The 72,089-nt window shown below is 41.4% G+C and overlaps 2 protein-coding genes and 1 long non-coding RNA gene across 3 annotated transcripts; 1 reads left to right on the forward strand and 2 right to left on the reverse strand.

The window, feature by feature from the left end:
* Positions 1-1,461: 1,461 nt before the first annotated feature.
* Positions 1,462-30,774, reverse strand: tead3b (TEA domain family member 3 b; the record flags this gene model as incomplete). Its single annotated transcript, XM_080728304.1, has 14 exons — positions 1,462-1,583; positions 1,678-1,830; positions 1,929-2,072; positions 3,201-3,374; positions 5,182-5,318; positions 5,545-5,609; positions 6,258-6,311; positions 6,543-6,586; positions 7,028-7,156; positions 8,507-8,518; positions 12,120-12,182; positions 12,720-12,784; positions 25,022-25,273; positions 30,657-30,774. 14 exons carry the CDS (start codon positions 30,772-30,774, stop codon positions 1,470-1,472), a joined length of 1,524 nt encoding a protein of 507 aa, XP_080584430.1. The 3' UTR covers positions 1,462-1,469.
* LOC308286439 lies at positions 19,536-22,158 on the forward strand. Its single transcript, XR_013962101.1, has 3 exons — positions 19,536-20,118; positions 20,242-20,296; positions 21,269-22,158. It is a non-coding gene; the product is annotated as an uncharacterized lncRNA (long non-coding RNA).
* A 13,588-nt stretch (positions 30,775-44,362) lies between the features above and the next one.
* Positions 44,363-55,537, reverse strand: LOC308286431 (tubby-related protein 3-like; the record flags this gene model as incomplete). Its single annotated transcript, XM_080727451.1, has 13 exons — positions 44,363-44,496; positions 44,773-44,944; positions 45,256-45,354; positions 45,457-45,565; positions 46,754-46,866; positions 47,476-47,640; positions 48,347-48,429; positions 49,818-49,970; positions 50,675-50,776; positions 51,271-51,408; positions 51,756-51,854; positions 51,976-52,108; positions 55,523-55,537. The coding sequence occupies 13 exons, from the start codon at positions 55,535-55,537 to the stop codon at positions 44,363-44,365; spliced, it is 1,515 nt and encodes a 504-aa protein (XP_080583577.1).
* Between the last annotated feature and the right edge of the window lie 16,552 nt (positions 55,538-72,089).

A 72,089-nucleotide genomic window follows, 5' to 3' on the forward strand; every position in this document is an offset into this window, starting at 1 on the left:
AACACTGATCAGCTTTCAACATCTTAACCGAGCAGATATGGTCTCTGTGCTGTGTTAACATTTATCACAAATATAAACATAAGTCCCCAAAATACTCCTATGTAACACATATTCCTGTAGCATCCACCAACTCACAGTACAGAAAACACATTATTTCAATAAGGCTACATAACTCAAGGCAGAAAGTAAGAACTGTTCTGGCCTCACCTCTTCTTGATCTTTTTAAGTGCACCAATGCACACGTCTTCTAACAGAGAAAATACAACAGGGTGTACTGTAAGAATAGGACAGCCCTGGCTGGCTATACGTTAGGCTTGGCAACAGGCATCCCAAGTGTCATAAATCAGTTATAGATAAATTATTGTAAGACCTGATAATCAATATGTAAAAACACATGATGGAGCAGAGACTGCACGGTGTGGTAACACAATCAATCTTCTTTCTGTATGCTTGCAATGTAAAACGTTATGCCTTTCTTGTACAACATTAGGCTACATGAAAAACAAGCAATTATCTCATCCCGCTGTGTGCCCAGATAAAGAATACAAAATACACCTCAAACATCTAAATCTGAGAGAAAAATGCATAGTCATATTCCGGTTCCAATTCATTGACAAAACAAATATATGTCCAACTTCTTTCTGTTCATCTAAAAACAAGAGGTAGTAATAAGACAATCCAAAGTGGCAGGCAATGCTAAATCTTTGGAGATAAAAAGGCACTTGCTATCCTGACGTACCAAACTGTAACAACTCCACTTGTCTCTGGGTCTCCTCTTCCATGGTCCTTGTGTCTGTACCCTCCCATTCTATTATGCACTTAACCACTAAAGCCCTATTTCAAAAATAGCAAAAACAGACGATCTACAAGCTCTCAATGCATCACACTGTAACGAGTTGCATAGTGAGCTTGTAGATTAGCCACCTTTTCTATCTTTGAAAACATTCACATATAACATGCCCAAAATAGGGATGCTAGGTTGAAAGTGGTTAAGCCTGATTTTCTGCTTCTGCGACAAGTCAACCATTCTTTCAGTTAACTAATAACATGTTAACAACATATTTTTGTAGACCAATTCATTTTGTCGCCAAAGCATGAATCATAATTTAATATCTTATCGCTCATAGCAATATGAGAGAATGGTAATATGTCTTCACAACCCTGGACACCTTCTCATTCCCTCACTGAACACATCTCAAAATGCATCTATTGTCCTTTGCAAAACTGGCCCGCTTCATCTAAAGTACATATGCATGGCTGTTTGCAAAATCATGAATTCTTCAATTTTCTTTCCATGTCGGTTCATCCTTTTGTTCTGATGTAGAAGATTTAAAATGTATCCATGTTTAAAGTGTGTCCATGTTAGTGTGGTCTAACATTGTTTCAATGTTCTTTCCTGGATAGTTGAGCAGTCTGAAGAGAGATTGTGTCACGCTTTGTCAGGCTTTTCCCAAATGTCCCTGAAGGGCTTAGTCTTTAACAAGTCTGTAGACATGATACTGGGCTCCATGTTCACTGGTGGAAACCTCAAACACAAAAGCTATACATAGCAAGGTCTCCTGGGTGTCCCGGTTTGTCACCACCTGGAGGATAAACAATAACAATTTTGTCATATGTTGCGACATTGCATTCAAACAAGTTCCAAGGCCTATTGTTGTCATAGCCTAAACCAGTTACCTGGAGAATAGTGAAGTTTTCAAGAACACTATTCATCATGTACTTTTCAGGCAAGTGCTTGAGCTTGTGGATGAAGTTGATCATGTACTCGCACATAGGAGAGCGGTGGATCCTGTACACACACTTTCCCCCTTCCATCCGAGCATATTCGGTCTGAAACGTGTAAAAGAGTGTCAAAAGGCCTGTCGGTAAGGTGCTTCGGGTTTTAACAACTCACACTGAGAAGAGAATTAAAAAACGATCGATCTTACCTCTACTTTCTCGACTACCTGCTTGCCAAATGAGCAGACTTTGGTTGAAACAGTGATAGTCATGTTCTCAGCACTGCTGTATTGGCTGCTGACACCATAAAAAGAGCCAGGCCCATCCTGCATCCCGCTGCTATTCAGGTCAGCCTGTCAAGGATAAACACTTGATCACATTTCAGACAGGACATCTCATGTAATTACATAATAGGTTTATTGATGGTTATAAAACGGCAATAGGATTGGTTTTGGAGGACTAGATATGGTTTTATGGCTTGTCAGTGCATATACTGTTGTATGTGCCCCGACTTATGTCAGGACTCATATAATCCACCAATGGAACATAAAAGATGATCTAAGCAGGTTATCTTTTATGTTCTATGTGAACAAACAATCAAGACAGCTCCACCTATCGATCCTCTGGGGAAATCCAAATTCAGTGCTGGGGTTGAAGCAGGCAAAATCTCTGCCAACAAAACCTATGCACAGTGACCACAGCCAATCTTGGTCCTGTTCCAATGTGAAGGTCTTTGCATTGGTTCTGCAATGCTGTTGCTTGTTATGACATTTCTGAATAGTTTCCATCCAGTATGAGCCCCTACAAGGAATTTAGACCAGATGTATCGGTAGGTGGAGATCTCTGATCGTCAACAATTTACAGTTTAGGCATTTAGCTCTTAATCCACAGCGATTTACAATAAGCAAGGACATCAAAACTATACACACTATAGCTTCGATGTACGATAGGATTAGCCTGGGTGCCAGCCTGTTGGCTCCGTTCCGCGATTTGTTTTGTCTCTCCACATCGCAGTCTGGAAAGCCTCCTATCTCCAAGGGGAGGTGGGACATAGAAGCGGTATTCACACATCCGTGGCTTCCAATTGGTCTTTGGTGATGTCTGTCAAACACACCAGTGTGCTGAGTGTGTTTATGATGATGTAGCTACGATAACCCTACTCTGATTCGTTGGAAAAACATCCAATCAGCAACGACGACGCCTACGTCACAACTTGCTTCCTGAAATACGAGTCAACTTAATCATTTCCAGACTGTGATGCGGAGAGACAAAACAAATCGCGGAACGGAGCGAACAGGCTGGCACCCGGGCTACGATACGATGCCAAGTCGAAAATAGCTGGCATTGGTCTATATAAAAATGCTATCTAAATTACATTTTGCCTTTGCATAAGCCTCTATGGTCATCGAGGGTAGGCAACTGTTACGGTACGACGGAAGCTAGGGAGTGAGTCAACGTATCTGCATTTTAGGAATACTCACCCAGAATTTGACCAAGAAGAAGGCATTCTGAGGACCTTTCTCATATAACTCTTTGAGCCCACCCTTCTTCTCAGGGAACTTGTCATAGATCTGCCGAATGTCCACAGCCTCCAGGAGTGGGTCGCTGTAGGAGGGGTTTGTTTGCCCAATGTGGACAAACAGATGTTTGCTGTACTGCAATGAGGGGAAAAAAGAGGAATGGGAAGAGGAGGAGAAGAAAGCATAAATATGCCTGTCACTCATGTTCTCATCCTGGCTGTTCCCCATGCCTAAAGCTGCGTCCAAACCTGAAGCTATTTCTTCGCTTTGGTCGCGTAGGTCTGCGTTGTTAAAAAATCATGTCCCGTTGGAATCAAGGCGAAACACTCTGAAAAAAGGGAGTCCCAACACCAAACACCAAAAACATTTCCGTGTCTCCGGACAACATCAACGCTGATTGGCTGTCAGGACGCGATGGGTGGAGTCGGGTGAAGTGAAGTACGCTTCAGTTGGATTTTTCCAAGTGGGGCGAAGATGCCGAGGCAACAGTTCAAGCCGGCCCTTTCGGATGGTTTGCCCCGCGCCGTCTCGTCTTTGCATTCACTTTGTATGTAATCACGCCGCTCTAACCATCCAGGTTTGGATGCAGCCTTAGAAATGTTAAATAGAAAAGTGTGTATGCCCCCATTTCCAGCGACTTTCGACTGCAGCTTTAGCACCACACTACACGACACTACACCGCACCACATAAAAATATCTTAATTTTCCATAACACAAAAGTACCCCTATTGGTAGTGGAGTGGGGTGGTGTTGGGCTATGTCAGTGGAAAAGGGGTTAAAGTAACCAGGTCTGTCTGATGGCAAAATGCACCACTATTAGATAATAGCTAGTCTTGCGTGGCCAGACTGTTGAATCCGCGATTTGGGAAATGCTCCCGTCAACAGTCTGGGGCACGGAAATAGAAACGATGAGTGCGAGATAAAGCGGATGTGATGCAACTGCTCCCTTGGTGCAGTAGCAATAACATGTCCTACTGGAAGCGTTATGTCTCCTTTCAATATTTCTGGGGGCATTATTTAGTCTTTCTCTGGTGTTATTGGTGTTACCTCCATGATGTTTTCAAACGTTTTCTTAAACTATACACCCATAACAAGAATAGGCCGCTCGAATGACTTTGTCTGAGCTATTGTGTTTCTGTTATGTTTCCAATGGGACTACAGTTCCGTGCAGCACTGGCTACTTCCGATACTCGTCGTTCGGGAGCTGCTGTTCTAGACTCTATATAGCATTCGGAGATTGTGGAATAGTTGTCTGGCTACGCAAGACTAGATAATAGCAGATAAAGGGCTCTGCACTCATTCACCTCGTCTTATCTGCACAACAATTATCACTCACTGGCAGACAAGATTATCCCAAGCGTCCAGACGTATTATATTGCCATGTTATTCTTTAACTCACACCTTATACAACCAGTAAGACGCCTAAGGGCGAAAGGCGACCTCGCCCTAAAGCAGTGGTTCTCAACCTTTTCGGGCCGCGACCCCCAAAATAATCATATTTTAACTGGGAACCCCCCCCCACCCACCACCACCATCACCACCCTGACGAGCACTAAGAGTTGAGGAATTACATTTTGTATTATACGGTTCTATTGTGAAAATAGCAGATCTACATGCTCACAACGCCTCGCGCTGCGAGGCGTTGTCAGCATGTAGATCTGCTATTGCCATGCTGCCATGCTGAGTATCTGACATCACTGTGATGATGTCACCTGTGATGTCACAGTGATGTGTCAGGGGAACCACAGTGTCAGGTGTTACCCGTCCAGAGTGGTTCCCCTGACATCACAGTGACAGAGCATGAAGTCAGAGCGACAAACCCATAAACCGTAAAAAGGTGTACACGTCCAGACGGACGCGGACAAGCTGTGACGGTTCTCATGGTAAACTGCGACCTACGTTCACAATGATATGATGATATTTGTGGTTGTTTAAAACTTACGTTATCTGGGTCTCTTTGGACCTCCATAAAGGCAGAGTACTCCAACATTCGCAGCTTAGAGGAAGCAATTGTCCGATCCTGCCACACAGGCACTGCTGTAGCGGCCGGGGGTGGAGGAGGCGCCAAGGGCTCATAATCTGGTTAAAGCGCACACACACACAAACACGCACACACGTACACGTACACACACACACACACACACACACACACACACACACACACACACACACACACACACACACACACACACACACACACACACACACACACACACACGCACAGTCAGAATAACTCGTTGTCATACATTACTTTCCTTTCTCCCCCCAGTAGTTTTCAGTAATGTCCAGAGATGTTGATACTCACTTGATAAGGGTGGGGGTAATGGACCTGGTAGGTTTGGGTATGGGGACTGTGCAAACGGTTTGATACTGCAAAAGAATGAGTTTAGTCAGTGGGGCAGCCGCAGCGATGAAACCTATACAATCTTTACTGAGGTACATTAGCACAGAAACAGAAGAGGCTGCAAATGACGATTCAACAGCGCAAAACCTGATCAGAGCGTGCCACGCTCTGATCAGAGCCTACCTAATTTTGCCATCTGCCTACCTAATCTTTGATTCATATTTGTTAGTCTCTAAGTGGGAGCATGTGTTGCTGCACCAGCTAGGCATAAGTCCGCCTCTGCTTCATTGATTTTTATAACTTAAAACGGCAACATGATGCAAAGTAGCTTCAGCATGGGTCCAATTATTGTACTTACTGTATGCCTGCAAGCCCTGCAATATGCCTGCCAAATGCTGTTTGTGCCGTTACTTATGCACTCGGGACGTGTAATGTCACTTTGCATTCAATACCCTTTCCAATTGTCAGGGAGGGATTATGAGATTCATAATTCAATCAATCAATAAATGTCAGGGAGGATATATCTAATGCAGTATTGCCCTCAATCAAAACTGAAGCAGGTTTGTGACCTGGTGGTAGTCCACGTTAGTGCAGGAAACATATGGTACAGTCAGTGTGAAGCAGAGTTAGTGCTGCCTTGTGCCAACAGCTTTGAGGGCTAGAGGAGAACTTACGCATAGCTGGTGCGGCCAAGCCCAGTCCTTCCCGGGTTGAGCTCTAGAACCAGCCTGATGTGCAAAAATGTGATCTGTTAAACATGCGAGCGCTATCCGTCACTTTCGCCCACCCCACACACACACACACACACACACACCCCTCGTTCACAAATTGTCAGTCAACCCACTCAGTCACTCACTCAAATCCAGGAACAATCTCACTCATAACTGTCATCAAACACACATTGGATCACCACCCACAGACCATAAATGTCTTTATAATAGGGAAGGTGGACTACTCACTCCTGAGAAGGTCCAGGCTGTCCTGGGATTGGGCCAGGCCAGAACTGGAAAACAAGAGTGTCAAGTATGTCAGTATTCTGAAACTTGCTGAACTTGCTTTGTTATTGGCCATATCCGCAATGCACTGCAATTTCTGTGTCCTTAAATAAAGCCTATGGAAATATTGCAAATCGTTGTTGTTGAGGTTTCCACCCGACAAGTTTCAAATTTGTACGTTCTTTCGCAAAGTAATGCCCTGCTTCATCACACAAGGCAAAAAAGTAGTGAAAACAGCAGATCTACAAGCACACAACGCCTCACGGTGCGAGGGTTTGTGTGCTTGTAGATCGGCTGTTTTCACTAGTTTAAATCATTTTTAAAATGCTAAATGCAAAACGAACGGTTTTGGACATACAAGGTTTTCACCCGACAACGACGAAATGCTGGTGCATTTGTGCACAGACAGGACCATTGTGTCAGACGTATTGTAAAGAAAAAAGATTCACCCTGGCTTGTGGAGGGTAGGGGCCCGGAGGCAGCGGTGGGAGTTGGCTCTTGATCAGGCTCGGTGAGACAATCTGTGCAGAAGACAGTGCAGCCATGTTCTGCAGGGCCTTGTCTTTAGAGGCCTGATCCTGTAGGAAGGGACAGAGCGGTGAGGGAGACACTCCACCACAAGATGTCACTATAGCCTAGCATACCACCATAACACTGAGCTAACACAGATGCCTGGGTGCAATTTTGGACTGATAATGTCAGCACATTCATGGTCTTTCACAAAATGATGGGTCTTTTTTTCAACCCATTTCAATCAAAGCAGTGATCAGCTTAAAGTTAACATGCTAATCCAAGCAATCATATTCAGTTATGTGTTCATAATAAATGTCAATATTTCATTAAAATACATTTGCAACAGATGTCATAAGAATGATCACATTTTGTCTTCTAACACAAGTTATGACAAACCTAAAAGATCCCTGGTATATTACGATAATTATCAATAATCTGGATAATTATCAAGCAATTATGTGGTGATATTGTTGTGGTGATCATGCTCTCTACATTGAATTCCAAAGCAGACAAACAACTTGAAATAGCACAGTTAAATAGTGTAAAGCACAGACAAATTAAGCAGCAGCGCTACCACACAATTATTTGTGTGTGGGTCTTGAGACAATTTAAAGGTCAAGGATATCAGTACAATTATACAAGAGAATAGGAGAACACGGTGCATTGATTTGGATCGTAGAAAGAACAGTATGTTCTATTGTACAGTCATCTTGTTACATCAAGTACACAATCCAAAGACTAGCATGTCAAAATCACAAAAAGCAAACCCAGAAACAAGTAAGAATAATGGTGAACGTCTGATGTGGTGCACCACACATACTTCATGATGCACAAACATACCAGGGTAATTTGCTTTCACCGAATACGCTAAACTTGAAAGAAAATGGGCTCCCTCAGTGATGATGCAATTGCAGCGCAAATAAAATAAGAGGATGGAAGTCACGAGTCAAATTCGAACAGAAGAGAACCCATTCTTTTAGCGGATAACTGAAAGGGAATACTTTTGGAGGGCAAGCAGGTGCCAATTAAGCTTTTTGTTGTACCTTTATCTTGTCTCTCAGGCCACAAACACAGGTCCTCATCAAACATTATTAAGGTATTTAAAGTATAGGTAAATCAGATGATGCCTGCGCAGTAAACAAAAAGCTGCCTCAGAAAGCAAGATCCCGAATCAGAGATTAACACCCTGCGAAAGCAAGCTATATATCAGCAGAATGTATACTATGTATCAGGTAAAATGCACTATATAGCATCCTAGTTCATTGTGTGGGTAATTCCTCAGCATTGCTTTATCATGGGATAGGACAGTGGTGTGGAATGCCATGCCAGCAAAGGGCAATAGCAGGGGACAATGCACTAGCACTGTCAAGCAAATGGGAGCGTGAAAGCATAAGTCACAAGTCAAATTCACTTACCAAATTCATGGCCTAAATCAGAAAAGAGAGAAACCATTAGTACCATTAGAGTCATTCTATATGGTATGTTCAGATAAACTAAAAATTTGAGTCTGAAAAAAAAAGGAAATATTTAATTTCTATTACAGTTGTATTATTATTTATAATTAATAATCAAAAGTGCATTTTCTTTTCTACTTTTCATAGAAAGGTATGGTAAGCATTTGCACTACAAAATTGGCAAAGAAACTCAATATGATAGTATTATTACTTTGGCCATAACTAAATATTTGACATTAGCAAAATGTCAAATTCAATTGTACTAGATATTCATTCTTGAATCAAAATTCAATTTTGGTTCATAATTTGAAATGCTCTTTTAGAACATTCATCTTTCAGTAATACCTCTTAACATGATATGATGATATATGCCTTTATTATTAGCATATAGTTACATGCTATTGGGGAACATATCACAGGATAATATTGCACTCTCCTTCCTCACCCGTTTCTATTAAAACGTATCTGAGACAAGTGTTTTTTTTTTCACGCTCTTATCATACATTTACTAATAGATATGATATCCCAAAAATATTATGGTAGCCTAAAAACTGAAAATACATGATAGAAAATAAGCCCTCGTTGACTAAGGTAGCCAAATCTACTGTATATGAACCAAAGTACTTGAATTAAACACTATATAGAATAAGACACAAACAGAGAATATCCAGCATGGGGAGTTTTTGGCAATGTTTAAAAACCAGTTGGGAAAAGAGAGACTGTCTTGTGTTACAAATATCGTCACTGTCGGGCAGAAACCTTGTATCGTCAGGTTTCAAATTTGTAATTTTCTTTCATGAAGTAAAGCCTGCTTCACCATACAAGACTTCCGCACAAAACTAGTGAAAATAGTAGATCTACAAGCACACAACGCCTCACGGTGTGAGGCGTTGTGTGCTTGTAGATCGGCTATTTTCACTATTTTAAACCGTTTTTATTTTAAATTATGAATAAAAATGGTTTTGGACAAACAAGTTGCCACCCGACAACATCAATATATGAATCATCTTGCAAGACGTTAACAGAAACTCGAGACACTTGTGACCTCTCTGTTTCCTCAGCAACCTTCTACTTGTCCCTCATGGACGAATAACTTAGCAAGTTTGGCATATTTACTCATTATGAAACTTTTAGTAAAAGGAAAGTAAAAGGTAGGTGATTGTGAAAACATACACAGTAAAATCCTCAGCATGCATTTAGCAGTTTGTAACGCTGAGGCTACAGTCACACCTAACTTTGTGTCTGCCATGCAGACGTCTTTTTGCAATGGTTTTCAATGGGAACGGACCGTTCTTTTTTTTTTGAGCGGTGAGAGGGTGCTGCTGAGTCTAGCCTGAGCATCAACTGCAATAGGCCTACACACACATTCTCTCTCTCTCTCTCTCACACACACACGCACGCATGCACACCCCTGGGTGAGCAACACACATACACACACACACACACACACACACACACACACACACACACACACACACACACACACACACACAGTAGTGCTGTTGCGTAGCCTCCACGACCACCGCTCAGTTCACACGGGTGTGATTTTTATTTTTATTTTTGGCGTGCCGCAGCTTTCAGCGTGTTGTGGACACCTTGCATGTATGCATTCTATGTGCCAGATGGCTCCAATAGAGAAAAAGTCTATCAGAAGGAGATAAATGCTCCTTCTGAATAAATGCTCGTTGCTGCCATTCCCCCTCTGTCCAATCGGAATGTGTTGAAGGCAGACCGGCCTGGCAACGTCAAGACAGACAGGGCTGCAAGTTACTCCATTTATAGGCTGCACTGGCTGCACTAAACAGGCGGCCGAGCACAGCCTGCATTTATCAGCCTGTAACCATTGTGCAGGTGCGACCATAGCCTGATAGTGTACAAATGTAACCAAATGGACCTGTAAATGAACACTCAGCATTTTCTGGGCATGATGCAGCAGGGGAGAAGTCATGGGCCAAGGTTGGCCCAGAAACATCTCCAGTGGACGGATGGGTTTTAGGAGTGGAAGAGAGGTTTTGGGGAGAAAAGGGGGGTTGGTGGAGGGACGCCACATCATGAGGATGGGTGAAGAGGTAAGCAGATGGTTATATTCTAGACAAGGCCTAGTCACTAGGCCCTAGTGTGACAGCATAATGGCAGAAAGAATGTGTCGCCATCGGATAGGAATAGTCTTGGCAGGCTGTGCCGCAACATTGTGCCATCCCTCGAGAAACCTGAGTGTTAAAATATTAAAATCTCTAGGGATTACATTTCAGGAGGAGAGATAACAGACAGAAAGAGAAACAGACAAACGAGGAAGTACCTCGGTTGCCGCTTCCAGTAAAAAAGTAAGCGATGTGATTAGAGTTCCCGATAATAGCACGCCACCAAGGTTTTCAGTGATAATGGGTGTGTCTGTCACTGTGTGCGTGAATGTGTGGGTGGCATTGGTTTGTGTGGTGTACAACTACGTGAATAATAAAGAGTACGGTCATAATGAGGATGAAGAGGCCAGTTGGAAGGGAAACTGCACCATAGGTTAGGTGAGGCAAGAAGCAGGTCAAATAAGGACAACATGGCGGGTTTAACTCGTTGCTCGATACACAGTCATTGCACCAGGATTATGTTCACATTAAAACGGTTTGAAAGAATACAGTTGAGAGAAACTAAAGATATAAAAGTAGATGGAAGATTGAGGGGCAGAGGAAGTCCATAAGCAGAGGCATGGCTAGCACTGAGGATGGATAGAGAGCCAGAGCAAGGGCAGCATGCTGCAGTACAAGGCAGTTCACCAGGCTTGTCACCCGGCTCATGTAACATTACAGCACTAGAGCAGTGGTTCTCAAACTTAGAAATTTGAAGGTCTCCCCTTAACTTTGACATTGTACAAATGGAACCAAATGGACCCTAACGGGTCCATTTGGTTCCATTTGTACACTGTCAAAGTTACAGACTTGATAGGGTCAATTTAGACCCCCATAAAGGAACCTGGAGAGTCCCTGAAATCCACTTTGAGAAACACTGCACTAGAGTATCGATATAAGTTCATAGAACGTGGACACAAAATCTAAGACGACATTTTTAGCACGTTATTCCTTGTATCAATGCATGCATGATACAGGAGCAGGATCAAGGTTATTGTTTCCTGAGCATATCAGAGAACTGAGATCTGAATCATTACTTTTTCCTAATTTATTAGTCGTTGAACAAAGCTGCATCTCTTTTGCCAAGCTCACATCCTGCATTCCTGACCATTATGTAAATAGGCCACATATATATGGTGGCAAAATGCTAAGCTCCAACTGGATCAAATGTCCCTCCATCACATTGCGGGTATTGTGCAAAAAATAGCGCCAAGCCAAGCCTGTATCAGCCCCGCCCAGCCCGCAGTGAAGCGCATACCTTTAGCTTTGACTGGATCTCGCGAGATTTTCTCCGGGCGAGAACTTGCAAATGGCTAGAAACCTGCAAATGAAAAAGAGCCAAGAGGGGGAAGAGAAAAGGAGAGAAAAAAGACAAGGGAAGAGAGAGAAGCCGTAACCAAAGAGAGAAGAGATGCCCAGTCAGTGGTGCCCAGAGGCCTGTTGGTAGCACCTACCTTGATACCAGCCTGGTATTCTCGTATTTTCTTCCGCGCTAACACCTGTATGTGACTAGACACCTAAAGGGGTGTGAGACAGTATTTGAGCATAAAAACGTTGCATGCACTCAGAAACATGCAAAAAAACACGCTCACACACATGGGTATGCATGCACACATGCGGTACATCTGTGGGCAAGTGCACCGCACATGTGTACACATGCACACACGCACGCACGCACGCACGCACGCACGCACGCACGCACGCACGCACGCACACGCACACACACACACACACACACACATACACACACACACACACACACACACACACACACACACTAATAATAATAATAAACCGATACATTGCATGCAAATGATCTAACCTTAAGGGCTTGTTGAACATAAGATGGCACTGTGGACATGTATGTTAATGTATGTTTTAAAGCAAATTAACAATAACAAGCTATTTATGCATTCTGAAATAGTGTTGAGTAAAACACTTTTCATCATGACCCTGAGTATACCATGCATGTGTTTTATTTAATGAGCCAAGCATGTACAGTAGGTCTAGGGGTGTTGTTATATGCACTAAACGTAGGGGTGTTATATATTTACCTGTTTCCTTGTGCGGGTTTTGCCTGTCCTCAGCTTGATGTACCTTGCTATTAATTCATTACGGCCTGTAACAAAAAAGAACAGAAATTGTACATAAATTGCAAGAAGATTCATATTGCAGTTTGTTCATTACTCTCCATTGTCTCCATGGGCTTCAATATAGAATATTAACTGACAATATCACCAACTGGACAGAAGATGGCGCACTAACCATATCTATACACACGTCAGCCTACTGCACCCCGCACCCGTGTGACCTTTCCCAGAGGTTCTTAGGGACAAACACAGTTGAGTTTGTTGATTGTTACAGGTCAAAGGTCACAGTTATACCTTACACCTTCTTTTGCAAAGTTATATTTAACTTAGGTGTATCATCATATAACACAACCTGCTGATTGAGATTTCTTTCCCCCCACCTCATAATTTTCATTAGCCCATTTGACACCTCTTTACTTTCTGCTCACAGGGCCATGTAGCCTAATTACTGAGAGGAGTGAGAGTGCTTAGAAAACAGGACCGATGTTTTTCATGACATAACATCTACACTCGACATTCTGCACAAACAGGTTGAGCAGAGAGCGGCCTTCTATTTTGGGCTTTAATGGCTTTCTATAGGCCATGGATCTTTAAGATCACCGGGCCGTTTGCACTGAAATGCCGCTTGGATCTGGCAGAACTGGATCACCTTCAGCAGCGAGAAAGAAAAAGTAACAGTGTGCTAATTTGAAGCAAAGAACATCAAGCGGACTTCTTTTCGTTGCCAGGTCATGCTTGCTGGGGTTTTGCGGGTTGCAAATTGGATCGAAATGGGACGGCTGAAAGGTATTATTATATGTATTATTATGAATAATGGCCCAAAGCCGCTGACAGCCAACTGCTGTTTAGAAACACACCCTGACACATAATGACAGGAACAACTGTCAAATCATGCTTCTTTTTCACACATCCCTCAACCCTTGGCCTCCTTTAAGGCCCTGGAAGCACAGTTACCATAAAGGTCGTGCAGGCCTTTCTCCGGCAAGCTCGCAGCACCCACTGTGCTCTCCAACCAGCCAGCCGTTCAGCCAGTAGAGCCAACAGAGTACTGGTGTGCACAGCAGAGTCTGTCTGCTGATACTGCGGCGGCCCCTCCCCCTCTCCCCCGAGTCCAGGGTGAACACGCCCGCTCCAGCGCCTCCGCATTCCTCACATTCCTCTCTGCCTGTCACATCTGTGCTAGCCAGTCTGATTGGCCCGGGCCTGCGAGCGCAGCCGGTGCCTGGGCGGACGAACACATGCACATATGCGCCACTTGCAACTCCGGTTGAAGCCAGGGGCGTCACAAGGGGGGGTTGGGACTGAGTTACTAGGGCCCAATTTGGGGGGGCCTTAATTGTTTTATACTTTAGCTATTGAAAAATAGCAGATAAACAAGCTCACAGCGCGGCACTGCGAGCTTGTAGATCTGCTTTTTTTGAAAAGTCGTGAAAATGAGTGCAAATCTTTGAATATACCGGTATGTATTTTTTAAGCGAACATTGTAACTCAAATTTTGCTTCTGGGGGGGTCCCTGGAACAAAATATGAAAAAGTTTGAGCACCACTGACATAGAAACAGAAATTTTTCAAAAAACCTTAGAAGGATTTGAAATATTCAAAGAAATTTTCAAGATTTTTCAAAAATAGCAGATCTACAAGCTTGCAGTGCGGCACTCGGTCCCGCGCTGTGAGCTTGTATATCTGCTATTTTTCAATAGTTAAAGCACAAAATAACGCATAATAATGCGTTCCCAGTCTAAATGGGTTCCCAGTCTATATGAAGAACATTCATGGGGGGCCCGCAGTGAATCCTTGTACCCAGGGCCCAGAATTTGGTGTGACACCACTGGTTGAAGCGAAGAGGGGTTGATAGAGGGGGCTATTGGGGCTTGGGGGCAAGAGGAGGAGGAGGAGGAGGAGGAGGAGGGGGGGGGGGGGGGGGGGGTCATGGTTCAGGGGGTAAATGGGGGAGGTGTGGGGGAGGGGGGAGTGGGCAGCTGATGCTGTAACTCTTTGGAGAGGACACAAAGCCATAACTGTCTTCGCCAACAACTGCCACCTGGCAGCAGGGCAGCCCCTTCTTCCCAAAACAACACCACTGTGTGACCCTGGAGCCCAACGGACGGCCGCACCTGCTGCTGACCGTCCGCGGTCCGGGCCGGCAGAGGAGGAACAATGCGATCCCAAAGCCTTGGCAGCAACTGCCACTCTCAATCTCTTCAAACCGAGGGGACAGACGAGAGGGGAAAACGTGATATCCACCAAGCTAACAGGCCTCTGGTATCGAAAGCCCTTTGCTGTCCCGTTGCAAGAGCCTTGGAGAGGACTGCTTGCCCCTGACCGACTGGAAACACTTCTCCAGTTTCTCTGAAAGCAGACGGGTGGTTTTTAAGTTAATGTCTGAGTCTGAGTTTTTTCCTTGTCTTGTGCAGAAGCCCGGCCAAACAAGAACTCTGATATATAAAGAAGTCTGATATTAATCCTAGGCGATTTAGTGTCATTATATGGATGTTATATAATCAAAAACAATATACACCTAGACCTTTATGATTGATTGATTGAACACTTTAGTACAGTCAAAAACATTTAAAGGATAACAAAAAGAGCCAGGGGGCTTGTTTCCATTGTTGTTCATATAGAGTGCTATGATGTCCAATTGTTACCCATGCTGCTTCATGCATACATAAGGACAATACTAGTATAAAATCCACCACACAGATGTGCAGATGTTTGTAATTCAGTGTAATAAAAGCTCAATAAAGCTAAAATATCACACAGACAACATAGTGTACAGCATGACCAGGAGTTTCTGTTTCACGAGACAGGCTGAGCTGCCCAGGCCTGTTCAGACTCGACTTGAGTGAGGGTCAGTCCTCAGTAAAGGCCTTTAGGCCCCAACTCAGACTGTAAAAAGGTTGGTACACACAGCAGGGGAACACGACAGGTGCATCTGCTATACTATGCAGCCACACACTCACGCACGCACGCACGCACGCACGCACGCACGCACGCACGCACGCACGCACGCACGCACGCACGCACGCACGCACACACACACACACACACACACACACACACACACACACAAACGTAAGTAATGGGCAAGGGCACAGAGCAAACACAAAAATGCTGCAATCATTTAACAACGATTGCACGTTTTGCATGACTCCCTTTGTTTCCTCTCTCTCCATTTCCCCTCATTCACTATCTTTCCATCTCTCCATCTAACCCCCTTTTGTGTTCACTCTCTCTATCTCTCTCTCACTCACTCAGTCCCTTGTTGATTGCTCAACACCCACTCAGTGCTGCTCTGTTCCCTGCAGGCTGACTTTGCCGCTCTTAACTGCTTCCATGCCAAGACACGCCTATCTCTTTTCTTTTACTACACGTCCATTGGAATTTTCCACTTCCACACGGAGATGGCGAACAAAAAGGTAATCCCCCTTCCTCACCTCAAATCCTCATTCCCCCTCTCGCTCTCATAACATTGAGGTAATCCTAAATTGCTAACATACTGCCCGGCCATGACTGAAGACACTCCTTACGTAAGGGGGCTGACAGGGAAGCACCGGACCTGCTCAGTCATAATCACAGGCCTCACGGCTCGCTGTCAGTCAAATCATCTTTTGCTTAACTCAAAATGCCTTCCATGCCCTCCGTTTCTTCCAACTCAGGGCATGAGGCGAGCCCATCGCTCATTCCTAACGTGCTATGCTACGGTCAAAACATGCCAGCAGCCCCCCTCCCCTCCCTCCAGTGCTCGATTTCGCTCTCCCTTCTTTCTTGCCCAGAATGCTTTGCTACAGTGACAGCTGCAGGGCAGAGGTGTGTGCTTGGGGCTTGGCATGCCTCTCCAGGGCCAGATAACGCAGGTGAACAGCATGTCAGCAGGGGCCCAACACAAAACCAGACGGACAACATTTTTTACGATGCACTCATCTACCTAAAAAATATTCTCACTGGTTGTATTGTGCAACAATAATCTTCGATTCTGCCTTTCAACAAATATGATACAATGGGGCATATACCATTGCATAGTTTTACACATTGCTTTTGAACTGTTGTGTCTGACTTAACATTTGTGTTTACATGATTTCTTGCATTTCTCGGGTAAAAAGTAGGTAAAAGCTTTGGACATGCCATGGATTATGGATTATTGTTACCAGATGTGTACATTATTTAATTTCACTGTATCTCCCTTCAAGAAATGTTTCACCCTATGATCACCTTGCAATCCCACAGGGAAGTCTGGTCAGCTTTGTGGAACACCATACACATGCCTGTAAAGTCATTATCCTGCTATGGCAATGGAAATGTGCTTCCCAGCAAAGAGAGAGAGAGAGAGAGAGAAATCCTGGCATAAAATGTGGAATTCCCAATGGGAGTGATGACTTGCCTGCTTTTCAAGGCCACGAGAGCCTGAGACTGCAAGGTAGACAGTATTACACACAGCGCAATCGTTAAAATTCCCCCAGCCTAACGTCAGGGTAGCTTTTAGATGTCTGAGGTCATCGCCTTGTGAGACGGCTGCTTCTCCTTCTTCTTCTGGGGCACGCCATGGCTCTGCCAGGAGCGCCTCAGATGACTGGATGTAAACGGAGAGCGTGTTTACGGGCTCAAGACAAAAAAGAAAAAAGGAAAAAAAGAAAAAGCAGGCTCATCTTGACCTCTAGCAGGGGTCCTGACAGTTTGCTGCTAAGGGGACAGGCTGTAGTTGATCTGTCTCTTTGTTGACGTTCTCATGACAAATGGATTGCTCTTGGTTCTCAGCACCATCTTGCTAAACCGTTAGAGGAGCTATTTAGGCCAACACATTAGAGTCGCTGTCAGTAGCCCGTCCTAAAGGTCAGCGTAGAAAAGCCCAATAATATTAACCACCGCCAGTGCTTGTGTGATTCTGGAAAATTGTTCTTACTTGCTCTGCAAGTCTGATTCTCACCTGCAACTTACTTTGTCATATGACTGTCAGTCTGTCACTCATGGAACATGGATTCTATAAATATCAGTTAGCTTTAAAAAAAAAGGCTAAGAATGCCAGTGTAACAACAGGAGCAGTGGTAGCTGCAGAAGCAACAGTGGGGTTGGCTGATACAACTCAGGTATGTGCGTGCGTCCCAAACTGTCTGACAAATCAAACGGATGAGATTCCATCACGCATGATTCATGCCCCAAGAATCCCATCTGACATCAAGAACAGAACAACTATGCAAAACGGCAGCAGAAGAACAATGCCTCAAATATATACAGTTGCATGTGAGACTTTGATGGGCATGATCGATGGGTTTTTTAATGTTACAGTGGAGCAGGATTCAATTTAAGTTTATGAGACATGGACAATAATTAAAGGGCAGGAAAATCTTACAAAGCACGGCTCGAGGCGGTTGCATTGCGCTGGTGGAAATAAGATTATTTCGCAAACCAAAAAATCGGGGTTTGTTGAGGACAATACAAAAAACCACGGCGAGCACTTGAGATTGGTGTCTTTTCAGAGTCAGTTGAGCTTTGTGGATTTCCTATCAATCAATGGTTCGCTCGGTTGTTGGCCAACCTTCCAAGGTCTAATGCAACGTCTAATTCAAACCAGCTCCTCAAGCACATTTTCTCACCAATTGGTGTGGGACTGGGAGAGCGGGAGACCAAACTAACGTAATACTAATCCATTCAATGCCTAACACCTGGATGTCTGCAATTGTATCAAGGATGTTGCCAACTAATCCATCTGGACACAGAGTGCTTCAGAACATCAAGTGGTCAACACCTGCAACTTAAAAAACACACCACAGGAGACCTATGGAGGACTAAATGCCAACATGATGTTTTTTTTATTTTATTCCCATGGTTTAGTTCACACTGTGCTAATTATCGATAATTTAACTGAGTCATCCAGCATCAAACACTGCTTCCCCTGATGATGAGCCACAGTGACCTTGGGGCAAAACTCTCTCTAAAGTAAACTAGAACAGGTCAACCTGGTTGTGCCAGACCCCCTGTCTGTCATCATCATTTATGACATCATGCCTTTTGTAGGCATGTCATCATCATGTCATCATCATATATACCCTTTATATAGAAAAGGGACAGACCGACATTTGCTTATGTAGGCCTACCCATTTCATGGGTCTGGCAAAAACTAGCAGGGCAAGAATGCCGCACGATGTGTTACTGCAAAAAGGAATGAGCAGGTTTTGCCACTGACAGATGTACGGGGCGGTACAAAGAGAGAGAGAGAGACAGAGACGTAACACGAAAAAAGAAAAACAACCCTGCCTTGAAAGAGGTCGGAGGAAAACCAGTTTGGGAGAATAGACGGGTGAAAATCAAGGCAGGCGGAGGTGAGATGCTCTGAGTGAGGAAGGCACTAACCAGCTCAAAGAGCGCTGGTGTGACTGGAAGAACCAGCCCCTGGGTCAGAGCACAACAGGTATAGACTTGTTTCGAATGGAGCGCTTGTGTGGAAAGAAAAACATGCAACTGTGTCAAAGCCGTGGCACAAGTGTGAAAGAGGAGTGAGAGTCTCTTCTCTCCCCGTGCTGAGACCCAGGCCATTTCTTGTGTAATAATGAGATGAATTGATATATGGGTATTGGGTTCATGTGTCTTTGATTTTGCTCCTTTTTTTGTTTTGTTTCAGCCACAATTGTCATAGTAATGGAGGGTTTCCTTCGGTGCATTCATTAGAGTATGTCCTGAGTACCATATAATTATTGTGTTCTGCATTGTTCCCTAATGCATGTGGCTGCCGTCCAGCGCACTCACCAGTGGTGGAAAAAGCACTCAAATGTTTTACTTAAAGGGGAGCTCCGGTCGTTTTCAAGGGCTTTTGTAACCCCATATTATCATATTCTAACTTGGAAAACAAAAAAGAAATTTATTTTTGTGGTACATTTCCATTTTTTGGGAAACGCGAAGCTATGACCTCACTTCCTACAGCACCAACCTCACTTCCTCCAGCACCCATAATCCTTTGCGCAAGCAGCGCTTGGAGAAGAGAGCCAAAGCTAAGCTAACAGCGTAACCATAATAACATCCTCGCTGCGTTGCTGTTTTAGTTTGTTTGTTGCTGTTGGTTGGAAGTCACGTAGTAAGAAGATGGGATGTTATGACCGCAGTGATGCTGAGCAGTTGTAGAAGTTTTGAAACGTGTGCAACTGTGTCGGTGAAACAACATGGCATTGTTGTTTTACCGTGGTGTTATGATTGAATGAAGCCGAGCGACGGAGCGAGCCCCGGGTGCTGCTGCCGCCTGCAGAACGATGGGACATGAATCTGCGGTTGTGTAGTGATTAGTAAACATTTCACAACAGATGACTTCCACCGAGATGTAATGGCAGGATTGATGGACACAATGCAAAGCTAAATGTCCCTTGTAAAGCAGAACATAGGTATGTACTGTATGTTTGGAATTAAAATGCCACTCTACGAAACATAATGTATAATGTACATGCAAAGGTTGCAACTTGATTCATGTTTGTAACACTTATTTTGTTGTCATCTCTTGTCTTTAGAATCATCCATCTAATGGGTGGAGAGGCTTCATATCAAGGTGTATTCTTTCAAGAGGTAGGACTACTTTTAGGCTATTGTTATTGCTAGCGATGCTAATCTTTAGCCTGTAACAGCAGTGTGGTTCCAACATTAATGTAAATGTGCGGGGCACCCAAAAGTGGTGAGATAAAAGTCAACAGAGGGGACTGTATTATAATGTATATGAATCGACAAACAACCCCTCCCCCAGTGGCTGCACAGTAATTATGATGTAACGTGAGCTATTATAAAAGATGATGATGATGATGATGATGATACTACACTCTGATTCCTAGTGTAGGCAACCAAACGTTGGGTACTTACAACTGTGAAGTGTGTGAATCACTAGAATATATTTTATTCAGACAAACTCATAAACAAACTGAATCCACATAACTCCATTAAAACACATAGCAGTACTGTAACACTCCCCTCCCCTCATTGACCATACATGAAGCTAGATCGCATTGTTTTTTTTTTAAATGTTTTTTACTGATGTGCGTGGTCTAAATGTTATTGTTTTCTAGATTGATATTGCTATGCATTTGTTATATTGTTGTTGATGTACTGACATTATCCTATTATATTGATATACTGTATTACCTGCTTATTGTACATCGCTTTGGATTAAAATCTGCTAAATGCCTAAATTGTAATCATCCAGCACTTTTGCCAGTTACTTTTTATTCTTTTGTACTACACTGTTTTATAAAGTAGGGTTTAAACTTACAAACAAAAAACTGTTTAAATATGGAGATAAGAGGTTTGTGCCCGAGAGCAACCCCCCAACATTACATGAAATATGTAACATGGTAAAATGCAGTGTTACTGTTGTTAGCTTATAGATCTGTTCTTTTTTTTTTTAGCAAACTGGTTTAGGATTCTCATTATTGCATGGTGTGATTACTAGAAATGGGGTAAAAGCTATGGCAACATTTTTAAATGTCATTGTAAAAAATCTGTGTACCCTGAAACATTTTTCCTCCTCTTTGTCTATAATTGCATAAGGTGCTGACACATCACATAATCCACCATGTCCAAGATGATGTCCATAGCAGTCCTGCGGGAAGACAGCGGTACAACTGTCTACATCGCCCTCTGAAGAGATGCCGTAGAAGAAGCAGCTTACAAGGAACTCCCAGGAATATTATTTACTCTCTCGATTCATACAGCAATGTGATCTAATTTTTTAATATTAGACTACTCTAAAGCCTCTTTCAACTCTAATGTTGCCTCGCCTGTGCTCTGTACACCCAGTAATAAGCTTGTTATTTTAATAAGTCAAATTGGGAAATAAGATAAAAGTGAGAGAATAATTTTCCAAATCCTAGGGAGAAAAATAATCATTTACAAGAATCGTGCTGCCCTTCTGCAGATATAAGTGTCTGCTAAATTTCTAAATTAGATCAGCTAACACAGGGAACATGTCAGAACCCTAAAACATCCGGGACAACCATGTCCTAGCTCTGGTCGAGTGTGTGCGCTGCTCAACCCATTTTCAGTATTGGCTACAGCACAAACTATTAGAATAACGGTTTCAATTTCAGGTGGACTACACACTAAAAAGGCTAACAATATATAACATCATGAGCTTTTTGGTTTCATCCTTGCAATCTGTCATGAAAATATGTATTTACCGGTAATATATTATTTGCTGGAGTAGAGCAGTGGTTCTTACTCTGGCGTCCCTGCAACAATCATATTTGAACTGGGGACCCCCCACCCTGATAAGCACTTAGACTGTAGGAGTTGAGGCATTACATTCTGCTCGATTCCGTTCCACAGATAAATATTGTGAAACTAGCCGATCTACAAGCTCAAACTCCCAGACTCAAAGGTTGAGAACCACTGGACTACAGTAATGCTCTGAAACAGAAGTACTTGCCACTGCGTTTGTTACATTGTACTGTGTTTACTGTGTTACAAATGGCAGGTTCACACAGCACTCCATACTGTGTACATTATATTTCTTACAAGTAAAAACAGAAAAGAAGGAAAATCAAATGTATTGAATCTATTTTATTATCTATTATGACAAGGATCATAGAAATGTTCACATATCTATGCATTTGTTATGTATAATACAATATAATGATGCCAGGGTAAGAAGACGTCGACTCTCCACTTGCGACGACTCTCCAGGACACTCCAAACGATACCGCAGTGCCTGCAGTGAGAAGAAGAAAATACTGTAACATGTTGCATTGTCTTTGTCACACACAAACGGTTCATCGCCATGGCAGCTTATCGTGTACATCAGGGTCTGCAACCTTTTACAAATGAAAAGTGCCATGGTTTTATTTTTTTAGATAGTGTGCCATGTCAACATGAATTTTAATGACAAGCCATCATAAGTGTGGACATTTTGATTGGAAGGACATAACAATCATTAGACTCTGAGCAATAAGTCACTTATCTCCCAGACTCCCTCCCCAGTCAGAGTTCATAGCTTTAATGAATGTAGAATTATATGCAGGATGTCATTTGCTGCAAATTAGGTGACTTAATTTAATTTACCATGTTTAAAATATATATTTGAAATAAAAATCCTGTCTCACACTTCTGCCAGTGTGCCAGTGATCACCCCCCCCCCCCCCCTGTGCCAATGTTGGCACAGGGGGGGTTGCCTAGCCCTGGTTTTTGTCATGGACATACAAATATTAAATATGACCAGAGACAGATCTGCTAGCCCTAAATATTAGCCTACTAGTGCTGTTCTCAGTGTGTTGAGGGACCTTCAGTTCACATGGTTCAAATGGATCACAGGTCTATTTTCTGAGAGCAGTGGTGTAAGCAGTGCTTGTAAAATGTTGAGGCTTTTGTACTTTGAATAATTTCCAGCTTTCTGTACTGGTACTTGACTCGAGCTCGAATCCAAATATAGTACTTGTACACCATTACAATCATTTGAAAACTTGAGTTACTTTGCACATAAATGATTATATTATAAAACCTAATTAATCAACTTTAGCCCTATTTTATATCCAGGCTATTTGAAAATAGACGATCTACAAGCTCACAATGTGTTGATGCGATGTGTTGTGAGTTTGTGGATCTGCCATTTTCAAACATTTTGTACTTTTAAAGAATATTTTGATGCCAATACTTTAGTACTTTTACTTCTTACAGAACGTTTTCTATATTGCAGTATTGATAGCCTACTTTTACTCAAGTATCTTAGTCCTTTTTCCATCTCTGTCAGAGTGTAGACCTACAAATGGGACCAAATAGACCCATAGGAGGTACTGGAAAATAAAGGTTTTGAGAGCCACTGTACTAGTGGACTCCTAATGTGAAATACATAGTAAAATCATTGCCATCATACATATTTTAAAGTAAACTTAGGCCTACAGACTTTACATTCTGTAATTGGGATTAATATAGGAATGTGCATGCCAGGACACATTGATGATGACACTCACATACACAAATAAGTTATACATGAATGAAACATACCATTGGGTCTCGGTTGTCTCTTCCAGTTCAACTTGGGGATCCTAGCAGCATGTAGCAGTAGTCACAACAAACGGGCAGAATAACTTGGGTGCAGAGAATGGTCCTATGACAGTGTGTATGATGTTAGCTTAGTGGAGTCCCAGCTGGCAGAGAGACGCCTCGTCTTTTCTCTCTGGTTCACGTCGCTGCTTTTTTTTTTTTCTTTCTTCCTTCTTCTAATGTAATGCATAGCCTACTCCAGTTCATATAAAAAGTAGTTCTACCGAAGATTCTGCCAGCAAGTCCCTATGTCAGTAGAAAACATGTCTGAAAACAAGTAACAACCATACTGTTGTTGCTAACTAGCGTTCACGCTACGGCAACCACACCGGGTCAAATCCTACTGTAGTTTCTGCAGCTACAACGGCCTCCCACCACGTACGTCATAGCCAGGCGTTCCATTGGCCGAATCAGTCTATGACGTACGTGGTAGTAAGGCCCCCTACTGTCCACAGAACAGTAATGTAAGGAAATAGACGCGTTTTAGCATGAACGTAGTTGACTAAAAGAACACAGACTTGGTTGAAAACCGGCGAACCACTCCTTTAAGTAAAAGTATCAATGCTGCGAAGTAGAAATACTCTGTTACAAGTAGAAGTCTGTAATTAAAAAGTACAAAGATATTGGTATCAAAATGTACTTACTTAGTACCAAAAGTGGAAAGTACTCGTTATGCAGAACGTCCCATTTGAAGTAAAAATAAAAAAAAAACAGATCTACAAGCTCACGCGTTGCATCACGACGCAATGTGAGCTTGTAGATCGGCTATTTTCAAATGGCCAAAATGTATATACAGGGCTGTGTATGTGTATGTGGATGTATTTTTGTGTTTTTATGTGCTTATGTGTTTGTTTTTAATGGACCTTGAAGTCTACACAAATAAAGTTGATTGATTGATTGAATGAATAATCAAAATCTATAGTAATTATTCTAATTAACTAGTAACTAAATAGTTTAAATAATTGTAGTGGAGTGGAAGTAAAAGCATTGGCAATTGGGAATACTCAAGTAAATTACAAATACCTAAACATTGTACTTAAGTGGGGTGTCTGCTTGCCTAGCGGTCCAGGCAAATACCACATGGGCTCTGATGCCTGACAGCGTGTCGCGGGTTCGAATCCCAATCCCGTCGCCCTTTGCTGCGTGTCACTCCTCATCTATCTGCCCATTTCCTGTCAGTCTACTGTCCTATCAATAAAGGCATAAAAGCCCCCAAAAAACGAACCTTGAAAAATTGTAAAATACTTTTACACCACTGGCACTCACCATACATCTTCCCCTCGTCTGAGAGGATAATCTTCCTCCTGCCGCAGGGCGGGTAAATGGCTAAGGCCTCCTGGAAGCTCTGCTCGATGTCGGGGCTCCACACCCCCTCTGCGTCCCCGTCCAGGGCCTTGTCCAGCTCCTCGTTGTCCCCGTCCAGCCCATCCTCCGGGCTACCGTTCGCACTCCACTCGTTGGACGCAATGGTGGCGGCTCCCCCTCGGGCCCGACCCTGAGCCCCGCTGATCACAGGATCTGTGTGGGACAGAGGAGAGAAGAGGTTTTGTTTGTTTATTTTTTATTAATTATACCTTCACGATTCGGATTGCAGATGCTATAATCAAAACATCCTCGCAACGTAAAATCCGAAAGTGAAAGTTGAGCCGCCGAAAATCTTAAATGAACATAATTGCAACATGTGTGTTTGGTGAGAGGGCCTTGGAGACAGTGTGAATGTCAAATGGGTTGGTCTTCTTCACACATGTACAGCAGAGCAGTGTTTCTCAACCACTGTGCCGCGGACCTTTGGTGTGCCCTTTGAGATGCTTTGGTGCTCCCATTGAAATTTCAAAGTGAACAAATGATTTTGGGGGGTCCTGAGATGACAGTGAAGTCACAATTTAAGGACCATTTCAATACCTCAAGAAAGAAAAAAGACCATTACTGCATCAAAAGTAAGTAACAAACTATATAAAAACTGGTCAAACATTGGCCAAAAAGTACATCACTGTATATCTAGGTGTGCCCTGGGATCTTTTGGCTATGAAAGGTGTGCCCTGGCCAAATAAAGGTTTGGAAACACTGAAGTAGATGCATAGAGATCAAACTCTGTTCGACTGCTGAGGTTCAGATGACTCAGGATAACTTTAACCCATTGTACTGTACACTGAGCAACTGGTCCCAATGACAGCCCTAATTAAAGAATGTTCCTTATTACTGAGTGCTACTAAATTCCATCCTTATTATAATGAACCGCTGCAGTGAAGTCAGTCTGTTTCAGTGTCATCGACTAATAAATTATTTTGTTTCTTTCAAAGGGAGCAAGTTTGTACTAATTGCATCATGAGCCACACATTGTGACAGAGGTGGTGGATATTGCTGGTGTTGTAAATGTATGGGCTGTTTGTTTTGGTATTGTCCAGGGAACAGTGTGTTAATTAAATTCCATGCAACGGCATTGCAACCAGCTTCATTCTCAACAACGACAACAACCTACAAAAGCAACAACGTACATCATTTTACTTGGAGGCTCCCTTAAAATGTTTCCTTGTTTCGGCTGTGCAAAGTTATCACTTCTAACCAGTGTTGATTTTGTAGACTAAAACTATGATGAAAAATGTTTGTCGACTGCGTTTTTTTTTTCACTGACGAAAACTAATAAAGACGAAATAAAAACTAAGCTGTGATGACTAAAACTAAAACTAAATATATTGACAATTTCGTCAACAAAATAAAAACTAGACTAAAACGTTAGGGAGGGACTAGTGAGAGGCAGAAAGAGAGAGAGACAGATAGAGATATTAAAGAGCTATTAGAAATGAAAGCTTTAGTCTGTATTTCATCAGGACTATAGCCTGCTTGACAAAGCATCACTTACTGAACGGTTTTCCCTAAATCCACTCAGTTGTTTCCTACTGTTTTAGTAGGAAATATTGGAAAAATAGAAATGTTTTGGGTAGCCACAAAAAAACAGGCATTGGAGCTGCATGGGTCTCGTGTGCTTCACAATAAGCATATCACGAATCTACAACATGGAACACTAAATATTTATAAGGTACAACTTTAGCTTTGTTTGACATATTCTTTATTGCAATCATTACATTTGTATGAATAAACAATACTAACCATAATTATTGCTATCATTTCCTAGATTTTTTATTTCTCTGAAATGGCCAAATGAATTCAAGATATTCCATAAAATGTAGTTTAAAGACCTCACTAATCAGCACTAGCCTCAAAGAATTCTTGTGGTCTGGGAACTGTGTCCCAGTGTGGTTGGTTTATGGCTGACTGCAGGCAGAGATCTTAAGTATTTTTCAAGCTGCCTTTTCAGCATTGTATTGTTTCTGAAATGGAAGTCAATGAGGTAATCATCCTTCCAGGATGCTTGTGTTTTAGAATTTGCATTTCTGCAGATGTTGACAAAAATACACATTATTGGATAAACGTGGAGAACCCCAAAAGCAGTGGCACTATGGGTAAAGTAATTTTCTCAAATTGCAAGAGCATTTTGAGGTTGCACTATAGGGCTGAGCAATAGCATATGAACATGTTATCAAGATCATGATATGAAACTAGATATCGTTTGGTATCGTAATATTGTGATATGGAATAAGTGTTGTTTTTTTCCTGGTTTTAATACGCCTTATTTAAAACTTAACAGCATGTTAGGTAGCATGTCATGATGCGATGAGTTGTGAGCTTGTAGATCTGCTATTTTCACAGTTTTTGCAAATGTTTGAAAAATTAAGAAGAACATTTATATTATCACAAATATCGATATTGATGTATCTGGTCAAAAACTTATATTTGATTTTGTACTTATCGCCCCTGATAATCATCAGAGAATCCAAGATCTGTTTTTCTCAATGAGTTTTGCATCAGAGACCAGAGTTGACCTCTTCCACTAAGTGGTAGCACATTGTATTGCTTCCATGTGACACAAAAATCAATCAAGAACATACTTTCGCCATGGTAACATCACTCTCAGTCTCAGTGGTGATGTGATTTGTGGTGGTTGCTGTTTGAAAAGGGGAAATGTAAATCTGTAAAATCATTTTCATAGCCTTGAAGGCCCCAGAAGAGGGGCTTTATAATATGAGGTTACATGGTATGCTTACAGTCTATTAAGGGTCACGGAACTGTCAAATAGCTGGTTTTTAATCTGTGTATTTCCTTGTGGTCATGGTCAATTTCAAGTGAAAGATTGCAAATTAATATTTCCATTCATAACAAATCAAAACGTATAAGGGTGCAAGAAATGTGGTTTACTGAAATCTTTTCCTTTATCAACCTTTTTATTATGTACAAATTGGGAAACATTAAAATAAATGTGTGAGTACTTAACCACATGAACAAGTCCCTAACATCCCTATTCTAGGAGTGAACATAAAAATAGCTGATTTGGTTTAGAGGGGGAAAAGGAGTGTACCAAGAATAGAGCCCTGGGGGACCCCAGTCAACCAAGTATATAGGGTTATAGTGTATTTCTTTTTGCATACCGGTACATATAATTCTGTTCTATTCTCAACCCAGCTCTCTGTCTGTCTCTGTCTCTCTGTCCGTCTCTCCCTCTCTCTCCGTCTCTCTCTCTCTCTCATTTAGCTTCAAACTGGAATGATTCACTTTACATTAGCACTGCAGCAGTTATACAAGGACGCCACAGAAGGGACCACAGAGCAGTAAAAAGGGAGAGGTGGAGGATTAGATCCTTCCTTCCATTCCCATCACCATTTACAGGGAATTACAACAGATCAAAGACAAAGACAACCAGAAATACTGTGCCTGTGATGTTACGACTGTGGCAGTTTATGGCGGTCACTAAACTGTAGCGATTGAGAAAATATCACAGTCAAGAGGCTAATTTTAGTCGAGGGGGTATTGGTTATGGTGAACCTTCTGCACTCTGGGGGCCCTAGGGGCCAGGGTCATGGTGTTAAACACCACAGTGAAACTGAGTAGTCATCAGCGGCTCAAGTGTACCATCCCAGGCTTACCCAACTACATTGCAGTACCCAGACTAAATACACAGTTAGTCCAGCAGAGAGAACTACATCAGTGCTGTCCATCTGTCATTGGACTGTATAGAACTATAATGGACTACTGATGATGATATACCGTCATTAGGGTATTTTGCTGTCTTGGACCCCAGGAAGATTAAATGCTGTTAATAAGGCGGCAAAAATTAAATAAATAGGGTCCCAGAATTTAGAAGGGTGCATGAGAATATTTGATTTACAGAATAGACATGCACAGGCTAGCCCCACTATAGCTATTACCAGCCAGAACAAAATGGTTTGACCAGCATTGCCATCCTTGCCAACAAGTGGGGTTAAAAAACAAACAAATAAACTAAAAGGTTAATAACAAATACAAATAATCAAATTAATATGTAAGCTCATTAATAGTGCCATAATTACTACAGATTGTAAAAAAGCGAGTGTGCTCATTGATCTGCGTTGGAGTAAAATGGTGACTCCCCCTTGCTTAAGAAGTTACGCCCCCAGCCAACCACGCCCACCCCCTGTCATCGCATGCCTGCACATAGGCGCGTAAACACACTAGAAACAAAGACGGATCGGAGACAACAAACCAATCACCACTGATTTTAGCAGACATTGAGAGTTATTTAAAGGGATATTTCATTTTCAAATAAAAATAAATAAACTAAAAAAGTAATGGAAAAGGACATTTCTCTCCAAATTCAGCAAGTGGCCATGTTTAGAACTCCAGGCGTTCATCATAAGTAATACACAGAATAATTCCAACTTCAACATAGAGGCCTGCTCATGAACAACATTTGTAAGTTGAAGTGTAGAGAAATTAAAACACAAAAGTAGTGTTTTATTTTTGATGTGATAAGTGATCTCACAAGTGACACAGTGCGCTACTGCACTTGGGTCCTGTCTTCCTGGGATCCTGTCTTCCTACCGGTAGGTGTTGAGTAGGCGTGTCGCCAAGTTCCGCCTTTGAGGTGACGCAGTGACTGGGGGCGTCTCGTTTTACTCAAGCCCGGATGGATAAACACACTTGCGTAAAAAACAGCTGTAGGCCTAAGGCGGTGCAATAGAAAGGTCATGGGGTCACGGGTGTTTATCCTGCACGATCTGTCAATAGATGATGAGGCATCTTGTGTACATTTTGTCCAGAGGGTGGTCATGGGTAGGTATGGTCACACAAATGGTTATGGTTCATCCCACAAGGAGTATGAATGCCCTCCACTATTTTCATGGCAATCCACCAAATTGACGTTTGATATATCGGAATAGGACATTTTGGCCAGCTATCATCAAGCGCAAAAATCACTATGGTTCATCCTCTGGGTTGCAAGAAGATGCTCAACAGATTCCATGGCACTCCAGCCAGTAGATTTAAATATCTTTTATTTGGATGGACTGAAATGACCATACTGTACCTTGACTGTAAACCAAACCCCAACATAAAGTTTGCACCCGAGGGTGGGGTGTAAATATGGTCTGTATGTACAGTGTTTCAAGTGTCCGAGATCCCATTTCTCTCCACAGCATAGAGTAGTAGAAATAAATTCCAGCCTTTCACTAAGGAAAGCACAGGTGGCGTTCGCTGGCAGCCTCGGCCGTGCCACTGCAATAATCTAACATGAGTGGCACAATTCATGTGACGGAGGACTGAGGAGTGACTGCTTCAATTGTTTCTGTCCAATTATAGCCGAGGAAACATGGGGGCCACTCGAGAGCGAGGATAACACGTGAACAGCAGATGTCTGCGATATGAAGTTATTATTTGACGGCCTCGATTGAGAGCTCCGTGAGTGCGCATGAGAGGAGTGCGCTCATAAGTGGGGTGCCGTGAAAAGAGAGGCTCTTCAACGGAGAGAGAGCGGGGCTTAAATTCCAGACATGTCCTTATTAAGAAAGAGAGCCGTGAGCCCGGCGCTCACTGTTTCTCTCCTCCTGCCTCCCTTGTGTCAACCCGACGCCCCCTCCCCCCACTCCACCCCTCCGCCCAGCGCTCAGAGCGTCTCTACCCAAATAAGGATAGGAGACCAGGGGATGCATGTAGTATGGGAGGGGAGGGGAGGGGAGGGGGGAGGGCTAGTAGATGGTGGGTGGGTTGGAGAGAGGAGGGAAAAGGGGGTGGGTGGTGTGTGTGTGTGTGTGTGTGTGTGTGTGTGTGTGTGTGTGTGTGTGTGTGTGTGTGTGTGTGTGTGTGTGTGTGTGTGTGCGCGTGTGTGTGTGTGTGCGTGTGTGTGTGTGTGTGTCTGTGTGCGCGCGTGCGCGTGTGTGCGCGTGCGTGCAGAGGGGGTTGGATTGTCCAATTTAGGAGTCCACTTCAGGGTCTGGAAAACAGTGGGATTGTTCCTGCTGGAATGCAACATCAGCACAGAACAGACAAAGCCATGCAGCAGCTCCACGGACACACATGGAGTGGCTGTGACTACTAGAAGGAAGGCATTGTCAGTAGGACTTGTGTTACCCTGCGGCATGCTTCAATACAGCTTGTGGTGAAATCATAGGATTTAAATCAGATGGACAGTAAAGACCTTGAGACTAAATTAACTTAAAGCCAGGGCTTGATAATGAGCTACCGTAATTCTGATGGCAAAGCACTTTTAACATTATCGACAAAGGCAGGATAATTTAATAAAAAAATAAATAAAAAAAAGAAGCACTGGTTCAATAGACATAGAATAGTCTAAAGAAATGGATTATGGTGTTTTCCTTCTGTTGAAAATACTAGCATCAACATGTTTGCTTTCTAAGATCAGCTGTTCTAAGACCCTGTAATGGTTTGGATGAGACACAACACAACACTGACACTAAAAGCATTGACCTCATGACACACACACACACACACACACACACACACACACACACACACACACACACACACACACACACACACACACACACACACACACACACACACACACACACACACACATTAAGATGGATAAAATCACCAGAACCCTCACATGAATGGTGCCTTTGGGCAGTTTCCAGATGGGATGGTATACTTAATGCTTTTAATTGAATGACATGCTACACTCACATTTAACACAAACCCATGGCGTGGACACACCTCCCCTCCCACTCTCTGGAAGTCGGGCCATGAAACTCGGTGAGACCAACATGCTACAGAATTCCAATGTGCAGCAGGAATGTAAATAACGCTGCGGAGCTATGCACCTCGCGCATTCATTCAAAACGCCACCATTCATGCACCGGAATCCTCCTCCTTGCAGTTACTCAGGCATTTATGCGGCGATCACATTGCAGTCTGTTTTCAGCGGACGGCTTATCTCTCTCTCCAGCTCCATCTACAAAAGCCACAGAGTTTTGCTGGCATCGCTCTCTCTCAAGGCTTTTTTTTTTCTTTCTAGACAGGATAGCTTACAGTGAAACGTCCCATTGAATTCCAGTAATTCTACTGAGTCACTCTCTGCTGTCTGCTGCCCAGTCGTTGGAAAGCTGTCGCTGTATAGCCTAAATAAGGGAAGGGATTCCTTCACCTACATTTGGCTTAATGTGCCACCAAAAGGAGGGAATCCCTTGCGAAACCCTATGGAGACTGGAGAGTAACACAAACAGAGCTTGCATATCGTCGTTATCCAAAACCATTAATTTTGCATTTATCATTTTAAAAATGATTTAAACAAGTAAAAACAGCCGATCTACAAGCACACAACGCCTCGCACCGCAAGGTGTTGTGTGCTTGTAGATCTGCTGTTTTCACTACTTTTGTGCGACGGCCTTGTATGATGAAGCAGGGCTTTACCTTACGAAAGAACGTACATATTTGAAACTCGGAGATACAAGGTTTCCACCCGACAACGACGATATGTGCGTTTTGAGGATAACAAACTGAGAGCAGAAGATACGTAATCTTCATGAGAACCTGAGAATGTACAGTATCATGCAGCAATGCTGACTTAATCACTGGGAAAACACACACTGCAAATACAACCACTGGATGTCTATCAACTTTCATTTTTTTCATGATTCTAATAATAAACTGAAAATGAGATCATCTTGAAGCTTTCAGATCGGCAATGTTGGTTTTCTATTCCAGACTGAAATTCAAATATGTTGTTCACTCGAGTCTAGATTCAAAAGTTCTTCCAAAGATGTCTACAACTTTCACGGCATGACAGGAAATTTCTACTGGGTGGGAACTGGGAAAACTCCATTACACTCATCCCTTCTTTCTCTAACGCTGAGGTACAAACAGAGTGGATGAAATAAATAAATCCTGCCTTTGCAGAGACTAAACATCCCATCAGCTGAGTGAGCCACGCAAGCCCATTGGGCCACAGCAGTTGAACAGCTGAGGACAGCATGAGTCAAGGTGGACATGAAACGAACACGTCAATCAATCTCAAGCCATAAAACAGCACATGCCGTCCTGGAAGTGAACTAACTGAATTGTTCTCTATCCATGCCATTGCAGCTTTGACTCTGATGAAGGTACATCAGTGTCAGAATGTTGCTCTACTTGATTGCACATTTTCCCAGTTATGTTTTAAAAAGAATTGTGGTCTTGTCTAGCTCCACCTTTCTTCGGGTTACCCAGAGACTATTTGTTGACCTTCCCTGCACCATCCATTACTGTGTTATTTATCAAAGCAACCAGATGGGAAAATGTTGAATTATCGTATTTGAAAGAAAACTATCGTACACAGCCAAAACAGAGAAATCACACGTGTAAATACATAATTTCACCAAAAATGCTTATTTAGAGTAAGAAACGACCTTGTTTGAGACTCCTATGTGACAAAAACGCATCACATATGCTGCATGGAGGCAGGCAACTTCCTGGACCTTACTCAAATTAAAGCCTGAAACTGGTCTGGAAAGTACAGATCTAGGGTCAGATTTACTGGTTTCCTTACTTATTTTGAGAAGCCAAACCGGATCCCGAATCAGCAGCCACTGAATTTAGTAAATTCACGCTCTTTTTTTGTGTTATGGCGAAATTATCGTACATTTGGGCATTTTTGGAATTATTGATCGTACATCGTACAGAGGGTCAAATTATCGTACAAATGCGATAATTATCGTACATCTGGCAAAACTGATGCTATCCCTCCCAGTTACTCTTCCTGCTGAACAGGCACCTGACTAACCTGTAGGAGTCGCTAATGCAGGGACAGAGAACTACTGGCCAAGCCAGAGGCACCAATGGTGGAGTCAAACCCCAGTCTCCACTGGGGTGGGCAGGAACTTTACCCCTGTGCCCCCACTGCCCCCAGATATCCTAAGGAGAAACTGCCCTAAAGCAACTCCAAGTGAAAATGCACTGTTGGAAATTGGAATAAAAAAGGGAAATATTTGAGAGACAAAATCTTGATTTAATGGAGGATATGCCAGAAGGGGTTGTATTATTGTTAGGGGTTGATTCATTGCCTCCTTAAATGCATAACGACAAGGTGCATAGAGATCTCAACACATTTCATGTCACTGCTTCTTTTATGGATCGTGCAAAGTATCCAATTGGCAACAGTCACTTGTTCAGACAGATAGAGATGTGCAGTTATGTTTTGTAGTTTATTGTATTGTGGAATTGGTTCGAAAAGTGAAATGACATAAATCTAGGGGGCCACAGCTGTAATATACTCGATCCAGTGGACAAAGTGATAAACAAAAATGAGCCACATAACATAGCTTAGTCAATCATCCTCTCCTATCCAACAGCATGATTCCATGACTCAAATGTACTCATTCTCCTCCTGAAGCAGATTGTTAACAGATTTCTCCCAAGAGTCAACCTCTTCCATGCAATGAGTCTACATTATGTCACCTACTTTACAGCACATTGGCAGAACACGTGGCTGCAACGCCATTTGTTCTCTCACCAAAACATTTTTTGTGTGTTCCAAAATGAATGCTTTTGTTAACTCGCCGTGTGGCAGAACTGAGAAACACTTGCTGGCGTGACACCCCGAGCACAGACGTGAACGGCCAACAGAAAAGCCCACTGCCTAGTAGCCCTGTACACCTACCGTACATCTGCCCTCCTTTGATACACCCTGCCCTGAAGCACACAACAACAAAATATGCCCTAAACTAAAACATATCAAAGAACCTTTCAAATCACAAACCCTGTTCCTGCCGTTGAAGAGTGTGCACAGATGTAGGGCACAAGAATTGGTTTTCTCACCGAGACCCCCACACATTAACAGCCACACAAACACACACTTGACAGGGGAAACAACAGGACTTGGCGCTAGAGAGAGCAGCTGCTCTCTAAGGTCAGATTACAGATAAAGAAAACATTTTAGGCCTGGGCCAGGAAGGCTGCTCTCTGACAAGAACTGGAAACAGTGCCCTGGCCAGTGGAGGTATAATCGCACACACAAACACACAAGCCTCTGACAATGCCGCCTGCCCCAGATCTTTTTTTTTTTGTTGATATTTTTGGGGGCTTTTGCCTTTATTTGATAGGATAGCAGACTGACAGGAAACGGGGAGAGAGACGGGAGTGACACGCAGTGAAATCTGGTTGGGCTCGGGAATCGAACCAGCGATAGGCTACAAAGAGCCTATATGGTATGCGCCCGGAAAGGTAGGCCATCGGACGCCCCCGCCTGCCCCAGATTTATGTACAAACGTCTGGGGCGTCTTTGAGTCTGAGACGTCTCTTCGCATGACGATGGTGTCGCTCGCCCGAAAGTAGTTCGTTTTCAGGCGAACAACATGACACATAATAGTCATTTTTGGCGTGCGACACTGTTGTGCGATGTAGCACGAATTAGGCTTTAGAGACGTACACCCCCCCGAACCCCTGCCCCCCACCCCCTCCTCTGTCTGTGTTCGGCCCTAATAAATTCCCTCCAGCTCCTCCAATAACTTCCTCCTACTTCCTATCTGGCACGGCGCTCAGGAAACAATCAGAGCTGAGAGTGAGAGGAGAGCTGGATGGCCAACAGCTCACACGGCAACAGGCAGAAGGAGAGAGGTTCGCTTACACTTAAACACACACACACAAAAACACGTGCGCCCACCACACACACACACACACACACACACACAAACAGTGAGTGCACGGTTTAATACAAACACCCCCACACGCACACAGCCATGCACACACACACACACACAGTCAAGTAAAACATTTGCAGTTTGATACCACATGGATGCCCAAGAAAAACACTGGCGTCCCAGTGAACGCCTCAGTGTGTGAGAATGAGCAACCGCATTTCACTGTGTATAGGAGCACTTTGGGGCGCTCGGAAGAAACCTGAAATCCTTCTCAAAAACCCACTTCAAAACGTAAACATTTCGAAGAATCATCATAACTGAATCATGTCTCTCTCTCTGTAAACAAACCAAACCATACACTGCGATACTTAAGAAAGGACTTATAAATGCTCTGAGGCGAGAGGAGGTTATTGGTTTCCCAAAAAGGCAGTGAGTCACAAAGAGACTTGGCAGACACGCTCTTAAACAAGTATCACATCGAACTAACACAGGTCCGGATTCATTAAATCCTTGTTCTACTTTATGGCCGCGTGGCACAGACTGTACGCTATACCTTGAATTGTCGCACTCAGAGAATGAAAGCCTTAATCCGGGAGAGGAGGGAAAGACTGACAGAAAGTGAGTGGGGGGAACGAGTGCGCCAGAGTGATTCTTTTACGGCCTGATTCAGCATTTTAATCAGAAATTTTCCAGAGAAACGTAGCGGAGAAGCCATCCCTGCCTGAATCGGTCATTTTGTGGTGAGGCGAGCGGTTTGAAGCCATAATCTGTGAAACCTTTAAGACATGCATAACTTTGCAGTAGAACACACTAGTAATAACTCATCTAAACCATATAAATTCATGGAACAAGGCGTTCAAAGTGCTAGGCTCATATTATTATTATTACCACTCATGTTATAATCGGGGGCCTTATAAAGGGGGACTTTCACAGAGGGAGAATACTAATAATAAGATCAGACATTTAGATCTTGAACTGGGAATGAATTTAGCACTAGGTTGGACTCTCCATTATAAATAGCACACATGATAGCATTATCATTCTCATCATGAACACCTGTGATGTATTACGTTACAGACAGACAAAATGAATTACTCTGTGATGTAGAAGGAGGTCATCCTCCCAACCCCAAAACCCTCTGTGCTAAAGGGATTAAGGAGGTTTCACATGAGTGGCCCTGGGTCACTGGGGCTTCGATCCAGCACACAGGCCACACACACCAGCCTCTGAATCAGGGGTGTCACACCAAATTCTGGGCCCTGCGGGTACAAGGATTCACTAACATTTTGTGCTTTAACTATTGAAAAATAGCAGATATAAAAGCTCACTGCGAGCTTGTTGATCTGCTATTTTTGAAAAATGTCAGTGGTGCTCAAACTTTTTCATGTGAAGGACCCCCAAAATGATATGTATTTGGCCACGGACCCCCATCTCAAAATATTTAGTTCCAGGGAGGGACCCCTACCCAGAAGCAAGATTTTAGTTACAAATGTTCGCTTAAAAAATATATATATGAAAGATTTGCACACATTTTCACGACTTTTCAAAAATAGCAGATCTACAAGCTCGCAGCGCGGCACTCGGTGCCGCGCTGGGAGCTTGTATATCTGCTATTTTTCAATAGCTAAAGTATAAAACAATTAAGGCCTCCTCCACCTTGGGCCCTATTAACTCAGTCCCACTGCCCCCCCCCCCCCCCCCCCCCCTCCCCTCTTGTGACGCCCCTGCTCTGAACGACCAGACAGACCCATCTTGGAGCCCACTATCTCTTGTGGACAGTGACACCCCAGTAGCCAGAGAAACCGGCACATGTCCTCGCAGCATTTTGTTGCCTACAGTGGTCATTTTGCGAGGCTCATCACTCTTAACAGTCCGTCGCCAGAGAAAAGAGCGACTGAAACGTTCAGCAACTTGGGGACATCTGACACAAAGGCTACAGTGTTCTAGGCTACTCCCCAGCTCCTCCCCTGAGTGGTCAGAACAGGAGGCCAGAAATCTTATCTTTTAAAGCCTCATGGTTGGAGGATATGTAAACATGTGCAGTGCATTAACTAGAATACAATGTTGATAAACTGCATTGAAGAGCGGGGGGTTTTTAAGAGTGGGAGCCATAATTGCTGCGTGGTTTAAGACACGTTGGAAAGATTTTCGTTTTGAAAAATGAGACATTTGCCATTTCAAATGTGGTGGCAGGTTTTATTCAATTATAGAAAGCATAAAATGTAAACAAATTATGGTACTATTTCATTGCTAGTAGATAAGTCCGTGACTGAAAGAAATCAAATAAAATAATGCTTCTACGCACATTTTTAATGTTGACAAATATGTCGTCCACGTTTTGGAATATGCATATATATTTCTCTCGGTTTATCTTGTTAACAAAATTAACTTGAAAAAATAAATAAAATAAAATAAATGTAATCTTGCATCTTTGTGGGGTCAGATTTAGGGTTATGGACGGTCAAATTACAATATAGGCCTACTCCATATTGCCTCCAGCGCTTTTTAAATTAGCAACCCCTTTAACCTTTCTGGGTCTTCACCCATAGAAGACACAAGTGTTATTTGTTCACGTCTATGTTTACAGAAGGGAAAGTGGCCACTATTTGGACGACCACCTCTGGGGATGGTGCTAAAAGGCTACCAAGTAACGTCTGCACAAATGGGCAGAGCTCATTAGCCATTCTTCTGTGGGTTTAACACAAACTGGCGAAGCTGCTGACAAACGGTCAACAGACCACTAGCATACAGAGTAAGCATTCTCATTGGCTCAAAACATCCCTAGATACACTCACCATCATACATAACGGAGGGAACATAACATTACACTTCTGACACTATGTAAGGAAGCCGTATTTATTCGAAAAGTATGCAGAATTTTCAATTGTGCATGCAAATATTTCCCTACTTTGTTATGAGTATAGAAAAATGATCCAACGCTATACTTCATTGACCGAAAATAGCAGTTTTGCCAAATGTTCTCCTATTTTAAAGAATGTTGGCCTATGATGACATGGCCCAGAATAGGTGACGCTAGGGTTCATGTGGTTAATCAAGTCTTTATTCTGGTTAATGGCCTGAGGTTATATAGAGAAATGGTCACTTTAAGAGGATATTCCTCCAATAATCTGTTTGACCCCTGTGACATTAGTGGGGCTGTACAGCTTTCACATGTAAATCTCACAGATGTAAATGGGGAATGTGGTAAACCCACACAGACTGAGAAGTTATGAACTCGTCCATAAAACAGACCTGACTGTGTATTGGGAGGCCTGATGTATTCATGCTGCAAAAACACAATGAAGAGAATCTGTCAAACCAGCAAATTGCTAATCCTTTCCAGATTTACCCCTCAGCATCAAAATCTATTATTAGGCAACTTAGCGTCTTTCATTTACCAAGAAGCATTGTTTGGTCTAACTTTTTTTTGGTTGTCTAATTACAGCACACTATTTCCACATCTTAGTTGACTAGTTCTTTTCCCAGGACTTGTGATTTGCTCCCCCACCATTTCAACAGTAAATTCACTTACAAATTCTTGAAACAGACACATTACAAATTGGGAAAGAGAGGGGAAAAAAATACTATACACTAAAGGAGGAATATTGCTGAAATAGCCTAATGTTTGCACGAAGTTTTGTTTGGTGTTTGTTTTTGAAAGTCAGAGTGCAGCTCCAACATAGAATGTCTGGCTTCAAAGACCTAGCCACAAGCCTGTCAGTCACATCCTGATTTACAGCTGCATTCATCAGACAAAGAAGTAAGAATTTATTTGAACGCTACCATGGTTTGACCAAAGAAACTTTATGTGATGAAAGGAAGACATTTTTGTCTTCCTGAAAACCTTTTTTTAAAGAAAATAAAATATATATATTTTTAAATTTATTCGCAGTGGATAATGAAGCATGCAAACAGACTGCCTCCCTGCTGGTAACCAAACTGATTTGTGAAGAGGCTACTCTACTACTTTGTCTAACCTGAAAGACAGCATTCTGTTGTTTAACCAAACCTGAATCACAGTCGCAGTGATTTAATTGTGCAATTCCAGCTCCCATGATTGTAGATTACTACGAGGAGGGGAACTGCAAACACCACACCATCATTTTAATTTTCTAATCAGCTGAGGCATTTGGCTAAGAACAAAATGTTTACTCAAGCTTAGCCGGCAAAGCAAACCATGAACAGGTGCTGCCATGGTGTTATTCATATAATTATACAATTAGCTGAGTTGTATATGTCCATACATCTCAAATCCTCACCTATGAATTATGTACTTAGCAAGACTTTACACTGGGCATACCGGTATATCATCAGCTCTCTCTGGCAGAGAACATTTTGAAAGAAAGAAAGAACTGCATTTTAAAATAATAAGTGAAAGTAACGCATTCAAATGTTATAACATGTTAATAATACATTGAAAAAGCAACAAGTCCATTTCCTTTTCTCCACCCAATTAATTCAGTTTGACAACAATTTGCCCATTTTGGCTGGAAGTTGCAGTCACTGACAGTGTGTAGAGAAACAATGGTGAAGAAACCTTTATGACTGCCATTTCTAGGTGATAATGCTGTATTGTATTTTTGGAGTGGGAGGAGAAATTAGTATAACGCTTAATTCATGAAAAAGTAGGCCTAAGTATTTTATAAATAGGCTGCTATCTCTGTGCAGACGTTATTTGTATATTTTTTGTGTGCACTTTATTCTCACTATCAGCACTAAGCCATAGTGTTGTTGACATATTTTGACAGTTTTATGTCACATCTTGGAAAATGCAGTGAGACAACTCAGGGTAACTGGTAAAAGAGCTGGTAACCAAATGGACCCTTATAGATAAATACATTATTGTTAAACATCTGCATTAGCCCACATACTTAACAAGAAGTCTATGCAATTAGCATAGAAGAATTTGAAATATTCTAAGTTTTGGGTATGAGTGAGAGGCTAAATCTCATCAAATGGTGGTCTGTGGCTCATATGCTGAATAGATAATGGACATAATTGATATGAAAAAAGTTTGAAAACCACTGCTTTAAAGCATTAAGCCAACAGACACAGAAAGTGCATGCAGTTAAAGTTATTTTTGAAACAGCCTATAACCTTCCTCCACAGGACAATAATACACAATAAAACATTGTTAACGTTAAAGTAACCCATGTCGATCTGCGAAACAAACTGAAACTTCACTTACCGATGGGATTTAGTTGCCTGATTCAGCTCTCGGAATATGACGTTGTTTATTTCTCCAAATGGTTTTGTCTCTCTCTGGTTTAGCCACCCGAGGTTGTAAATAATCGATTCCTCTGGGGAATAATAGAGGAACGGGGTCCAAGAAGTATCAACTGTGTAAAAGAGAAAAGAAACATGTTGGTCCTAACGTAACCTTACGATCAAAAGAAGGGCAAGGTTATTGTGTTATTACTCGTCTAAATTAGTGTTACTAATATTATACAGTGCTTGTCAGATTATAATCCCTGCTCACTGAGAAAGTCCAAACACAATAGATGATCTGCAGTTCATTCTTTCTTCTCCTCCCAACGCAGGGAGTTCCGCGGAAAAATGTGAAAAATGACAAAGATCTGAAAACTTCACCGAGCAGAGCAGAGCGGTATGAAAACTTCAGCGAAAAGAAACGCTCTTAAACAAAGAAAAGCAAATTCATGGACAAACTTACCTTAGTTTTGTCAGTCACCTTTCCTTTTGGGAGAACTTGTCAATTTTAATACTTGATATTTTTTTGGCGCCTTATTGTTTTGTGTAATATTTCTCCCGGTTTGACAGTATAAGTGGAATGTTAAGTATGACTTTGGTATGAAATCAACGCACTGCACTGGAAAACCAAGGGAGAAAAAACTTCCAAGGAGGAGCCAGTGGTGAGCGTCAATCACCAGGCTTGGGGGCAGTGACTTCACTGTGCTCTCCACCCCTCAACACTTCCACACTGATTACATTACACATTACATAGGCCTACACACTGGATGGGAAAGTTGATCAAGAGTAATCACATCAATGCTAGAATAGGCTTGTCAGTGGGTAGTTTAGAAATGAGGATAAAAGACAATAATTTTGCCTGCATAGCAGTGGTACCAACATGTTTTACTTAAAGTAAAAGTAGCAATACCACTATATAAAAGTACAAAAGTATTTGCATCAAAATATAGGCTACTTAAAGTACCAAAAGTAAAAGTACAATTTTTTTTTGAAAATAGCAGATCTACAAGCTCACTTCGCTATGTGAGCTTGTAGATCGTCTATTTTCAAATAGCTTATGTGTAAAATAGGGCTGAACTTTGCTGAAGTATGTTTTATAATATAATCATTTATATCTGCAAAGTAACTATTAAATACAGTTTTAAGTAGGCTAATTGTAGTGGAGTAAAAGTAGTAAAGTGTAGTAAAACTATATTTTCCTCAACAATGTAGTGGAGTTGAAGTAAAATTGGAAATACCCCAGTAAAGAAAAAGTACCTCAAAATTGTACTTAAGTGCGGTACTTGAATACATTTACTTAGTTACTTTACACCACTGCTACATAGGCTATTCCCTCAAGCAATTTTGTGGCACTTATGTGTAGCAAAAATAATTGTCCTGGCTGCACCACATAAAAATGGAAGATGTTTTGTTAAAAGAAGTAAACTAGATCTACACTGTAAAAGTGTCAGTGTCAATTTAACTCTGGATAACCAAACACATAGATAGACCCCTAGGGTCCAATTGCATCTGTAGCCTACACTATCAGAGTTACACATGGATAAATGAACACTGATGATTTTACTGTTTACCAATCTTTAAATAATTAATTTAAAAGGGGGAGCTTTCAGCTGTTAGTTAGATTATACAGAGACATGTACAGTAGGCCTATTTCATCTAGCAACAGCTCCTTCTGTTGGTCAATAATATAGTTGCAACTTTTATCATATTGCCAAACAGAATAACTCATACTCCACTGTTGCCTTTTAAAATCAGCACAGAGAGTAAACCAGAATGCAGACAGGCTACTGTGCTTACTTCAAACATTACTGTCTGTATATATCAGTTACTGTATCATGACCAAAGCAACAGCACCATAGAAGCTCATATGTCATGTCTATATGGAAGCTCATCCAGTAATACTATGGAACAAGTTACCTTCCCATATCAAATTGGCCCCTACTGTTGAAACTTTTAAATATTTTCAAATGTCTATTTTTTATACTTTGTCTTTTAATCCAGCTTGAACTGTGGTCCCTAAGTCTCCTTGCTGGTGGTTGATGTTTAACTTTCTTCGTGTTTTTTATTTTATTTTATTTTATCTTGTATTGTCTCTTGTGCAGCACTGTGGAAACCATGTGTTTGTAAAATGTGCTATATAAATAAAGTGGATTGGATTGGATAATTAAATGCTTGCCACACTCTGAAGGACTCAGTTTGAACATCTGTCCAGAAACCTTGAGTGCTTTAGGCCTCATTGAATCTGCGAGTTTGGACAACTGCCTGAGCAGGTTCAGGCAGAATACACACCTCTCGCTGGCTCTTGAGTTCCTTGGCCCAACAGGTTTTTCATTCTGAGAGCAAGTATTTCTCAATACTCCAGGCAGCCAACTGAAAACAGTGTGGGCAACCATCTTACCACAGAAACAAAGCTTGTGTATATTTTCCGCCAACTGGCTGATGCTGACACTGTCCCAAATCGCAGCTTACTAATATTTCATTGGTTTTCAATCTTTTTGGAGCTCTGGACCACTCCACATATTTTAAACAATCCCCAAGGACCACTCCCCACACATACATACCATTATAGTTTATATCTGAAGTATTTTAAAGCATTTAAAGATTAATTTCCAAAATGCTACATCCCTCCATTTTAGAATAGCTTCAAGGTCTACTCTATAGCATGGAAGATAGTCCATGATTTAGAGTAGACCTTTAAACTATTAAAAAATAAAGTGTTATTCTTTTGTAATCCAATGCTATTTTTTTTTTACAAAAAGCATTTATTCAAATGTTGTGTAATCACTCATGTGTAAATGTGTTTGTACATTTTTCATGAAGTGGTTAACTCTTTATTGAAAAACAAAAAACAAAAAAACAACAACATTACATTCATAACTCGACAATTGAATATGTATTCAAAGGAACTACTTGTGATTCTGAAAGTGACATTATTTGACTCATTATTATCAACATTTTACAACATCAAAACAAAACAATAAAACAGTGATAATCACCAATTCCACATTTTAAACAAAGCGCAACAATATAAATACAACATGTAGATTAACATTTCATTGTTGAGGTGTAGGCTATAGCATCATACACTCACAAAAGTCCTCAATTCTCCAGTTGCTGGAGTCTTTTGGAGTGGTGAAAGTCTTTCAGTCAGTGTTTCACTCAAAACACTTAAATTGACTTGAAATCAAGACATTGCTGTCCTTTTACCAAGGCAAAAACCAGGGTCCTCTTCTGCCCAAAGTGCCAAATGAGACGACTTTACGAGCTGACATGTAATTTGTGAAGCCAAAAAACTAAAGTAACCTCTGTCTCAAAAGATGAACCATCATTCAACACTACCTTCCCATGGTATGAAGTATTGAGTGAAGACTGGTCTGTTTTGGGCGTGAGCATACTATATCATGTACACCAGACAGGGTGGCAGATTGAGTAGACCCCGGAGGCTTACAATTTTCTGCTATTCGCAGGCTAATTTGCCATCAAAACTTGAGAGTGCAATAGCAAAGGCCTGTACAGCACACAACGGATAGCTGAAATCCAACGTGAAAATATCATCAGCTATTCGTCCAAACTGCATCACAATATAGTCCACTGTAGGGAGAAAAGATGTGATAATTTCAGTTAATATCAACAGACGTACAGTATATAGATCATATTCATCCATACAGACAACAGACAAAACACAGAAACAGACACATGATTGATAGATCAATACTTGAAGTTTTATCAATACTTATAGTGTGCATAAATGATCATTCATAAACTCTTTATGATTTGATCAAATACTATGTTTAATAATCACCAAGAGTAGCAGATCATGCCAGATTAAAACCCATTGGTTGTGATATTTAAAATGAATGTACTCACAGTCTTTACTATGGACTATCTGGAAATTCTTGATGGAGGCTTGAGTGACTCTGCCATTGAAATTCAGCACATGCGACGACGATTCCTCATTCCACACGGGGGTCTTGTTATGAAGTTCGATTAGATTTTCCATCCTTCTGGCCCCGTACCTGTACAACAAACCATCAATTTCCTGGAGAAAGGAATGGAGAAAAAGAGACACATTAACAAACATGGTTGACCTTTTTTCTTTTTTAATTGTTATGTTACTGGAAAAAAACCTTTGTGTAGACATCCATAAATAGGATATTTTCACAAGTAGTTGTTGTTTGCACAATGCGCTGTGGATAAGATACTGATGATTCAGGACCTCCTACTTAGAAAATAATAAAAAGAATGTTGGATCACATTCTGGTTCACTAGCACACAGAGATCCTGTGTGCTTGCTCTGAGGCAACATACATGTACTGTATGCTTATGTTTCTGGATCAGTAATATGCTTACGCTTCTCGGGCGTAGAGGAATCCGTTCACTGTTCTTATCCATTCCTGGAATGATCATTGTCATCCTTCTGGGCCCTTTCATTCCCAGTACATTGGTTTGCTGTTGTGAAATCAATATTTATTTTAAAAACACATTTGGGTGAGACATATTTCATATTCAAATCAGATATGATAGTAGGTCTACTGGAGGTGCCTTACTTACATAAATAATGCCAGCTAACTCCTGGCGAGCATTGGACATGTCTGGGAGAGCTCTTTCTGGATTCAGAGCATTGTCAAACACTGTGAATTTAGTTCCCATCAAATTTGACCTAGAAAAAATAAATGAATGGATTAATGATACAATGTAAAGAATTTGGCATTTAGTAGATAGAGTGACTTATAAAGTACAAGAGTACTGTAAGTATCATGCAGTTTTGAAATATTCATGAAATATATATATTTTACGTTAGTATTACAAGGGAGGGCTTAATTGGTTTTAGGAACAGACTAGACTTAGTTTAGTTTTTATTTTGTTTTAGTGTTTAGGAAAGCCTTGGTTTATGCTGAAAAGGTAGGATGAAAGAATGTATGACATCAAAATTCACAAAATCTAAAAAATATGTATTTGTTTAATTATATTTATAAGTGTTATTCTTTAAATACCTTATTTTACATGTAGTTGATTTGTTATTAGTTTTGCATCGTTCAATTTATTTATTTTTTACTTTATTTATTTTGTACTGCTATTTATGATTATTATTATTTATTTTTAGACGAGTATTTTCAGTTAACAAAATACTTTCGTCTAATCCATAATAACCTTCACACTAGCAGCGACAAACAACATGACAGGTTACAAGTCCTTTATAATGAAGGCCAGCGACGATCTAATACCTGACGGGTGTGACGGGCTACAAAAAAAAAGTTGAGCTGGCTTCAACTTTTTCCTGCAATCCACGCAGTGAGGCATCACACAATCATAGGTTTTTGTTTAACCATTTACACTCCCTTTAATAATATAATAACTAATTGAATTCTGGCCTTTAACCAATTCACCATGCTATTTAACCCTAACATCTTCATTTACAGTGTGGCTTGAGCAATTCAGCAGGAATGTAGCTGGCCATTCTTGCTAGTTTTGTAGCTTTTGTTGCTGCTGTAGCAGAGTGACTCACTGCCTCAGCCTAATGACCTCAAAAGTCTAGTATCTCCCTCAGTCCATGGGGATATCCCTTTGGATCAATGGTTAAGATATTAGACTTTCACAGGGAAGACCCGGGTTCGAATCCCGGGCATTACACTGCTAGTGTGAAGGGAGCATGAGAACCAACAACCGGGTAATTGGAGTGCTACAAACAAGTGTGTGCTACAAAGTACACACATAGCAAGTAGACAACAAGCCTTGCATCTATCTAAATAACATACTGTATAGCATCTGTGTACAACAAGTAAACAAGCAAATTGACTAAATGAATGATGAGCAAAATAGGTACACTGTACCAATAGGTACACTGTACCTTAACTTTCCAACAAAATTCTCTCCGCCTCTTGACAAATCTGTGGCATCAATGGAGATGAGGTAATTGGAAGTGGCACTTTTCTTTCGCTTTCTTCCAGCCAACAGGAATGTCTATAAAAACAGAAATGTAAACAAGAAAAATAAGAAGCATATCACAATGATATATGTAGAACACTGGTTCTCAACCTGTGGGTCGGGACCCCCAGGGGGGGTCCCCAAATAATTTTAGGTGGTCTCCAGATGATCAACTTAATGTGCAACATTGTTTTCTCACTCAACAGTAAACAAACCAACATACGGTTTAACTGTATAGAGGGCATCTGCACATTTCTAAAGTGACAGGACCTTTTAATACCTCTAAAATGACACATTAAACATTGGCCAAATTGTCAAATATTATAGGTAGAAATTGTGAAAATAGCCGATATACATGCTCACAACGCCTTGCGTTGCAAGGCGTTGTGAGCATGTATATCGTCTATTTTCGCAATAGAAACCATGTTATACAAAATGTAATGCATCAACTCTTAGTGCTCGTCAGTGTGGGGGTGGGGGGGTCCTCAGTTAAAATATAGTTATTTTGGAGGTCGCGGCCTGAAAAGGTTGAGAACCACTGATATAGAAAATCTAGTTTGTATGTAGGCCTACTTCTTATGGAATATAAATGAGAAAGAGTCAATCATTAATGATACATTTTTTGCTGTAAAAAAAACACCTGACCTTGTTCTCATTATCAAGATGAAGGTAGTATGTAGGATAGTGACTCTTCTCCATGCCCCTTTGGTCACGAGTCACTCTGCATTTGACTGTAACGCCCTGCGGGGCAGGTTGCATGACAAACTCCTCCAGGTTGTCAAACTCAATCTCAGGTGATGGAGCTCTTTCCTGGATGCAAAAAAACATGTGGGTATCAATATGGACATCTTCATTCAAGATGGCACTGTGTTTACATAATGCTAAAATCCAGTGGTGGAAATTAACTAAGTACATTTACTCAAGTACTGTACTTAAGTACAATTTTAGGTACTTTTACTTATCTCACAGTCCAATATTGTATTTTTTACACTGAAAATGCCAACTACTGTATGTTATTTTGTAGATTTAGATTATTATTACAAAATAATGTATTAAAGGAGTAGTTCACCCCCAAAAATGATTTCTTTTTTCGATTGATTACTCACGCCATGGAGACTTGAGTTCAATAATATTTTTTGTTTTTTGTCGCATTCCTAAGAAAATAATTTGATAATGTACTCTCTTTGATTCCGGATGGGGACCCAATTGCATTTGGGTCCCCATCCGGAATCAATGGGGTAAATCAATTTTTTGTCTTAGGAATGCGACAAATAAAAAAAATATATATATTATTGAACTCAAGTCTCCATGGTGTGAGTAATCAATAGAAAAAAAGTCATTTTTGGGGTGAACTACTCCTTTAACGTAGCCCTATTTACACTTTGTCTATTCAAAAATAGCTCACAGCTTGTAGATCTGCTATTTCTGAAAAAGTAAAAAAAACAAAAAAAACAGCCAGAAATCAGAGTACCCTTTCCACCACTGCTAAAACCATGTCGTTATCAAGGAAAGATACCTTTTTCTTTTTCCCTTTACCCTTCTTCTTTTTGGATTTGCCATCTTTTTCTGAGTCAGAGTCATCACTGTCTTCTGCTTTTCCTGAGACAGACAATTACATGTACTGTACATCAGATGTGTGCTTGACTCAAAACAAGACTAAAAGCCCCACTTGTGTCGGTCCCAAAAGAAACTCACAGCATTTACCACTTATGGGTTGCATTTGTAGTCCTAAACCGGACATATTAAGGACCAACACAGGTGTTCAATTTGTCTGATTGGCATAGAACCAATGTTCTACGTTAATCAAAACACCTGTGTTGGTCCTCAAAATGGGTGGTGTAGGACTACAAATGCAACCCATGAATACACCGGGTGACTGGGGATGTTGTTTTCACCCATAAATGGTGCAGAATTTGAATATTACGCAGTGATAAAGCCATGTAGCCATTTTAAGCAGAACAAGGTGACCATGAATAAAAGCATTAACCTGTATCATTCATACAGATTCGCAGAAGCATGTTTGGATGGTTTAATCGTCACGCTCCCAGTGTGTAAAGACCTTAAAGGGATATTTCACTTTCAAACATTTTTGGGGTCATTTTAGCATCTATGGTAGCTGAGGCCAAACTGGTCAAAAAACATCAATTTGGTGCACTTGGTGAAGAGTTTCTGATTTTTGGTATGGTGTTAGGTATAGGTATAAGGTTTTCAAAAACCATCGCAAACAAGTTGGGCTCGCCCCCTAGTGTTCCGTTTGCAATGAATCAAATATTAGATATGTTCGTATATGGTTCAAACCACAAATAATTGATGAAAGAGATTTCTCAATGGATTCTGTTACTATTGGGTATGATAAACAACATACTAAAAGGTTAGGAAAAAATAACTACCGGAAAGGCACCATTTTCAAGATGGCGTCCACGATGGCTGCCAGGAGCTTAAAATGCCTATTTAATGTGTAGAAATTCATATAAAATATGCACTTGGTGAAGAGTTTTTGAATTTTGGCATGGTGTTAGGTATGGGTATAAGGTTTTCAAATCTTTTATCACTTTTTTGTGGTTTCAACCATATACTGACAAATCTACTATTGAATTCATTGCAAACAGACCACTAGGGGGCGAACCCAACTTGTTTGCGATGGTTTTTGAAAACCTTATACCCATACCTAACACCATACCAAAAATCAAAAACTCTTCACCAAGTGCACAAAATTGATGATTTTTGACCAGTTTGGCCTCAGCTAGGCTTTTGTGAGCACCCCAGACAGTTTTTAAGTTGCTTGATTCAGTATTTAGATATTTGATTCATTGAAAATAAATACCCATCCTTGGTTCTGGTGACTGATATTGTCCTATAATGTGTGAGGGGGGCCTTGTTTTTTCAATTACTTTTTTAATTAATTTTTTATATATAGTATATGTTTTGGAAAATGAAAACAATTTAATAAAAAATAAATAAATATGGTTAAAACTTCACTGACTGACCTTTCTTCTTAGTCTTCTTGTCTTTGTCTTTGTTCTTGTCCTTGTCTTTGTCTCCTGCTGTTTGGAACATGGACACCGGGCTTGCATTGGATTTCTTTTTTGACTTGCTTGACTTAGTCTCCTCTTCACTGTCATCGCTGTCTGATTTGGCAGCTGGACAGGCACATTAAAAAAAAACATTTTGTAACCATTTTGAAAGCTCTGTTTCTTATTTGCTTTGAGGTACTCAAGCCTCGTCTATTTCATTGATGATAAAAAGGCATTTCAGAGCAAAGGCAGTTCGAATATCTCTGCTGTCAAGCCGAAACCTCCGAACTCCAAAATTTTCATTTTCGGGAAAATGAGATCAAGTGGAGTTAGGAGGTTTTGACCGAAGGGTTTTTTACTACTTTTCAATATTATTTTAACCAAAACACAGACGTAAAGGGTGTTCAATAGCACATATTTACACACGATATATATTTAAAAAACTACTATCATAGACTATACATTAATGTATGCATAGTCTATAATAGCAGTTCTTCAGATTTAGCTGCGTATGACATTTTGGCATCTTACAAATTTGTCACAATTGAGAACTATTCAAGTTCATACATTCTCTGGCTAGACCATACACATGAAGAGCAAGAGAAGATTTAAGGCCAGTCCATCCATACTCTCTCCGAAACCAAACCTTTCATCGGAGAGTTACGACTTTCTGACGTGGAGCTTTCCGAACTCTAATTCGGGGTAATGGTTTTCAGAAGTTCAGAGTGCCGTCATTTTGAGTTGAAACTGACCTTTCCGATGAAAAGTTCGGTTTTCAGAGAGAGTATGGACAGGCCTTTACAAATGGTCATGTATTTTGCTCTATTCACCTTTCTTCTTGCTCTTTGAATCTTTATCTCCATTTATCTGGAACAGAGAAGCTGGCTCCTTCTTCTTCTCCTTCTCCTTAGACTTGGGTTTATCTTTGTCTTCTGAAAGATAAATAAAAATAAAATGAACATCTTACTGTAGTTATTTACGAGAGTGTAGAGACTAGGAATCTGAAGACACAGTGGTGGTACACATGCAACGCTGGTATCCGGTTAGAACTGAACCAGGGACACTGTAAGATCTAGTCAGGGTGCCCTGTCTTGAACATTTCTGATATTAGTTTCAGCTTTCAGGTAATAAATGCCACAAAAATAAGCCTAACCAATGTGCGATTCGATTATTGCTCATTTTCCAGATATAGATGAAATAGAACTTGTTAATTGTTTACCCAGCGGGCAAACAATTTGTGTACCATCACTGTTGCTGAGCTAATGTTTCCATTCACTCACTATTACACAATGAAACCATCTAATCCTCTTATACCAACATAAGTCTGGTCTCACACGTTAATGACACACGCACGCACGCACACACACACACAAATACACACACACCAACCACTACCCCATGGGCCTTTCTACTGCAACTGCCCTACCTTTGGACTTTGATTTCTTCTCCTTGGTGGAGGTTACAGATGAACTGTCCTTTGAAGAACTGTCCTTTGATGTTTTCTTCTTGGTTTTCTTCTTGAGCGTGTCCTCTCCATTATCATTGTCTTCTTCAGTGTCTGAATCTGCAGAAATGCAGACAATCATACCCTGAAAAACCTTCATTGGTTCCTTGTCAGTGTTTGCTTGTTACTGTACATTACACCAGTGGTTCTCAAAGTGGGGTCCAGGGAGTTCCTTGAGGTGTTCCAAATGGACTCTCACAGGTCTGTAACTCTGAGAGTGTAAAAATGGATCCAAATGGGTCTGCTTGATTCCATTTGTACACTCTCAAAGTTGCGGGGATTACTTGTAATTAAAACATTTGAGAACCACTGTTACATTCATTCAAACTGGGCTCCTAATTTGAATCCCAGTGACAGCTGCTCATCATTTCCTAGTCCAGTAAATGACCAGTGTGTTGATGGCTTACCTTTCTTCTTCTTTGGTGCACTTTTGGCTTTCTTCTTTGGCTCTTTCTCTGTATCTTCTTTGTCCTTGTCTGGTTTCTTTTTCTTCACCTTCTTCCCATCTTTTATCATTTTGGAGAGAGGGACCATATGATGTGACGTGAATAAACAGCATTGTGGACATAAACGTCTTAAAGAAAGTCTTCAAAGGAAACCCTTGCATTATCAGAGATGTGATCTTACTTTGAACAGCAGACGTTTCCTCCCCTGACCCGTCTTCGCTTTTCTTGCTCTTTGTTTTCTTGGGTTTGGCTTCAGTTCCATTGGTCTTGGCTTCTGCCGTGCCATTGGCCTCCTCCTTCTTCTTTTTGGGTTTCTGTCAATTTGCTGAGAAAATGAGAAACAGACCATGGATGAGACTTTTGGAAGATGGAAAGTACAGGGCACAAAAGATGACAAATGAAAAGAGATTGAGAAGGACAGGCAAGTGTACTGTATGCGGCTTTAATAGTAAGTTGTCAGAATTCATTTACTATGCAACTGAGACGGGAATTATATTTTCTATAATTACTCACCATCACAAATTCACAGAAATGTAAGCAATGGAAATGAAGGATGAAAAAAGCATTTAATAGGACAGCAGTAAATATTTTCATATACACAACAACGATAGAGGAAAACAGAGCAATTCACCAGCTTGCTGGGAGCATTTAGGGGTTCAGTGTCTTGCTCAAGGACAAATTACGACACAATGCCAGGAGGAGTTGGGTTTGACCCTCAGGGACCCTCTGCTTCCCAGGCTGGAACTCTGCCTCCTGTTCCACTGTGTTAACCAGAACCCTCACCCCAAAAGTTTAGGAATAAAGCTAGGTTCAGGCATAGTTTTACTGAGGTTACATTTAAGAATAAGGTTAGTTTTTGGCCTAGTTTTACTGAGGTTACGTTTAGGAATAAGGTTCGTTTTAGGCATAGTTTTATTGAGGTTACGTTCACGAATACCTGGTAGCGACCACTCCAAGGTCGCCGGATTAGACCCGGGGAGAGCGTGTTTTGAGGCGAGTGTTCTAGTATTCGCCATCGTATAATGTTTACCAGAATCCAGGGTGAAGATCAATGGTATTAACAGTGTTCACATTAACAATGTTAATTTTTAACCATTAAAATCTAAATAATATATTCAACATCAAGACAACTGAATTAAATCATCAGGTTACAGAGACACTAGGCTATTTTGTGAAGTTCTGCCTTGAATTTTAGAGCACTATAAAAGATTCTATTGTTAATGGCAAAGAAAACAAATCGCCAACACTTTGCATCACATGTATTAGAATCTAATATTGTATTACAGTATGTGTCATCTTGGCATGGATTGTCTTACAACCTTCTAATAATTAGAAGGACATAAGCCAGAGAGAGCAATGGCTAAGGTGCTTAATTTGTCAATTTGTTCCTCAAAACATGACACATGTATGTACACCTTTTTTGGGACTGAAAATTAAAGTTTTACTATGTAACTTTTTTTATAAAACAAATCTTAAAATTGTCCTAACTGTTAAATCGCTAAAGTTTTAGAACACCCACTCCGTTATTTTCAGCTTCTGAAGCCTTCTCTTTATATGTTTTCTATGAGCCGTGAGGGGGGGAGAATTTCGCGCCATGATTACGTAATCTGCATCATCTGTATACGTTGTGTATACGTTGCCCAATCACATCGCCGATCATGCACACATGGTACACTACCGGCCAATGCAGCGCATCTTGAAGTGGGGTCGCCATATTTGTAGTCGCCCGTGTGTCTCTTTACTCAAAAGGTAATTCTCGCCTACCAGGCAGGGTGAAATAGTCCGTTTCTCCGGAATGCCTGAACGCACAGGAACCAGGGACCCCTCTAAAGATAGCTCTCGGCGTTGTGGAGGCAGACGCGGGGGTGTGAAGGTACGAAAAACGGGCGAAAGACGCGAACGCGACCGCGGTTTGCTATATGGCTACTGACCACTAGTTGAGAATCTTACACAGTATAGCTTTAAGTATTTATAAAATATTATCTCTAAAAATGATTCTTGACTCTCATGTGCAATGCTTTTGTCCCCATCAGGTGCATAGGTACACGTGCATGTAGAATGGCTTTTGTACGTTTTCCTTGCTTGAAAAGATCCCCTCGCACTAAGCAAGTCACTCAAATGAAATATGTTTTAGCAGAATAAAATAAAAAGTGTGCTTTCACATTACACATAGTGTAGTGTCGTCACCCTGAGATTGCCATGCACAAGCAATACAGTGACACATTATCATGCTTTCAAGTCAGGAAGAAGGAGGAGGCTGTGATTGTGACATGGTAGGTAATCCTATTAGATGCAGATCTGCCATAGATGCAGGGCAGGCCTATTTCTGTCTTCACCTCAGTCACTTCTCCACAGTTGCAAGTCTTTATGATTTATTGTGGTAAACCTATCTTTATATTTTTCCTCTTAGCCAGTTCATGGTTCTTCTCAAACTGTTTCATTTCAAGACACCCAGATTGGCTGTGTTCTATCCGCCTGTCATTCAGTGTTATATGAGATACATAAAGGTTTCCTATGTAAACAAGCCAAAGGGCCTTGTGCCAGTGAACTGTACAGTCATGAAACTGTACCTTTTCCTATTGCAACCTTCTAATAATGTATTCAATCAGTCAATCAATCAATCAATCAATCAATCAATCAGTCCCCCATAGCTCTCAGAGTTACAGACATGTATGAGTCCAACATTCCTAACTATCGGGCATTTATCTGGGGGCCGCTTGAAATCACCTCAGGTCTCTGGAACCCACTTTGAGAACCACTGCTCTAAGCAATTCATCTGGAATGTAGAGCACCGAAGTCTGACATCATTACGGCTAGAGGGTGCTATCCCCCTGAGTCACAGTGTTATTTTTTGTATTGGAATTCCCATAGGCAAATCTTATATTGCATCATGTAAGAACTTTCTTCCAGAAATAAACAAACCACCGATGATTTTACTTATGGATGTAAAGCATCAACTGACGGTGAAAAAGTACTAATTTATCCAAAGAGTAAGACATTTAGTTTTCCTCCAAACACAGACGTTATCAAATGTTACCTCAATATCATAAACGACACAGAGTCACATACCTGACAGAATCAGCAGGGTGGTTTGTTTATTTTTGGAACACAGTTCTTGTATAACACAAACTAAGATTAAGCACTATCTGAAATCTTTTTTTTGTGTGCCATAACATGGCCAAATATGGGCAGTTACAGGTAAACAACTGTAATTGATCTTTTATGGCAAGAATTTATTCTTGCATTTCCAATATACCATAAGTGTTTAAGTGATTGGATTGCATGCTGTCTTCAATCTCTCTTGGGTGCATTTAGATGAGCATTCTAAGGCGGATAAGCTCTATCCGGGTAAGATCCGGATTGCCATCAGCATGCATGCAAATGCCAGCTTTGTCAATGCTACAGCCATCTGCAGTGATGATTCTACTTCTGAAGTTATTCCAAAATATTATACCTGTTGAGGTACTACTTCCCACTGTGTGTCACATACCTCACAGACATCAGGGTAAGAAATCAATATTCTACTTAAAGTAATGGGCATCCAATATCTTCCTGAGCAGATTACATTTCAAGTACAAGTTACATTTGGGTCCCTCCTTTTTGCATATGTTCATCAAAAATGTCATCACAACACACTTGCGTACTGGAAGGAAAAAAAAAACCTTGAGAACCAACCACACTCCGAGGTCTCTTGAGAAAACCACAAAAGTGCAACCCCACCCATTTACCTTCTCTCCAGACATGGCGCGGTCTCTGAGCGAACTCGAGCAAATTATGTGCTTCTTGTTCAGAAGTTAGATTCTTTTTTTTCTTTTTCTTTTTTCAAGCAGGCCGCTCACTGGAGGTAATGAGAGAGTGAGACAGCCCTGTACTCAGTGTGTCTTCATCAGCAGAAAGTTAATAGGATTTATGTGTAAAGCCATCTGCTCTCCAGATACACGTCAACAAGAGGAACCAATAGGAGCTCAGGAAAGAGGGAGAGGCCTTGTTGATTTGGATGGAAACAAGGAGATGCCACCATGCATCCCCAAGTTGGAAAAAGCCCAGAGAATATGGCAATCTATAAGGAGCTCAGGTTACTTAACAGTAACACTGAGTGGAAAATGCTTTGCATTTGTGATCCAGTTTCAATTGTGTCCAACGCAAGGACCTATAGCAAATGATATAATTAGATAAACAATATAAATAAGTACATTATCTTGCTTGTACCTGTATGAGTAAGTGACAAATAAACCCTTCTTGATTAAAAAATAAATAAATAAAAAATTATAATACATACATACATACATACATACATACATACATACATATACAGTAAATACCTGCTTCTGCTGTTGCCGTGCTGAAGAAGAATCACCATCTTCTTGTAATCTATAGGGCAGAGATGTCATATTTAGCAGTGTAATAAAACCAGTAAGACATCTCCACAAATAGGGCAAAAATGTGTTTTTCCAAAATCTTCCTGATGGTGGCGTTAGATGGGACAGATGCGTTTTGATTACATGACTGTAGAGATACTGTGCGATTTGCGTGATTTTAGGGCAAAATCTGTAGGAGCAGTGTCCAAAAATGTGTTTTAAAAAATCGGCCTGCAGGTGGCGCTAAATGGGACAGATCCATGTTGATGAGATGAGTGTAGACATACTGTGTACCGATTTGCGTGATTTTAGGGCAAAATCTGTAGGAGCAGTGTCCAAAAATGTGTTCGAAAAAATCGGCCTGATGGTGGCGCTATATGGGATAGATCCATGTTGATGACATGAGTGTAGACACACTGTGTAGCGATTTTCGTGATTTTAGGGCAAAATCTGTAAGAGCAGTGTCCAAAAATTTGTTTTTAAAAATCGGATAGTATGGGAGTGCAAGTAACTGCGACCTACGGTCGCAATAACAAAAATATATTACAAACACAAAAGGCTTTATTTTTTATTTTTATCAAATTGTATCACTGTTATGCATTGGATTCAAGCAGAAAGGATGGGTTTGTTGCACTGAGAAATCTCCTGTTTAATAAAAGCAGAGTTCATCCTCAAACGTGAATCCAAATAATAATTCAAATTCTACAGATAGAAGATAGAAATTATTATTATAGAAATTAGAAATTATAATTATTATAGGGGTGATTATTATTGTACTTGGCGTGAATAATTACTTTATGATTTAATTATTATTATTCTTTTGTTTTGTTTTGTTTTCTGTCCATGGTCTACTGTTAAGTTTGTGATGTAGTGTCAAGTAGCGTCTTATGTATGTTTTGATGTAGTGTCAAGTGGTGTCTTGTGTATGCTTGTGAGGTCTTCCTTATAATAAAAATATTGAAACAGAAGATAGAAATTATACAGTAGGCAGGAGAAGCCGACAATGGCCATAAACCATTTGTGACAACCAGTAGTAATTTGGAAAGGCCCTTCATCCACCCCTTCCCAAAGCCTCATCATCATCATTTACATTTAGCCTCTGTGGCCCAAAGTGTTATGCTTACTGTACATTAACAGGTCACACACAGGGTGTGGGAACTGGGCCACAGTAATGGCAAATTCATACATATTTAGTACAAATTAGGCTTGTCTGCCCCACAGCAGAGTTTCAAGCTTTCCCCTGGCACTTATGGGTTTAGTGCCACTTGGCTGGGCCCAATGGAAACTGGGTGTGGTATGTTATTAATAGCCATTGAGAAAAGTGTGCCGAGTCAAGTAGGGAAAGGGAAAGGCACAATGATGATACATGGCCTGCTCAAATAGTCTTTTCCTAAACTCCTTCAGCTCGAGAGGACTGCAGGTGAGCAACTCTAGTTCGAGGTTAAGCATTAATACGACTGCAACTTGCATACGCTCAAGATTCAACAATCATCAGTTGGTAAGATTTTCATCATAGCATCCCTCCTTCTATTGTTATGTTTTTAAGATGATGGTAAATTGCGTCTAATTTATCCAGGACAATGCCAAAGGGTAGATCTTTGTGCCCATACATGGTGTTACATGCGAGCCCACACGGTTTCGTATTTTATCAGTTTTGTATGTGTCTATGGAGTTAACATTACTCTAATAGACCCCCAGGTGTGTTCATAATATGCAAATATGTCTTCCCTGTGTATTTTTGGTTACTTCCTGAAAGCTGAAAGCCTCTGAGTCAAAAGGCCCAGTTGAAATACGCAGATATAATGACATCATAATATCATCCCCTCCTCTTTTCATCATCTAACAACATCTGTGGGTGTGGCTAACTTCAGCTGGGTCACCACCCACCTGACATCCAGGCATACTTAATGAACAGGTGGGTGTGGTCATATAAAAACATAATTTTAACACTTTCTGTACACTTTTTTTGAAAAATATCTTTCTCCAAGTATAATCATAATACCTGATGATTATGTTGTAGGAGGGAAAAAATCATGGCACCCCATCTTTAACATTCCCAGGCTGACACTATACCTCCTGAGCCACTGCCGCCCCATACAGCCAATATTCTGTATAGGTCCCAGCAGCCAATTGAAATGTGTGCATTACGGTTATGTAGCTGGTTCAAAATGTTCATTATGTTCTGAAGATCATGGACGTACCTGTCATCTGTCCAGACCTCTTTCAGAATGTTCTTTTGGAGAGGCATGAATGTTGTAGGAAGGGGCCGGATCCAAGCCTTGCTTTTAATGAATAAGGAACAGTAATAATAAGCATTGATCAAAATGAATTGCATGTAAAACATTGAACTGATGCAAACATAATTACTAACGGGTATACTTCACAATAAAAGTTTGATTTGACGCACGCACGCACGCGCACACACACACACACACACACACACACACACACACACACACACACACACACACACACACACAGACAGACAGACAGACAGACAGACAGACAGACAGACAGACAGACAGACAGACAGAGAGAGCGAGCAAGCGCACCTCTCTCAGAATAATGTGTGCACTACCTTATTCTGTGAGCAGGTAGTTGTTATCTTGCAGTGGGCAGTGCGGTCTCAGCTCTCCAGCCATCTAGTTGTGAATGTCCACAACACTCCGTCCATATACTGTAGACAGGGGTCACATGATCTGATTCCTAAGAGGATTTGTAACAAACCAACAGGTCACCCCCATCTACCGCTACCAGTACCACCCTATCCACACATCCTGACTGACCCTACAATTCGGATTACCCTAATCAGCAGCACACCATCTGGGAGCATTTTCTAGGGGTTTTCATCGAAAATGTGTGTGTGTGTGTGTGTGTGTGTGTGTGTGTGTGTGTGTGTGTGTGTGTGTGTGTGTGTGTGTGTGTGTGCGCGCGTGTGCGTGTGTGTGTGTGCGTGTGCGTGTGTGTGATGGGGTGGGTGGCATTAAAATAAGAACATGTAACTTCTTTGGGTAAATGCAGCAACTCACCTCAAAAGATATTCTTGCTGTGATTGTTATGCTACAAAAAGCAAAGGCATGAGGAAAAGCAAAAGCTTACAATCAGTCAGTTTTATGTCCAATGTCTCCCTCTCCTGACAGCATGATGTAATTGCATCAATGTCTGATCTAGCTGTACCACACTTTGAAGACTCCAGGAGGAGCTGTCATTAACCCCACTTTGACTATGGAGTCCACGTATGGTATCGCAGCACCTCAAAGTGAAGTCCTTAAGAACAAGGATCCAAACAACCCAAAACAAACTGATCAGGCTACTGCTTAACCTTCCATCTCAGGCTCAACAGTTTTTGTATCATCAAATAGGCTGACTGATGTCATAATATGTCCCTCCCTATAGTATCCTGTGATGTCATAACTCATGATGTGGGTATATCACCATCATCATTATCAGCACCTCTCACTTCACAATGGTGTGATTCTTTACTAACTACAGTATATATCGCCTCCATTGTGTCTCACTTTGAGAACGGTGAGAAATTGTTTGTTGACATTTAACTGAACTACTGTATATATGACTAATCTGCTGACTCAATGATTGGCGTTTCGAGGAGTCCTCTGGTATGCCCATGTATAACATTGCAAAGCTATGAACTGTTGTAATTCCTTTATAGGTCAGTGATTCTCAATCTCAACCTGTGGGTCGGGGCCCGAAATGATTTTGGGGGGTCACCAGATGATTAGATTAATGTGCAACATTTTAATAACTCTAAAATGAAAAATTAAACTTTAGCCGTATTGTCAAATACAGTATTAGAGGCAGACATCGTGAAAATAGCTGATCTACATGCATTGTGAGGCGTTGTGAGCATGTGGAACAACTGTTTTAGGCAAAGTCTGCATCGATGCTGATTTATGGAAAGGGTGCGAGGCTCTACCAGAGCCCTCACTGACTTAACCATTTCGAATGGGACAGTCCTCAAGCCCTCCATGTGAACGTGCATATAAGTCAGTGAGTCTGTAACAGCCCCTTACAGACACTGGCCCATACAGTAGTTCAAATGTGAGTGCGTAGCGTTGTTCGTAGGGATGTCGTAGGGACATACGACATCAGTCGGCCTGCCCTATTTGATACAATGGGGGGGAAAAAAACAGTTTGAAAAAAACAATATCAATATTTGATACAATGGAAAAAACACTTGGAAAAAAGCATGGACATTATACACAAAGTTGCGTAAAATATTATCATAACCCTTTGTTTGAGCCAAATCTGGGTTGGACGTGATTTGCGGAGCTGCCTCTGGTGTTGTGAACATCTTTGACATTTTGTAAGTATTTCGTTAGGTACATGGGTATCTTAGTGGTGTAGTGTATCATGTACACCAGGCCCATTACAAGATTCGGTACTCTGTTATAGTCAGACGGTGCGTTGGTCCTACTCTCCCCATTGACTAACTCTATCTCTAACCCTAACCCTTACCCTAACCTTAATAGGACTAATGGGACATCGGACTATCTAGATTTTCCCTTCAAATGTTCAGGCCAGTGTCTGCCCTGAGATTAAATGGTACATACATTTATATAGAGTTTATTTTTATTCCAAGCACTTTACATGCATTCACCCATTTACACACACATTCTTACACAGATGGCGGAGCAATTAGGGGTTACTTTAGAGTCTTGCTCAAGGACACTTCGACACTAACCTTGCAGTTCCCATCCGGCCACTCTACCGGCCACATACCCCTAAGCCACTGCCGCCCATGGGGGTTCAATCCCCGTTGAACGGGGCCCGTTCAATCCCTGGGCAAGTAATACCAAGACTATAAAAATGTTATTCAACAACCTCTGCCACCTCTTTGCTAAGTCCCTGCGACATACTAGTGTCATGTCCAGGGTGTGTACTTGTACGCCAAGCTGCCTCACACTGCGTCAACAGGAGCTATAGGCTTCTGACCTATGGGCCACAAGCTCTGGAAGCGTTGGTTGCCAAAGTTACTTTCCAAACTACAATAAAGATGGCAGTGCATGTGCTGTCCAATCTGGTGTGTCGCCTGCTTAAAATCACTTTACTGACCAATGGTACAATTACTCAAGTGCTGTATTTAAGTAGAATTTTGAGATATGTTTTTACTTCACCGGAGTATTTCCAATTGTCAGTACTTTTACTTCTACTCCATTACATCTCAGAGGTAAATATTGTACGTTTACTCCACTATAATTATTTGAAAACTTTAGCTACTAGTTACTTTGTAGATTTTGATCATTATCACAAAACATACAGCAACTACTTCAGCCCTATACATTTTGGATCTACAAGCTCGCAATGTGAGCTTGTAGATCTGCTATTTTCAAACGATTTTTATACCTTTTCTACATTTGAAAACGTGTCAACCGGGCCATTCTGCATAGGGAGTAATTTCTACTTTTGGTACTTTGAGTACATTTTGATCAATACCTTTGTACTTTTACTCAAGTAAATTTTGAATCCAGTACTTTTACTTGTAACAGAGTATTTCTACATAGCAGAATTGGTACTTTTACTCAAGTAAAACATTTGAGAACTTTTTCCACCACTGTTACTGACATTATCAACCAGCCAGTGTCCTACCTGAGGCAGGTAATGGCTGTGGCACAGGCAATGACAGGGAACCGGAGGGTTCACTGTTCGATCCCAGGCTCCTCCTGGCCTCTTGTTGAGGTGTCTTTGAGCAAGACACTGAAGCCCTAAAGCAGGGTTCCCCAATTAGTTTTCCCCTCGGGCCGAATTATGTCTAGGGTAACAAGCTGAGGGCCACAACATTGCAGGGAGCGACGGTGGCGTTCCCGCTACTCCAGCGACAGTTCAGATATCGTCGTTGTCGGGTGAAAATCTTGTATGTCCAAAACCGTTTGTTTTGCATTTATCACTAGTATTTAAACTATTGAAAACAGCCGATCTACAAGCCGATCTTGTAGATCTGCTGTTTTCACTACTTTTGTGCGAAGGCCTTGTATGATTTGGGAAAGAGCGTACAAATTTGCAGATACGAGATTTCCACCCGACAACGACGATATACTAGTGTTGTTGCTGCTCTTATACCACCATTAATACTGGGGTTGGTGGGGGCCAGACAGTAGCCCCCCGCGGGCCGCAAATGGCCCGCGGGCCGCCTATTGGGGAACCCTGCCCTAAAGGCTCCTGATGAGGGTGGTACCTTGCATGGTTGCTTCTGTTGTCCATGTGTGAACGGGTGAATGTAAAGCACTTTGGATAAAGGCACTAATGCAGTGCATTTCCCCAACACCACCCAGGGTTGAAATCGCTCAATGGAAATGATTGGAGGAGAGACCAACTCAAACCATTGCACATACTAGTTATATTGTATTAGCATTAGCATCACTAAATAGCTTTTTATTTATTAAAATCATCAGAAATCCCAGATTGTAGCTTTTAAAAATGTTTTTTTGAGGAGCTAAATTTCAAGTTCAAGTTCAATACAATTAAGGGTGATTCCTTCAGTCAAGCACAAGATGGTGCTATTTCTTCAGCGACAGCAAGCAATGCAAGAATCAGCTGAGTCGACAGGGGGCACAAGAGGAAGAAAGCTTGCCATTTCTTTCATAGGGTTTTACATTTTGAAAATGAGGCAGTCAACTTTAAAGCCATGTTTTGAAAGCTGAAAAGTCATAGGAATGGTCATTGTGAAATGAAAAACATTTTTACGTTATTGATCATACAGTAGAAATAAAGGAAATCACACACAGCCGAGATGATAGGAAGTGGGAACAGTGATGTTGCTGTGTAGGTTTATGCAGTATACAGTATGAGACCAGATCTCTTTGTCCTCTCCCCATCGGTGTCCTGCCTCACAACGTCCAGCCTGTTGACAAGGGGAGTCTGGACTAATGGCTTTGCTGGCATTTCTGCAGCAAGCGCTTGACAGCAACATGGCAGTTGGCAGGCGGCCTAAGGAGGGCCAATGACCTCAGGGGAGTCGAGGAGAGGCCATCAAAATCTTAAAGGGACAGTAACTGCGGTCCATATCTGGCCACTTACTGCTTTTCTAACCCTATTTCACGTTGAAACGTGTGTTATTAGAGGACAACGGTAAACACAGCTTACCGCCCATGAGAGGCGGCGAGCGGCAGCCTCGGCAGAGGCCATAAAACCAGACCGTACTACATCAATGACTGTAACAACAAACCTGGACGAAATGAAAACACATTAATCAAAGTTACGGCAAAAAATGGACCATTGAAAACAGTTGTCCAAACATGAGGCCAAGTACATACAAGGTAAGGGTGTTCCAAGTGGAGGAGACTTTGAGTTTGGTGGTGAAGGGAAAGGTGATGATATTTTAGTTCATCCATCATGTGTTTAGTGCTGAAACAGCAGGTTGGTGAGGACATGAACCCAGCGGCACTGTAAAGCCTGGTGAATCATCAACACAGTGTGGGCCAGTATCTCAGGAAGGGCAAACAATGAAGACGAAACAGGAAAATCTGTTGAATGAATCCTTTTCCCAAGGGGGATCACACAAGAGACAGTTAGTATGTGTGTGTGTGTATGTGTGCGTGCGTGCATGCACGTGCGTGTGCATGTGTGAGTACGAATTTACACGCGCCCATGTACTGTATATCGAAACCACTCACATACTCGTCTGTCCACATTCTACATCTGTGTCGTCTATGTTTGTGTATTGACAGGGAATCAATTGGCCTTAATGGTCTATGTGGCGCCAGTTTCTGAGGACACCCTCTCTCCATTGGGACCCTCGATTTACTGCCGGCTCCTGCTTGCATGACAACAATCACAACAATGTCATCGCCCCAATTGCTGTACATACTGTATTGGCGGAATCCACCTCCTCTTTCCTCTCCTTTCACTCTCATGGGACAATAAGCTCTCTTAGGCGTAATATGTATAGTGGATTGTTCACTCTTAATATGATCTGCCTTTTTTTTCCTAGTTGAGAAGATTTCATTAAGCAGGCGGAGACACCAGAGAGGCTTGTGAGAGAGAGGGAGAGATTGAGAGAGAGAGGAGTATGTTCTCAATTTGCCCCTTATTAGATTTGACACAGTATTCATTGGGCCTGCTTGGGGAACTTTTGTTCCATTTCAACATGTGTGTCGTTTCTCCTCGCAAAAGCAGACAACCCTGATGACATATGGCCCGATGGAGAGCACATGTGTGCACAAATCAAGAGATAACTTTGGTTGAGAGTGATAGAAATCCGATACTGCAGCTCCTGACACACACACACACACACACACACACACACACACACACACACACACACACACACACACACACACACACACACACACACACACACACACACACACACACACACACACACAGTACATAGTCATTATGTGTCATTAGCTGAACCACTTTTCAGTTCTGACAACCAGACATTTATTTTGTGGCAGAGACACAACGTACTACAGAAGAGAAAGAAACAACTGAGGGCATTACTGTACATTTTCAATAAGAAGCCTCCCATGCACCCGAGTAGGCAGCCGTCAGTTCACTATCTATTGATGTTCATTTGATGACGGCATCGTTCAGCAAACTCTCCAAAATGTCGTTCTTCAAATCTCACCCTGGCAATCTGTAAAACGGCAGCTGCTTTCGCTGTCATCTCTTCATCTCTGCGAACCAACTTGTCTCCCTCCTCATTCCACAGATACTCTAGCTGCACGAATGCTGGTCAAAGTGTTTCTGTAATGCACATAACTGCACCCAGTTATCTGGACTACCGATTGAGGTTCTGTGAGGGGAAGCGTGGAGGGAAGAAGCCTGTACTGCCTCCCTGCCAGACTTAGCTCAGGATACTATTAGCTGAGGTTCTTAGCCGTGGTCTGATTTGAGTATCAAACGGGTGGGGATTACTGAACAAGGACAATTTACTAGTGTCAAACACGGTGTCGATCACAATACAGGCAGCCTACCAAGCCAACTTCTTCACAAATTCTTTCCTGTGATTGTTCAACCATGTGACACTCTCTGTACTGTACTGTATGTGCCAAACCCCTCCCATTTGGCACCTTACCCAGAGAAATACACCGTAAAAGTAAACACAGTTTGATTCGGGTCTGCCCCTGGTGTGATACAGTGGCGTGGCCACGGGGACAATGTCCTGACTTGACACCTGTACAGACACACAGCTGAACAAAGACATCATAACGAGGGCGGAGCTAACACAAGAGTACAAGCAACACAAGGGAGGGATGAACGCTGTGTACTTACACTATGTCACCGTTTAAGCATTCACGTTTTGTTTGGTTTAGCTTTTTATCTCGGTTTTGTTTAGTTTTATCAATTCTTTTTCACATTCACCTTACAATAACAAAATGTACTGTAGCTGCACCACCCCGAACAGAAACGAGGGCAAAGCTGTGAGAACCCTGTGTGAACTGTAACCCAAGCAGCATTCAGCCTCATGAGAGCTTGACATACATTTGAAATGGAGGACGACGAATCCAGGAAACAGGGCTGTAACCTGCATTTCCAACCCATGCAAAAACAAACTATGTGCGCGTTACGCGAATCTGTATGTTTTGCGAGATGAACCATGGCACCTGTGGATCTGTAACAGAAAAACAGTTGCCTTACTGAACGGGCATCAACCATGGCATGAGAGCAGAGAGTCTAAGCCCTGGGAGTGCCCTGAGACCCCAGGAAAGGGTAGTGGGGAAGGAGAGACAGAGAGAGAGAGAGAGAGAGAGAGAGAGAGAGAGAGAGAGAGAGAGAGAATAAAGAGCCAGCTCGCAGACTTGTCCCCAGCGTTTTTGAAACAGGCAGCACTCTTTTTGAAATGGTGCCAATAGAGGCTGGCCCAAGCCGCTGCAGCTGAAACTTTTACAAGCTCAGTGCTCGCAGAGCAGGAAGAGAGAGACACAGAGAAAGATTTGTAAAAGAGTGCTTGTAGCTTCTCTTCCTTTCAGTTTTTCAACCTGCCAGAGAGATCAGCGTCTTATTTGTTCATTTAGATCAGCAAAATCTACAGTCTTGTTCTGGAGAGAGGATCTGCATGAGAGGAGACGGTATTTATATGTGAGGAATATCATTTATAAGAACAAATATCTAAAGAGACAATGACGTCACAGAGGAGGCTGCCCTGGATAATGCCTGAGGAGAGACATGAGTGAACGAGGGTCTGACTGTGGCACTTGTGGTCAGACACTCTTGAAATGAGAGCAATGTGCGTGTTTTGGCTCGATCGGACGTGGGATTATTTTGGTGTCTAACTGTCCTTGGTGAGGGTCCACATGGGAGTCAATATACAGTATGTTAAATATTATTACTGCTGTTTGATCCTAGAGGTTGACCCCTTTCCCTACATTTTCTACTAACATCTTTCATGCCACTTCTTATTTGCCTGAGGATGGTTACTACAAACTGAGGTGAAAGTCTGCTTCACCTCCAGCCAGGAACCCTTACCCTTTTCCATTAATATTGACTGTAAACACCAGGTTTTCACACGCTACCGTGACTGAACTTGATCACAGGGCTTAAAGCTATCAATTATTTCATTTTTCTCTCCTTTTTCTTCCTATGTTCCATGCGACAAATCAAAACAAAAACATAGGCAGGTGCAGAACAGCTAAAGACGTCTGGTCATGACTACCGAAAATGGGAACCGAGAGGCATGTTCTACCTGGGACAGATGCCAACTCATGACAAAAGGCTTTACTGCGTGGCTCAGGCAGAAGCCTTCAGCTTCTCTTTACACTAAAAGGCATCGGGAATATCTGGCATAGAATAGTTTGGCTTAGATAAATCTGTCAAAGCTTTTGGCATCATATCCAGACATGTAAGTACCCATTCTGATGGTACATTTATCCTAGCTTGCTTCTCACTCACCGACCCCCCCAGAACCCCCCCCCCCCCCTATTACTATCCCTCTTTCTCCCTTGCTCTTTTACTCTTTCGTCCTCAACCCACAATCATCAGGTGAGACATCTGATTTGATGAAACAAAGCCTACAGGACTTGTAACTTGAAACATTTTCCCTCGCGAGGCGGTTACTCTGCTATAAGTCGTTGACTTTCGCATCAAAGCAAAGCTCACTTTAAACAAACCTGCTGTACTCTATGCTGTATGTATGCTCTGCTGACTGAATCTCAGATCTTTAGTACTGTAAGGTCTGTTTCAGAAGGCTTTTGTGACCTCATGCTTTATTTCTCTCCCCCCCCCCCCCCCCCCCCATTCTCTCTCTCTCCCTGTCTTTTCCCTCTTGGCAGCAGGGCAAAAGTGGGCAGGGAGAGAGAGGAGGGCATGGCCCAGAAAGAGCTCTCAAGCCCCAGCCCATGTTCGAGTGGGGTTGCTTGCTAGTACACTACGCAGTCTTTCCCTCGTCTTGCAGGCGAAAGAGAGGGATGTGGAAATGCATTCTTGTCTCCTCTTCACGCCCGCCTTTTTCTCCCCTTCCTTCCCACCACCATGGCCTATTCTCTACGGGTCAACACTGCCCTGTCCCATACAAAAACTCAGCTCCAGGTATTTCGATTTTTTTGATACTGCTTCTTGTTTGGGGCCGTGTGATTCCTGTTTCTGGTACAGCTCTCCTTTTTATTTCTTTACTTTGCACTTTTACAATACACTCTATTGTCACCTTCCTGCTGTACACGTGTCTGCTTCGCTTCCACCAAATGCAATGCTTAAATCTCCGCATTTCTGTGTGAGTGTGAGTGAGGCACACAAGTTTTGAGATACATTTTAACAGCTTGAGTTTTCACGTGTTGAAGAGTTTAAGAAAGCCATCAGAGAACTTGAAAGTCCTTCGATGTTTAATGTAATGAACAGCGAGAACTGTTCGACAGAACACATGAAATGTTCATGGTAGCGCAACTGTTATAGGGCATAAGTGTATATTTAAATATAGGCTGGAGACCCTAAACATTCTACAGCTCCAGTTGCAGTAGGCCTACAGTGAATTAATTTGGCCCCAATTGGATGAAGCAATTACCGCCAGGAAATACTTTTCAGATAAAAGAGGTTACTCTGCATTTGAACTAAACAATGCGGATTTTCGCAGCACAAGATAAAGCGTTATTATACTGTAGGTGAAATGTGCTGCCAGCCATCCGTACAGAATATGTCCCATGTATTTTGTCACATAAGTATCATACACTGAAACAATAACTATTCCCAGAAAATGTGTGGCTACCATATCACGCAGGTACACCATATGTTTCTTGACCTGGTCTTGATTGTGCTCTTGCTGTTCCACAGACCTGTTCAGAAACCAGTATGAACCAGATCCCTCTGATGCAAGCATTGTTCTATGCATGAAGGGGCTTGTATCATTGCAGGGTCTCCATTTCAGATCAAACCATTTTTGGTTTTGTTTCGTTTTCACAGACGGCAGAAGAAACACCACGACAAATTTGATTCGCTCCTTTTTGGAAATTGCTTTGTTAATTTTATGAGTGCCACATTTCTTCTTTTTTCCTTTCAAACAACGAGTCTGTTTTATGCATTGTTTGCCTAAACATTTTGACACACATTATTGCCCATGAGCATTTGTGAGAAGTCTTCTTCGCTTATATACAAGTCTGAACTGTGTGTGTGTGTGTGCGTGAGCGTGTGTGTGTGTGTATGTTCTTGTGTTTGTTTGTGAGACAACGACATAGCATGACAAACTGTAATGTGAAAGGGCAAGTTGGAAAAAGGGGGAAGGTGCAAGGAGGATGGGCAGAGAGACAGAAAATGAACTTATTTCCTCCTCCCTCCGTTCTCCTCAGATGAACTCGCTCTACTGCTTGATGACATGTTTTTTGGAAAGCCATTCACATCCTCAGCTATTTGCCTGGCTCTCCTCCCCCTGGTTACTGTGACGCTGTGGTTTCTAAGATCAAAGTCTGGGGTTTTTCGGCCTTTCTGTGGGCATATACAGTGTGTGTGTGTGTGTGTGTGTGTGTGTGTGTGTGTGTGTGTGTGTGTGTGTGTGTGTGTGTATGTATGTATGTATGTATGTATGTGTATATATATATATATATATATATATATATATATATATATAAATTAGGGCTGGGACTCGATTAAAAAAAATCAAATTAATCAGAGGCTTTGTAATTAATTAATCGAAATGAATCTCATGTTTAATCGCATATAAATATTTGACCAGAGAGGCATTTTTTCAAGTAAAACACATTTTGTTGTACGAGTGAATCAACGAGTGAGTTTTTTAAATCTAAATTTCGCATCCACTGGGCCAAGCAAAGCGCTCTGATCGGCTACTTCTCCCTTTGCGTTTGTTGTCTCTTCTTGGTTGGTGCATCGCTATGATCGGTATGCCCGAAACTGAAGGTTCTGTGGTGCAAAAACTAAGTGTGATTAAAATGTGTTAATTTGTTTAATCGCGTACATTTTCTGTAATTAATTAATCACAATTAATCAGTGAAAAAGTCCCAGCCTTGATATATATATATATATATATATATATATATATATATATATATATATATATATACACACATAATATATACACATAATATATAGCCTATACACGTATGTACACACACACACACACACACACACACACACACACACACACACACACACACACACACACACACACACACACACACACACACACACACACACACAGGAATTTGTACTTTACTTTACTTGAGTATTTCCAATACTTTTACTTCTACTCCACTACATCTTGGATCCAAATATTGTACTTTTACCCAACTACAATTATTTGAAAACTTTAGTTACTAGTTACTTTGCAGATATAAATGATTATATTATAAAACATACATTAATCCACTTTAGCCCTATTTTATACCTAGGCTATTGTATTTCAAAATAGCCAATCTACAAGCTCAAGCTTGTAGATCTGCTATTTTTTTGTACTTTTTGTACTTAGTAGTAGTTAGTAGTTTGATTTGACACTTTGCTTTTTTATACGGCTGCTGAATCAAAAGCAAGTTGTAGCTGTGATCGACCCATCAACCCAATTCCTAAAAATGCATGATGCTGCAGAAGTTTTTATTTTATTTTTATTTTTTACTTGAAAGTGTAACAAGATGGAGGCGGCTTATGCTAAACGAGTAGTTAAGTTCTCAGTCGCAGAAAAGTATACTAAATGATCTTTCAACAACACTTTCCAGTAATTGCCAACGCTTTCTGGGAGTCAAATGTATTGTCCTGACAACTCACACATCTGGCTGGGTGAAAACAAAATGACAAAGTGCCCGCAAACACTTTCTCACCCAGGGCAGTTGAGACTGATAGAGCATGAAGTGTTTCTCTATATTGAGTGGTGGTGAGTACAGTGAAGGCCCTGGGAGGGGAAAGATTTTTCCACAGTCTAAAGTAGGATATACATGACAAAGAATGACCACCCTGCCCCATCACTCTCGTAAAACATCATGTGATAAACAACCCCACAATAGAGCACTTGAAAACACTTCACACTACTTCTTCACATACAGACATTTTAAATATCTTAGCGCAAGAAATCAGCAATGGATAATATGCCATGGGACGGTGGACTATCTCATCAGCCCTCTTCCAAAATTGCCCAAAAAAGATCAGTCAGACATGGTTAAAGAGAAAGTCCTCTCGCATATAGTGCAGCATGTAACATGATCATGAGCAATACTTTCAATCAACGGGGTGATCACATAATTACCAGTAAGACTCCATAATGAGGAGATAAGCGAGTCGCATGTAAAAATCGGCCTGATGGTGGCGCTAAATGGGAAGAAACTAATCACAATTTAGTGTTGGCAGTTATTCAGATACTTGTGAATATCATTAGTTAATCTACATTTATTTAGAATGAACCATTAAGGCCGTATTCAAACATTAAAAAAGAGCTGATCTACAATGGCAATATGTTGTATTTGTATACAACATAAATATGTTGATGTATACAAATATAACATATTGCCGTTGTAGATCCCTTTTATGCCCATATATGATCCCTGATGTCATTAGTACAGTATATGCTCATCCCCTGTATATTGGCATGGCCATATATGGGCATATTTATTGAATCGGCAGTTCTGGACAACTGAATATCCATATATGGACATATTGGTCGGATTGGTGGTTCTGGACAACCGCATATCTGTCCTCCTTTAAGCCAATTTGAATATACTAGAGGTTCATATCTGGAGATCTCTGTATCTGTCAATATTTGTCCCTTTTATGCCCATATAGGGAGATCTCTGTATCTGTCAGTCCAACCGGTCCTCCCTTAAGGCAATTTTAATATAGGAGATAAATACACACACATACAGAAGGGTGAAAGTGACTAAACCATGGCAGAAAGTATATTTTCAGTACCATTAGAAGCTGGCAACATAATTTAGTGCAAGGGAACTTTGTGTCAGTGTGTTGTTGATTATGTCAACACGCTGGCCATGTTAAGTGTAGGAGACAGCACAGCAGTAGCTGTGCTATCTCATGTAGGGCCATGGTCACGGTGACACCTCCTGAGATTACTGAACGAGTCAAATGAGGTCAGTGCAGAGTACACACTTCCTGTTTGAGGGCCGCTATTTTTGAATACAGGGCGTTCTCCTCTGGAATCTTTTGACATCATGAATGGTCCTCAATGTTTAATATCACTATGTGATAATAGTTTTTTTTAATAAGTAATTATTTGTTTATTAAGTAAGTGGATATGAGGAATTACTGCTTATTTAAAAAAAACTTAAAACTAAAAACATTTCTCTTACTCTCAATTAATAAATGTTAAATCTTCAGATGTGTCAATGTCTTTTATTTGACCATAAGCTTCCCTTTTGGCCCATTTAAAAAAAGAAGAGAAAAAAGGTTATTTTAAACAATCATATACTGTAGAATAGATCATACAGATCCCCTCAACATAATGTGTTTCCTTTCCATCATAGTAAGAATTAATTCTCAACTACTCCTTGAATATGTTTTGCCTCACCTTATGATGTGCTGATTGTTTGATAGTACC

Source organism: Nannobrachium achirus (assembly GCF_963921795.1).
Source record: "Nannobrachium achirus genome assembly, chromosome: 6".
NCBI lineage: Eukaryota > Metazoa > Chordata > Actinopteri > Myctophiformes > Myctophidae > Nannobrachium > Nannobrachium achirus.